The sequence below is a fragment of the Telopea speciosissima genome, chromosome 9, assembly GCF_018873765.1.
Source record: "Telopea speciosissima isolate NSW1024214 ecotype Mountain lineage chromosome 9, Tspe_v1, whole genome shotgun sequence".
In the NCBI taxonomy this organism is placed as follows: Eukaryota; Viridiplantae; Streptophyta; class Magnoliopsida; order Proteales; family Proteaceae; genus Telopea; species Telopea speciosissima.
In genome coordinates this window covers 59,981,829-60,037,951 of record NC_057924.1, presented here as the reverse complement: position 1 = coordinate 60,037,951, position 56,123 = coordinate 59,981,829, and the positions used below count along the sequence as shown (strand labels likewise).

General features: G+C 38.1%; 1 protein-coding gene and 1 long non-coding RNA gene across 2 annotated transcripts; one reads left to right on the top strand and one right to left on the bottom strand.

Annotated features, from left to right (window-relative positions):
• Positions 1–9,000: 9,000 nt before the first annotated feature.
• Positions 9,001–18,434, bottom strand: LOC122639211 (umecyanin-like). The gene is made up of 2 exons (XM_043832031.1): positions 18,251–18,434; positions 9,001–9,308 (listed from the first exon to the last, which is right to left on the bottom strand). Exons 1-2 carry the CDS (start codon positions 18,432–18,434, stop codon positions 9,001–9,003), a joined length of 492 nt encoding a protein of 163 aa, XP_043687966.1.
• A 13,619-nt stretch (positions 18,435–32,053) lies between these two features.
• LOC122639631 lies at positions 32,054–43,844 on the top strand. The gene is made up of 2 exons (XR_006329546.1): positions 32,054–32,287; positions 43,726–43,844. It is a non-coding gene; the product is annotated as an uncharacterized LOC122639631 (long non-coding RNA).
• Positions 43,845–56,123: the final 12,279 nt, after the last annotated feature.

Sequence of the window (56,123 nt, the reverse complement as noted above, 5' to 3'; positions counted from 1 at the left end):
ACATTCTGCTTTGCGTGTGTGTGAGGTACACATGGCAGTAGGGCCACACTACAAATAAAACGCTCATTTGCCGCACTTGGGCGGAGATCTTTAACTGCGGTTGTCGAGAACCGTGGTAAAAATACGTTTATGGCCACGGTTTTTTTAAAATGCGGCCAAATGAGTAAAAATTTACCACGGTTTTAATTAACCATGGCTATTGATGTACATATAGCCACGATTTAGGAAAACCGACGCTGAATATCCTATGTTATCCGTAGTTTTATGAAATCGCGTTGAATATACTCTATTTTACCGCGATTTTCAGAAACAGTGGCTGAATATCCTATATTTAACAGCGATTTTAAAAACCGTGGCTAAATATCTTATAGTTAGCTACAGTTTTCAAAAACTGTGGTCATATATATGCATGGTCATTTAGCCATATAATATATATATATATATGCAATAGTTTTCATCCATGGCCTACATGGATATATATATAAATAGGTATATAATATATATAGATATTATACATATACCTGTACTATATAAATACAAATATAAATATAAATAAATAAATATATAGGTGTATCTATATACACACATATTACTAACAACTATCAATTTTTCATGCTCCTCCCACAATTTTTTGGCTCGCATCATTGTCTCCCAATGACGGCCCTCAAAACAGTATCTTTTTCCCTCGAACTCTGATTGATCTGATTTCAAGGTCATCAGATCTTCACTATCAAAATTTGGTAGTTTAGACCTAATATTTTAAATTTTGATCTCCCTTTACAATTTTTGGCTTGCATCATCATTGTGTGAAAATAATTTTATATAATATTTTGACAACACATTATCTAATTTTATGATTTTTTACAATGCAAATAATTATTTATATATTTTTTATATAAAACTTCATGACTGTTCTTGGATTATATATATATTGTTTTTGGATTATATATATATATATATATATTGTTTTTAGAAATTTTTCCCTCGAACTTCGGTTGATCTAATTTCAATGTCATCGGATTCCCCTATCAAAATTTTATAGTTTACCCCTAAGATTTTCAATTAATCTGACTTCAATGTCAACGAATCCCCCTTTCAAAACTAGGTAGTTTTAGACTTAATATTTTCAATTTTCCATGGTCCCATTTTCTAGTCCCATCCTTGTCGACTAATGAGGGCCTTTGAAACAGAATCTTTTACCTTGAACTCTAATTGTCCTGATTTCAATGCCACCTGATTCCCCTTTCAAAATTAGCTAGTTTGAATGTAAAAAATTTTCAATTTTTTTTTTATGGTCCTGAGCCATTAGTTGGGAGATACTAGTTTCTGCAAGTATTTAGGGGTTCAGGGTTCTAGTCGATTTTGATTATTTACTATTTTTTAAAATACATTGTGTGAAAAATAAACTTATATTGCCAATATATATATATATTATTGGGGTGATTCTGGTCTATTTCAATTATTCATATTTTTTAATTTTGTATTAAAATAAATTTATATTGTGTTTCCAATTTTAATTTTAATAGTGTATTTGATTTTTTGAATTTTATATTTTCCACATATTTATTTTAATAAAATAATATATTTTGTGCACCATTTGATGAAAAATATATAATTTTTATGCGTACTCTATTGAATACTTATTTTTATTTTTTAATATACTTTTTTGATTGTTCTGGGATTTCTTTAAAAAAAATTTTCATTTATATATATATATATATATATATATATATATTATTTGAAGTCTTTCTGCAAATATTTGTTTGTATAAATGAATATAATTTTTTATGAATGCTTCTGGATTTATGATAATAATAATAATAATAATAATAATACATATATATATAGCCGCGGTTATGAGTAACTGCAGCCATATATCACTTTATTGCCGCGGTTATCTATTACCGTAGCTATATATCACTATATGACTACGGTTATCTATAACCGTAACTATATGTGAACTCAATGAACCAATTGCAAATCAACACGTATAAATATATACTGCCACGGTTTCATAAACCGTGGCCATATAGCAAAATTTTGAAGAAAAACAAAAGCCGCCTGAATTCTCATATTCCCGCTCTTATTCCCCGCTCCCTCTTCGAAATTCGTCTGAATAAGAAGAAATTCTTCTGAATAAGAAAAAATTCTTCTATTGCAGGTGATTGACTTTTACCAGGTAAGTTCTTCCCATTTTTTTTTCTCTCTTTCCCTTTCTCTCTCTCTCTCTCTCTCTCTCTCTCTCTTTCTAACTTTATGTCGTTCATTTGTAGGGCAAGGAAAGAAGAAGAAGAAGAAGAAGAAGAAGAAGAAGTTGCGGCAGAGTGGTCGCCAACATTGACCAGGTAGGGGATTTCCTTTTTCTTTTTCTCACTCTCTCTAACTATTTTTCTTCTATTTATATGGGTAGGAGAATGGTGTACAGGGGCAGGGTACCAGTGGTTTTAGGATGCAGCAGGGAGGTGGAGTGAAGGGGCAAGGTGCGGTAACGGTGGTTTGAGGATGAAGAGGGCAGTGATGTGAAGGGGCAGGGGTGGGGTAACGGTGGTTTGAGGATGCAGCAGGGCAGTAGTGTTGTACAGGGGTGGGGTTAGTAGCAGAGGCGTCTGCGTCCCTTTGATCGATTTGAATGACCATTAAAAAAGCACTTTGGCTATGAATTTGGATAACCAAGGAGTTCATAACAGTGTGAAGGGGCGGGGGTATAGTTGGATCGTGGTGGGGTTGGAGGCAAGGGAGCAGTGTGATGACTATGTCGAGAATAACCTCCCCCACCGGAGCCGGTAGGGGTGGGTTATTCCAGTTTTTATTTATTTATTAAAACACTGACATTTGACTAAGGGCACGTAGTGGACGAAAGTCAAATGAATGACTCCGCAGTTTGTCACAAGGGAGCGAAAATATGACTTGCACCTTGCTCAAGGATGCAAGCATTAAAATGAAAATCTGGAAAAAGAAAGCCCCCTCGGCAAACAAATTCCAATAATTTCAAAAAGAGAAAAATAAGCAAAGTAGACTGGAAAAGAAGTCGTTAAAGATCAACAATATGAGATACCCAATAACCCAAACAGGCGGTTACCTGATTGAAAACCCGATAAATCCCTTAACTATTCTAAACGTCCGGCAAATCTTGCTTAATTTAAAGGGAGGAGGTCAGATACTTACTTGAATCTTCGAGAGAAAGCAATTTTTTTTTTTGGTAACCTCATGGCCTTAAACCAAAGGATCTGTGGTTAGTCATATGACTTTGAACCAAATGATCTGGGGGTAGCCATGTGATGTTGAACCAAGGGATCTAGGGGTGCTGATAACCCATGTTGGCAGCGGTGTACAGCTTTGGACCTGAAGAAGGTGGCATCTTACAGTTCCTACGCCAATTGTTAATTAACAAACGGGGATATCCGGAAAAAGAAAGCCCCCTCGGCAAGCAGATTCCAAGAATTTCAAAAAGAAGAAAATAAGCAAAGTAAATCGGAAAAGAAGTCGTTAAAGATCAGCAATATGAGATACCCAATAACCCAAACAGGCGGTTACCCGATTGAAAACTCGATAAATCCCTTAACTATTCTAAACGTCTGGCAAATCTTGCTTAATTTAAAAGGAGGAGGTCATATACTTACCTAAATCTCCGAGAGAAAGCAATTTTGTTTTTGGTAACCTCATGGCCTTAAACCAAAGGATCTGTGGGTACTCATATGACTTTGAACCAAATGATCCGGGGGTAGCCGTGTGATGTTGAACTAAAGGATCTGGGGGTGCTGATAACCCATGTTGGCAGCGGTGTACAGCTTTGGACCTGAAGAAGGTGGCATCTTACAGTTCCTACGCTAATTGTTAATTAACAACCGGGGATGAAACCTCTGAAAATCCAGAAAAAGAAAGCCCCCTCGGCAAGCAGATTCCAAGAATCTCAAAAAAAAAAGAAAATAAGCAAAGTAAAATCGAAAAAGAAGTTGTTAAAGATCAGCAATATGAGATACCCAATAACCCAAACAGGCGGTTACCCGATTGAAAACCCGATAAATCCCTTAACTATTCTAAACGTCCGGTAAATCTTGCTTAATTTAAAGGAAGGAGGTCAGATATTTACCTGAATCTCCGAGAGAACATTTTTGTTGGTAACTTCATGGCCTTAAATCAAAGGACCTGTGGGTAGTCATATGACTTTGAACCAAATGATCCGGGGGTAGCCGTGCGATGATGACACTCTACTAGGTCAGGAAAGCAAATTGACACTCTACCGTAGGGCTGCAATAGGGTCGGGTTGGGCCGGGCTTTATAGAACCCTAGCCTAACCCTAAGTCCCCTTAGTTGGGCCCAGGCCCGACCCGACCCTGACTCAGGGCCAAAAAAATCCAACACTGACCCGCCCTCAGGGTCGGGCCGGGCCGACCCTGATTGGCCCTGATCATGGGGAGGGGAAAAAAATGCATGGGCTGGAATGGGCTGGGAAGAACATTATTAATTTTACATAAAATAATAATATAATAAATTGTATTTGTCTTCATAGATAATATATTATATAAACAAATGTGGGTGAAATTTAAAGTTTATAATATATAAATTATATCAATATATATTTTATAGTATAACTTAAATCAGGGTCGGGCCAGACCGGGCCAAGCTTAGCTCGAGGCCTCAACCCTAACCCGACCCGACCCTAACTCAGGGCCACAAATTTCCAGCCCTGACCCGCCCTCAGGGCCAAATATCTCAGCCCAGACCCTGTTCGGGCTCAGGGCGGGCCAGGGCGGGTTCGGGCCGACAGGGCCAAACTTGCACCCCTACTCTACTGGGTCAATTTGATAGGGGTGACACTCTACTAGGTCAAGATACAGGTGTAAGTATAATTCACATGCAAATTGGGGTTTTTAAACATGAAATATATTCAGATTTTATCAACATACAAAATTAAACTAAATTTGGAATAAGTATAGATGCAATCAACATGCAAAATTGTTATATTAAACATGGAATAAATATAGATGCAATCAACATGTATGCATGAAATAGATGCAGATTAGGGTAAATGACCACAATTAATAGAAACACGGTCTAACAACACGTTCATGCAGGAGAGTGTAATCAGTCACCAGGGGATGAGGATTGGAGAAACAAGAAGGAAATTCATCAATGAGTATTACCCCGGATCAAACTACCTCCGACCCACTCAACATGAATTTAGGAAAATTCCAACTCCCCAATTTTGCTATGAAATATGTCAATTCTCTCATCAATTCTTCTAGGGGTGTGGAAGCATGGTTTCATATGGAATTTCCTGATTTAGCCTGAACCGGAAATAGAAGCAGGGAAACATGTGTGAATCATCCGCATTACTTTGCCGCAGCCATTATCCAAAGCATGCATTCTCGATTCTATAACGGTCACCAATGATGATCTCATCTGATTGCCCCAGTCAATTCCCCACCTCACAGTGGTCCACTACATAGGGGTGAAACCAACCACAACATGTTGTGATCTTTTTGTTGGAATACTCTCCTTTTGTTCCTGTTGACATTCAAGGGTGATTTGTTCATGTTGTTATCATCAAGAGACAATATGCTATGTCTGGACCCACTCAAGCCTAAAATAACTACATGATACACTTTTGTAAGACACTATAGAAACATCTGATGGGTCCACCATGGATGGAGAGACTAAAAGGAATGGTGAACTCGTGAGAGAAATCACACCATTAGAAAGAAGTCAGTGGTTTGAAGGAAAAAGGATGGCGCGATTGCAAGAGCAAACCCGTCTACTCTGGAGGTGGATTAAACTCTTTAGGAATTCCGCTGATGAAGTGGGCAGTGGAAAGAGCTCAACTGAGATGGTGAGAGGATTAGATGATGAAAATAGAGACGAATCCATCATTCCCTTAAAACAGGAGAGTTGATGAGGAAATTCTTATGAAGCCCTAAAATGATGGGTAATGAAGTTTGGTATGACCGAGCTTGAAAGCTGCCTACGTATCCCAAGTCGGGAATCAGGTCGGACGTAGTTCATGCCTGATGATGGTTAAAAAAATAGGTTTAATGGAAAGATGTAATGAATGGTGTGACCGAGCTTGAAAGCTGCCTACGTATCCTAAGTCGGGAATCAGGTCGGACGTAGTTCATGACTGATGATATGTTGGTGCCAAAGCCTTGATAATTAAGTTCCATCATAACCGGGTGAGTTTGAAGCTGTCAAAGAAAACTTCACCATATCTAGCCTAGGAGGACTTATCAGGTTGTAATGGGGCTTTGGACTCAGCTGTAAAGGATGGTAAAGGCTCAAATATGCCCTTAGGGTCTAACCAGAATTTGATAATTTTGGCTCCAACAAGTTAACTGAAAACTTGGTATTTCTGGCCCCAAAGGTTTAATCAAGAAGTTTCTAACCCTGTGATTTGTTGAATAGATTGGCAATTTTGCCACAAAGGCTTAATTGAGAAGATTGGAAAATTTTGCCCCCATGGTTACTTGCAAGATCTTTCCCAACTTCACTTGAATCAATGCATCTCATTGATCTTTGATTCTATCTTCTTTTTTTTCTTTTCTTTTTATGTTTTTTTTTTTTTTTTGAGATTGCACCGGCTTGGGTTTTGAAAATCTTTTCTTTTCTCATTCCCAGGGGTCTCATTGCCTTTGTGACATTAGGTTTCAACACAAAGATATCTCCCGATCAGACCCTAGAAGATATGGAGACATGTTACAAGTAGGAGGGTATTTGGATAATGGGTTGTAGGTAAGCTGAGATGAGCTTTCCAAAGAAAGGCCAAGGCACAACAGGGGAACTAGCGGATTCAAATGTTTCTGGATTCACTTGGGAAAACAAGCGGCCGAAGATGGCCTCCCTTAATAGATTCAATGCAGTGAAATCCCTTCTAAGCTGTACACTCGTTGTGAGGGGATCGGAAGTATGGAAAGCTCAAGATCCTTTATTATTAATACTTTGACACCCAAAATGGACAATGAATGGTTGATGAGTTTTTTTGTTTTTTTGTTTCCAGGAAAGCTAGGCAACGGGCCATCGCAACACTGGTTAGCGTTCCTTCTCCCTTAATTAAATTAAAGCCATGACAGTGGATAGCAGAAGAAGTGAGAAGCTGCCAATAGTGAGAAGAGTCAGAGCTGGGCGGAGGAGGAGACGAGATGGGAGAACTAGAAGCGTTGATAGCCAGCTTCTGATTGTTTTCCCAGTGATCGTCAACGTTGCAGATGTAGTGTTCTCCTGGGGTTTCAATGAGGAAGTCTACGGATGATCCGATGATGAGAGAGATGGAGTTTGTTGCGTTACAAGATTCATAATCAGCCTTTGATAACTCAATCACGGTGTGTCCATTCTATTTTTTTTTTTCCGAAGGTGAAGCCTGCAAATGAGTATATACACCAAATTAGGGGCAAAATCATCCGATCAAGACCAATATGGGCTGATTCGGATCACTATCATATCGGTATCGGCTGAGACCAATATATACTGTAGTAGTGTTGTGTGTGTGGGGGATGGTGGGAAGGTTTTCATGATATTCATAATGATCTCTTCAGAATATGAGTGGGTACATGTGAGAAGACTCCACATGTAAATTCTGCAATAGTAAATGAGTATTTTTGTAATTTTATAGAACTTTCAATACATATTTAACCATTTCAATTTTCAAAGGCTAGTTTCAGGCTAGAAGTTGACTTAGAGAGATTGGTGAGAATCCTCAAAAAGTACATGTAATTAAGAGCAAGAAAGTATGACCCTATGGCCTGTGGCAGTAATCAAAGGTCCTAACACACAATATTTGTAACATTCTTTGTTAGGTTTTCTTTCTCGTCACTATGCCTAGTGAAGTATAACGCTTTACTATTTGCCACATGGCAGCATATGGGTTAGTCCATGTGATAGAGGACCATGCAAACATCTCCATAATTTCAGCTTAAAATGAGTAGAAGAAGTAGCTAAAATTACAAAATATATGTCATTTTGTATTTTAAATTCATCTTCATTTGATGACAATTTGGTAATTTTACTATAATATTGAAATAGAGTTTGAACAACTTTCCCGACTTACTTTGGATTAAAATTTATCAATTGAGATGAATGTGGGGTTCTCTATCCATAGACTAACCCATGTAGTGCCAATTGACAAATGGTGAAGCGTTATACTTCACTAGGCATAGTGACGCCTAAACGGTGACACTAAAACATTTTGAAAAGACCCTTTTATTGATTGCAAGTAGGTATGCATTTTACAGAAATTCCTGTCTCTTGCACAATTTTTTTTTTTTTCTTCTTCTTTGTGAAATTCTTGCATGGTTTGTACATGGCCTACAATACAATAAAAATAGTCATCAGATTTTTTTTTGCTAAAAGGTCAATTGTATTAAAGACCAAAAATAAAAGGAGGATACAAACCGGGCAAGAACCAAACACAACAACAAAAAAACTAACAAACCTCCCCCACCTTTGGTATGACCATCAGTGGGGTGAGATAGGAAAGCAGCACAAGAAAAAACATCAGTCCCACATTACATAAGGCGGAATCTGGGACGTCGCTGATCATCTTGCATTACTTTAGCTTGCATAGAGAGGGGAAGAGGAACCAGTGAGGAGAGTCATCCACTCTAGCAACTGACTTTAGTAGGAAATCTGTGAGAGGGTTCGCCTCTCTATAACAGTGGGAGACTTTCCACTCAATAGAGGAGAGGAAAGAGTGAAGAGAGACCCAGGCTTGGCGAACGAACTTGAATATTTTTTTTTTCTTGGTAAGAGAACAAACTTGAATCACATTGATAATTTATTAACTATATCATACAAATACAAATACATGAAAAACCAATAAAAGTCACACTAAAGGTATAACAAAATGAAAGGAGAAGGTTGGGCATGTCGTCAGCTTTTGATAAGTTACCGTCATGCACCAATAATTGGGCTGGACACAAAAGATCGAAGGGGTCTTACCAAAGTAAGAGGAGAGACGATGACACATGTTGAGTAACTGGAAGCATGCTCAACCTTTTCTCTGAAAGGAGATTATATTACAACATGATATATGGCTAGTAAAAGAAGAGAGAAGCCGCCAACTGTGAGAGAAGAGGCAGAGCTGGGTGGAGGAGGAGGAGACCAAATGGGAGTACCAGAAGCTTTGATTGCCAGCTTCATATTCTTTTCACAGTAATCTTTAAAGGTGCAGAAGTAGTAGTGTTCTCCTGCAGTTTCAATGAGGAAGTTTACTGATGATGCAACGACATAAGTGATGGGGTTCGTATTGTTGCAAGATTCATAATCTGCCTTTGAGAACTCGGTCACATCGTGCACTAATCCTGATGAGAAGTTAAACTCTGCAGAACAGTATAAACACCAAATTAGCTATAAGTTTCAGTTATTTCTTGTTATGTATCTAATGGGGGCCACTCTAGTGTATGAGCACTAGATTGAGCCAGCCTTGCCCGAGCAGGGGTAAGACGGTCAATGCATGCGCCTGCCAGGATTGACAAGATCTTTTTCAAACCTAATATGGGATACATTAAAGAGCTTGATGTAACATATATATATATATATATATATATATATATATATATATATATATATAGAGAGAGAGAGAGAGAGAGAGAGAGAGAGAGAGAGAGAGAGAGAGAGAGAGAGAGAGAGAATTCTCATGTAGCCAATCGCCGACCATGAATGTCTGATTGGCAGCCCGAGAACCATATGAGAAGTTAGAAGGAGGAACAGTCCATCCTAAACTGCCTCCGACAACATGGGTTGTCTGAGCGGCTGTCCCCTGAAACAGAAGAGCTGATACGATAAACATGCATCCAAGCAAAAAACCCATGCAAGAAGCCATCTTTTCTTCTGTAATTACTTGTTAAGGCACTGAATTGAGACTACAAAAATGGTGAACCAAGATTAAGTTTTTATAGATGGGGATTGAGTGATCCAGCTTTGCATGGAGAGGAAGAATCGGCAAAGCTTTGCTTGCATGAGTTGTCTGCTGTCGTCCGGTGACTTCAACCGATGCCTTGCCGTTTGGATGAATTCCATCACGTGTGAAATCAGTTTGACTAATCAGCCATGCATGCAGCTTGTTTCTTTTGACTAAATCAAGATATGAGGCTTATGTTGCAAAACATGATTTTTCACTTGCATTTTCAGGTTATTTTGAGTATATTAATATAGCATTAAGGAGGGCATTTCCATCTTTTTTTTTTTTTTTTTTTTTCTTCTTTATTTCAAATCCAAATTTTAAAACATGTTTATTTCAGGTGATTTTTATTTATTTATTAATAGGATTCGTATGAGTTTAGCATTTCTTGTTTTTGAGTATTTTCTGTGTTTATTATGCATTTATTTTATATTTTAGAATAGGACAAATCAATAGGGTCATTTTTGCCATTTTGATCATAATATTTTCTTTCATAATTTTCAAAAAGGTTTTCAAATTATTTACAGTCATTAGAGATTTTTTTTATGATTTTTATTTTATTTTTATATGTATATTATAGTATTTTTTTACATATTTTTAATATTTATGCATTTGAGGAGAAATTTAACCAGTTTAGGTATAATAATTTCTCATATTTATTTTTTGAGATGGTTTTCTCATAATTTTAGCATCTTTAGGTTTCATTTATATTTTTCTCTTTTCTTTTTATTATTTTTAGAGTATATTTATTACATTGTCAAGAATTCTACACTAAAAAGGTAGTTTGGTCATTTTGTATATTTTTCTGTGAAATACATTTCTTAATTGTGTTTATGCGGTAGTTTATTCTCTGTGATTTAATTTCTTATATCATTGTTTATATAACATAGCTTTTAATTTATTATAAAATCAATAGTCCTTATTTAAATGGCATGACTGTAATTGTAGTGTGATTATAGTCTAGGTTTTCTCATTTCAATTTCTGTTTATTTTTACTAACATAAATTTCTTATTTAATCTTAGGGAAAAAGAAAGCTACCCGGTTGCGCCAGACACGCCGCCCTTGAGACCTGACACATGGGCTCGCAAAATGACAACCATACCCCCTGAAACCCCATAAATAACTAGGGGTGCAGTGATCATTTCGTGAACCCTACGCGCAAGGGCGACATGTTTTGCCGACCGGGTGGCTTTTTTCTCCCTTAATCTTATTGTATAATATTTAGATATTTTGATATCATTAATTTCATGCAAGTAACTCTGATTTATAGCCAAATGCATAACGTAAGTGTAATTTTCACTTAGCATGGCCATGCATGGTGCACGGTCATACACCAACGACAGTTGGATGGGCATGACCATGTACAATACACGATCCTTCACCCCATCCAATAGTTTGGTGCACAATCGTGCACCATGCATGACCGTGTACAAAACCTCTCCTTTTCCCTGTGTATAATTCTTAGTATTCTTAGAGGTTCCGCATCCCAGGTACTAACTCCTGGAGTATGTATGTCGTATAAACTTTATCTTTAGCAACAGATTTATATTCCCGTCAATAAAACTCAGAGCCTACGGTTAGGAGTTTACCGTCGTAACCAGTTACTACGACTCTCTACGGGATGAAATGCTGATAGAATTTTACTGTCGTAACTAATATGTTTGTACGGTAAATGTTGTTTGCTAAAGAAAGTTCTCGTAGAAAAAGACCAAATTTGTTGTAGTATTGGGGGTTCAAATTGGTCACTATTCAACCCAAAATGAATCCCCTTGGTCTGTGCTGGAGGATTTGAACTTACTCTTCTCTCAACCATACTTTGTTGAGGGAGTTCCAGTTATCCGCAGTCCCTCTAATATTGTGAATGTAGAATTCCAATGTTGGAGTAATATGTGTGTTGGGGTTTCTGTTGGCCGCAGTCCTTCACTGAACCTCATAAAAGCCTCCCTTCCCAAGTTATGGAGACTCATCGGGTGTATCTAGATAAAACTCTTAGACAATGGGTTTTTGGTTTTGCACTTCAATGAAGAGGGATAAGTTGAGAGTTTTAGAGGGAGGGAGGGGGGGTTGTTTGGAGCCTTCTTCGGAATCCTCTCATTTTCAGGCCTTAGGACATTGAGCTTGCAATGAAGAAGATTCATGCCCCCTCCAAGCTGCTTAGATCAGTCACTGTCTGTGCCGAAGATGGCATCAACTTTGATAAAAAGCTTATATTTGAATGGGAGAGAAGAGTCAAAGCTGGGTGGAGGAGGAGATCGACGAGATGGGAGAACCAGAAGCGTTGATAGCCAGCTTCTGGTTGTTTTCACAGTGATCGTCAACGTTGCAAATGTAGGAGTGTTATCCTAGGGTTTCAATGAGGAAGTCTATTGATGATCCGATGACGGGAGAGATGGAGTTTGTCGCGTTGCAAGATTCATAATCACCCTTGATAACTCAATCACGGTGTGTCCATCCTATTTTTTTTCGAAGGTGAAACCTCCAGAAGAGTATATATATACACCAAATTAGGGGTAAAATCATCTGATCAAGACCAATACGGGCCGATTCAGATCACTATCATATCGGTATCGGCTGAGACCAATACTGTATTCGATACTGATTATTAAATCCCTGTACTAGAGAAAGAGAGAGAATTCTCACAAAGAATATGGCCGGTCTTGAACGTATGGTTGGCAGCCCACGTATCCTATGAGAAGCTAGAAGGAACAGTCCATCCATTTTCGTCTCCAACAACGTGGATTGTCTGAGTGGTCGCTCCATAAAACAGAGCTGCTACGATAAACGCGCATCCAAGCAAGCAAACAACCCATGCAATTACCTGTGTTGATCACCAGCTCGATCGTCCTTCTAGTCTATATTAACAACAATTGTAATTAACACCGACTTAGAACTACAAAAATGTTGAACCAAGATTGAGTTTTTATAGATGCGATAGAGTGAAGCTTTCCCTTGGAGATGTTTTAATGCCTTCACGGTCCTTAGATGTGAAGCGTGAAAATGTACAAGGAAGAAAGATTGACTTTGAGTGAGCAGCGAATATTCACGTACGTGAGCATATGTGAATGACTCACAGTTATTCAGATGGAATCTAATCTGTAAGAATATTTCATTTGAACGGCTGTGAGTCATTCACGTACGCTTACATAGGTGAACATTCACTAGACTCCCCGACTTCGAAAGTGTTTTGACTAGTCATCCATGCAGCTTGGTTCATTAGACTAGTCTCCTCTCTTCTAACAATTCTACTCATTCAGCCGCCTTTGGTCCAATCTCGATCGCCTTTATTCCAACCTATCACTACCCAACCGCTAATATCCCAATCTTTGGATCATGGTAATCTACACACCCCAATGTCGGTTTCTACTTCTGATGGTGATTTCTATTTGCACAGTAGCAAACGTCCATGCATGTCCTCTCCTGATCCACCTGTTGTGCCGGATAATGAATCTGTCTGAGAGAACTTTGTTTCTAATCCTGTGTTGCCTGATGTTTAACAACGTTACGGGCACCAATGAGATTTTTAAGTTGGAATTGTCAAGAGATTGAGAGATCCTTAACAATTGGGCTTTTAAATCAAATCTCACGGATGGATCGACCAGACATCATTTTCTTTATGGAAACAAAATGTAAGCAGCAACGAATGAAACTCTAACATTCTCTACATATGGATGGTCTATATATGGAACCAATTGATAAATATGGAGGCTTAACATTAGTTTGAAGACACCATATCACCATTGATTTCTTATTCATTTCGGACAGAATTTTAGACATCAAATCTTTGACTAGACCAACAAATTTTGGAGTCAATCTCTCTCCTAAGGAGGAGAAAATTTTTTTTTTTTTTTTTTTTGTCTTAAACCTTGATCTAGGTGGTAACTCATTTCCCCTTCTCTTTTGAGAAGATCCAACGGTATTCCCTTCACTCCGCCATGAGAGAGGACAACAATGCAAGGGTAGACTCCATAAAAATCCCCTTGCATCTATACAACCTGACTTGAACCTGATGTTTTGGTCGGATCGGTTCAAATCGAATCACATATTTATTAATGAGGGTCTTAAACCTTAATTTAGGTGTCAACTCTTTTGAGAAGTCTCTCAATTGATACAGTCTTATGGACACGAAAATGTGTACTCACATTTGTAATTGGAATCACTATTTCTAAAAAACAAAGAATGCAATAATCATGTGAAAAAGGGTGTCTAGTTCTGCCCCTAATTATGAACGATTTCAAGCATAACCTCATGACAATCAAATGCCCAATTGCAAATAATTACTATCTAAACTGTTTAAATTAGATTTGATGGGCACATGTACCCAACACTTGGTGCCACATAACTTGTGGGTCTCGTCTTTGAGGTATTAGTACTGTCAATGGAAGGCTCAAAATTGAAAGGATGACTCATGGTGCCCAGCCTTTTCCTCAATTACATCGTGATATGCATGCCTCATGAAAGGGTTTAGAGGCAATGCAGCGAAAAGACAAGATAAAAAAGCTATTATAGATATGGTGATTTATAATACTTTCTGTTTACCATTATTTTCAGCAATCGGTGTGATCAGTCGTATGAGTTGAAGATGTGCCAGCATGCCAGAGTCGCAAGCACTCAAAAGATGACCAAATGGATTATTCGACTTCTAATCAAGAAAGAATGGATTCTTTTCATTGCCTCGATTGCTCCAAGGACTTTTAATGACGAGAATCAGAATGCCAAAAAGAAGAAAGATAGAAAATTGATGATATTGATAACAATTCTGAATACAAATAATGCCTTCTAAAACCCAGGCCAAAAGACATAGTGTTGTGGAGTTATTCTCCAAGCAAAACCTAAATGAATTCCTCTTGAAACAGGGGCCAATGATACATTGGGGACCACAATCTGACTCAGCAAAAAACTACATCTAAGAAGATAAAAGACAAAAATGAGAGATAAGATCTTCTATATCTTGAAAGATAAAAGACAAAGATGAGATAAAGATCTACATCTTGAAAGATAAAATAAAGATAAGGAGTACTTAGTGTCAAGAGTAGGGGTGTCAATTCTAGGCCCGGCCTGAAAGGCCCGACCGAGCCCGACAATTAAAAAACCGAACCGGACAGACCCGACAACTAAATGTGTAGGCGGTCGTTCTCGGTGTACAGGCTTCCACCGTCGGGTGCCCGACAAACCCGACCACTTATTACCCCGACCGAAGCCCGACCCCCTTGCCCCGTTTAAGCCCAACCCCTTTGCCCCGATGTGTATTTCCTAATCTACCCCCCCACAAATCTACAAATGTGTTGGCCCAAACCCCATAGTCCCAAACCTAAAGAGGGCTAACCAGTCTAACCCTAACTCCCTAGTCCCTAAGTGGCTAAGTGCCTCTACCTTCACTCAATCACGATTCATGCCCACGGCTTCCACTTTCAAGTTTCAAGTTTCAACTTTCTAACTTTCAAAGTTTAAACTTTAGTTTCTCCTCCACCGCTGCAAGAACCCTAAATCAGTAAATCCCTAAGTCCCTTCACCCCTTCACCCCTTCACGGTTTCAACCTCCACCGCTGCAAGAGTGTAACCTGCAACTCATGGCTCTGAGTAGCACCGCTGCCACCGCACCATGGTAAACGAAGGCTGAAGCACCTAATCGGCCGCCGCTGCAACCCAAAGTCCCAAACGGCCAAACCAGTGAGAATGGACTCTTAGGAATCAATGACAAAAACTTGGTATATATTAGAACTGAATTAATATCAAGTTACTTGGTAACATATCTAAAAATGTATTCTGAAACTAGATTCAGAAAACCAAATCTGAATATTGAGATCTGCAAGAAGTATGGTACCAATAGGAATTCTAAATCAATTGGAAAAGATCATTTTTTTTAAACAAATAGTCAAACTAGAACCTTAAACTTAATCAGAGCTGGAATTGATAAGAATAGCGTAGACTGATTAGTATTAATTCTGAAAACAGAAACTTAAGAAAAGAAAGAGAGAACACCGACCGTTTAGAGTTAAATAGGTCATTAGCCCATTTCAAACCCGTTTAGCCCGAATAAGACTGCCCCGATTAAAGACCGAACACCGACCGATCGAAATGAAACCGTACCATGCCTGCTCAAGGCAAGCCCGAATGCCTAAACGGTCGGATACGGTGCAGCCTATAAAATTGATGAGACCCATCCAGGCCCGACCGAGACCGACCGATTGACACTCCTAGTCAAGAGTGTTGTTGATCAGGGGATGTATTCTTCATTGCCAGTATTCCTTTTATAGTTATTGTTGTTGGCAATCTTTTGCAGTTACTAGGTGGTTAAGTAACTTCCCATGATTTTCCATATTTTTAATCGGTTGTAACCACTTTACGAATGAATAATATTTCGGTCAAATTACCAAAATCGGGTGTAAGCACTTTCTAATAAAAGAAAGTGATGGGAGTGGATAGAAGAAGAAGAGAGAAGCCTCCAACAGTGAGACAAGAAGCAGAGGTAGGAGGAGGTGGGTTCATTCATGGTTCTAGTGCACAGTACGTATCATCCGATACAATACCGATACTTAGAATCATGGGTTCATTAGACTAGCCTCCTCTCTCCCCACAATTCTACTCAGTCAGCCCAATAACCCCTCTTGTTTTGCTGGGTTGGACCCTTAAGCTCCCGCCACGGCTGGAGTTGGACTGCTGGAGGAGAACCAAATTGCATTGGATTGACGCTAAACCATGTTCTTTCTTTTTCTAAGGGTAACGGTTGTGTGTGTTGGGGGTGGATGGCAAGGTCTTCAATGAATATGAGTGGGTACATGTGAAAGGACTCTACACCCATCTGACAGATCAAGATTTTGTGTTTATTGGGGTTCAAACTGGACACGATTCAACCAAAAATAGGTAGGGAAGTGAAATTGAAGTTACAAAAATAAAAAATATGTCATTAAGTTCTACAATAGTGAACAAGTATGTTTGTAATTTTATAAAACTTTTAACCATTTCAATTTTCAAATGCTAGTTCCAGGCTAGAATTTGACTTAGAGAGATAGATAAGCATCCTCAAAAGTACATGTAATTAAGGGCAACAAAATATGACCCTATTGCAATAATCAAAGGTCCTAATTGTAACATTCTTTTTTGGGTTTTCTTCCTCGTCATTATGTCTATCATTATGTCTAGTAAAGTATAACGTTTCATTATTTGCCACATGGCAGCATATAGGTTAGTCCATGTGATAGAGGACCATGCAAACAGCTCCTTGGTACAATTTCAGCTTAAAAAGAGTAGAGGAAGTATCTAGAACTACAAAAATGTCATTTTGTATTTTAAATTCATCTTCATTTGATGACAATTTGGTAATTTTACTATAACATTGAATTAGAGTTTGAACAACTTTCCTGCTTTACTTTGGATTAAAAGTCATCTATTGAAATGTATGTGGATTGTGGGGTCTTCTATCACATAGACTAACCCATGTAGTGCCAAATGGCAAATGGTGAAGCGTTTTACTTGCAAGTTGGAGACTTTCCCCTCAATAAAGGAGAGGAAAGATTAAAGAGAGACTCAGGCTTAGCAAACAAACTTGAATCACATTGATACTTTATTAACTATATAATACAAATACAAATACATGAAAAACCAATAAAAGTCACACTAAAGGTTTAATAAAATGAAAGGAAAAGGTTGGGCATGCCGTCAACTTTTGATAAGTTAACGGCATGCACCAAAAACTGGGCTGGACCCAAAAAGGTAAAGGGGTCTTTCCAAAGTAAGAGGAGAGACGATGACGTACACATGTTGAGTAACTAGCAGCGTGCTCAACCATTTCCCTAAAAGGAGATTATATTACAACCTGATATATGGATAGTAAAAGAAGAGAGAAGCCGCCAACTGTGAGAGAAGAGGCAGAGCTGGATGGAGGAGGAGACGAGATGGGAGTAGCAGAGGCTTTGATTGCCAACTTCATATTCTTTTCACAGTAATCTTTAAAGGTGCAAAAGTAGTAGTGTTCTCCTGCAGTTTTAATGAGGAAGTTTACTGATGATGCGACGACATAAGACATGGGGTTCGTATTGTTGCAAGATTCATAATCTGCCTTTGAGAACTCGGCCACATCATACACTAATGTAGAGAAGTTAAACTTTGCAGAACAGTATAAACACCAAATTAGTTACAAGTTTCAGTTATTACTTGTTATGTATCTAATGGGGGCCACTCGAGTGTATGAGCACTAGATTGAGCAAGTCTTGTCTGAGTAGGGGTAAGATGGTCAATGCGCCTGCCTCATCTCAGGCGCTGCACACAGCTGCATGCTGCTCGGATTGACATGATCTTTTTCAAATAGAGAGAGAGAGAGAGAGAGAGAGAGAGAGAGAGAGAGAGAGAGAGAGAATTCTCACGTAGCCAATTGCCGACCATGAATGTCTGATTGGCAGCCCAAGAATCATATGAGAAGTTAGGAGGAGGAACAGTCCATCCTAAACTGCCTCCGACAATATGGATTGTCTGAGCGGCCGTTCCCTGAAGCAGAAGAGCTGATACGATAAACATACATCCAAGCAAACAACCCATGCAAGAAGCCATCTTTTCCTCTGTAATTACTTGTTAAGGAACTGAATTGAGACTACAAAAATGGTGAACCAAGATTGAGTTTTTATAGATGGGATTGAGTGATGAAGCATTTCTTGGAGAAGATGAAACGCAAAAGCTTTGCTTGCATGGGTTGTTTTCTTCTATCAGTGGCGTTCATCTCTACTGGTGCCGGATCATCCTCTGCTGGCGCCCGGTGACCTTCAACCGATGCCTTGCCATTTGAATGAATTCCATCACGTGTGAAAGTGAAAGTAGTTTGACTAATCATCTTTGCAGCTAAATTTTTATTCTTTTGACTGGTCTCCTCTCTCGTGGCATCTGATCAAGCCAAGATATATAAGGAGGAACATGCTCCAAAACATGATTTTTTAGGTTATTTTGAGTGTATTATAGCATTAAGGCATTTCCCTTTATTTTAAATACGAATTTTAAAACATGTTTATCTTAGATGATATTTATTTATTTATTAATATATTAAATATTATTAACGATTAACCAGTCTCATGTGATTAGGTATTGGTTTGTTTCTTATTCAATTGACTATTAGATTTTTCTTTGGATTAAAAAACTTAGCCCAATCTAAAAATTTTAAATACTTTGTTCAATTTAAAATTTTATTTTATTTTAATCCTATCAATAATGGTCAAGGTCAAAACAGGGTCAATCAGGGCCAACCCGACCTTGCCCGACCCTATCAGGGTTAATCAGGGCCGGGTCGGGTTAGGGAAAACCCTGGTAGGGTCTGACTGGGTTGAGGGTTTCTTAGGCCCTGCCAGGGTTGGGTTGGGTTAGGGTTTAGGTTAAGGCCCCTAGGGTTGGGTTAGGGTTTAGGGCAGACTAGGCCCAACCCGACCCATTGACACCCCTAAATTCGATCCTAATTTCCCCTTCTCTGTGTTGATGGCCATGCCGAAGGTGGAGTTGGGGATTTACAGTGTATTGTATCACGTCCGAGTATGCTTGGATATTAATCTTGGACTTTTTCTTTCTTCTTAATATATTCAATGCTGACCATATAGCAAAAAAGACACTAAACAAAAATTGCAAAATGTGATCTATAAATTGTAAACCATAACTTAACGCTGGGTCGGACCGGGCTGGGCTTAATCTGAGGCCTCAACCCCTGGCCCAGCCCAACCCTGACCCCAGGCTTGAAAATTTCAACCCTAACCCGCCCTCAGGGTTGAAAATCCAGCCTATGGGCTCAGGGTGGGCTAGGGCGAGCTCAGGCCGACAGGGTCAAACTTACACCCTTAGTCTTAGATAACTTTTTTCATATATTATTTGGTTGAATTTCTTATGATGGGCATACATATAAACATGGTTTGAGATATCAGTATTGGATTGCCTGATATGACTGATACTGCACTGTTTTTAAGGTGACCGATATCGATATCTGGTCTATACAATATTGCCGGAACAATACAGACAAGGGATAAAAGAGGAAATATCCATATTTAAGGAAACCCAAGGAAACTTGTCTGATATGGCCAATCCATACCGATACCATATTGGTATTGTATCAATTTTGAAGATGACCAATACTTGATCTGATACCGTGCACTAAAACCATGCGTATAAATGATAATCAAGTGCATGGAAGTCCACAGACATCTTTTTTTTTTTTTTAGAGGCATGTTGTTCGTCATATGATACTCAAATTTTGTGGATAGGTAGGTAGATCATATCCCATGGTCTCCTGTTCACAAGTCATAGTTTTAGCTTTTCAAGTTAATCACAAGGCAGATTATTATTTTGAAAAATTATGGACCACCAAAAAGGTGTATAGTGATTCCATGGATATACATGGGAGGGTAAATAATTGCAAGGAAAAAGGTCTTTGTTCGAGAGTGCAGCTTATGAGCCCAGACACATGATGATACAAAATGACCGCCTTGCCCTCCCCAATAAAACAGAAATCTCACCCCTGTTGATGCTTTCTCGTACACTTCCAATGGCTCCCATGCTGGTGCAAGAGCCACACTCTTGGACAATAAATTCTTCCCTTATAAGTGAATGTGGGATAGTTTATATGTGACTGATCTAAACCATTTCCTACATATCTAACAATTATGACTGAATCACTGTTACATATGATCGAAAATAAGTGTTTTGTCTACCGATATTAAGTAGGTATGGCCTTGCACGGTAATTTTTGCCTATATTTTTATTGCTTTTTTTCAAACCCACCTAATAAATTATTCAATTATCACCAGAAGTTGTATCAAGTATACATGTGTCCATGCATTTCAAGAAACCAAAACAAAAATTATCAAATTATACGATACTTCCATGTTCAATTCAGTCATCAACCGAAACAGAGAATTGAATTTAGAAAGAAGGTGAGAAAGAATAAGAAAATTAGAAGCCACCAACAGCGATGGAATCTCCAACCGCGAAGACAATGAATGCCTCCTTCTGCACCAATAATCCCAGCTAAATGAACTTGGCTACATGAATCCTTACTCTTAGATCAGTTCTATTCGAATTAAGAGAAAGAAAGAGATTTTCAAATTTTATTTCTAAATATTTAATAACCTCCAAGTACAAATTTTGTCACAAATTGCTGCATTCTCTAGTCAGCCACTCATCCTTATACCAAAGCGAGTGTTGGGAAAGATGAAAATCAAACCACTACAAACAATACTCACAATTAGAGGCAAAGTCTTCATCACTTCGGCTGTTACATCTTCATGTGCAGGTAACAAACAATCCCTTACACGCTTATCAGATAATGCAAACACTGCAAATACTAAAACAGACATGATTGCATGGATAACATCTGTGACCTTCAGTGTAGACTCAGCTCCCACCTTATACTTAATGTCGGCCGGAGGAACTGAATAATCTCAACCCTTTTTTAGTCACAACTCCATAGTATAATTTCTTGTCACCATGAGAATTTTTATCCTCTCAATTACACTGTCCGTACTTGACCGTCGAGTACATCTAATGGAGGGAGGTGGATCCCACCTCAGGCAATGTGTTTGGGCGGGGGTAGGATAGTCATTTCTACCTCCTCTGTTAGATGTACTTGAGTCAAGTATGGGTAGTGTAATTGAGAGGATCTTTAAAGCTCACTATATTGCACTTTCCATATTCAGATATTGGTGCGATAAGCATGTTAAGGATCATGAGAGTTCCAGTAGGGAGGAAATTAACAAGCATAGATGTCTTTGATGGTGTTTGCTTCATTGATGCATCAAATGGAGTCAAACCTATAGGTGGAGGATTGTACTCTACTTTTGTTGTTCTGTTCTTTTCTTTCATTTCGATATTCACCACTTGATCAGAATCTGTAGTAACTGGGCTATCAAGCATGGAATGTGATTTGAACATCTTATGTAAAGCATCCCATAATTCTTGTGATGTTTGAAGATCCAATACCAATTTCAACATTGGTTCAGAAATAGTGGAGAAAAGCCAGCTGAGAAGGAGTTGGTCCAGTTCCACATTCTGGTGGTTTGGTTGATCTGGAGAACTGGTACCATTAACGAACTTCAACAAGTCCTGTGATTTTAATAGTGGGAGTATTTGACAGCGCCAGATCAGATAGTTATTTCTAACTAATTTATGTGTCACTAGACTTGTCATCAAATCAAAGTCTGGCATTTTCTTTGGTGATGGTGATGAATACATGGTAGAATCTGCAAAAAGAAAAAAGGCACACATAAGTTACCAAAAAAAAAAAGAAAAGGGTTTTGATCATACTTATCATAAAGGATCGAGTGTTCTTCCACCCAAGCCCATTCCTCACGAGGTGGGAGAGGGCAGAGGAGGATATTTTGGAACATACTAAAATCCTCGGACGGGTTTGTAGACCCTAGGATGGTGGGTGGAGCCCAGATCCTCTCCAATGATATCTAACCACCAAAGACAGTCTCACACCATCCATAGGGTGCGGGGACCACACCCCATGGATGGTATCCCCACACCCTATAGATGGTGTCTGATCAACTCTGGTGGTTAAATGTCATTGAAAAAGATCTGGATTTTGGTGGGTGAACAGTCCTTTATGGGTGGAGGGATACTTTGTCCTATAATAATGTCATACTTGTTCACATATCAACCCAATTGAGTAAATTACATGGGCTGAAAATTCGTAGAATTTCTTGAAAAATTACAAAAAAAATAAAAAAATAATGTCATTATATATTGGAGGATATATAAGGTATTTTTTGTAGTTTTCATAGATATGGACCATGTTTTGACTGTTATTAAACATTTATTTTGGGAGTACACAATTTCTTGAATTAATACATTCCGACCTTTGTGATTTTAAAAGTTTCACCACTAGAGGTGGTCGGAAATATTTAATTACTTTTATAGATGATTTTTTTAGGTATTGTCATATTTATCTGTTAAAATCGAAAGATGAAGCTTTTGAAAAATTTAAAATTTTCAATAACCAAGTAGAAAATCAGTTGAACTTAAAGATTAAAAGACTTAGAAGTGATAGAGGAAGAGAATATAAGTTGTCAGAGTTCAAGGAATTTTATGCCTCTTAGGGCATAGTACTTGAAACTACTGCTCCTTACTCGCCTTAATCAAATGGCATAACTGAACGTAAGAACAGGATATTGACAAAAATGTTAAACTCCATGTTATTGCCAGCTGACATACCTGCTTATTATTGGGGAGAAGCAGTGTTGACTGCCAATCACATTCTAAATAGGTTACCACACTCTAAGTTTTTACCACACTCTTAGTTGACTTCTACTCTTTATGAAATTTGGCATAACCATCCCTGTAGATTTGACACTCTTAAAATTTAGGGTTGTATAGCTTATGGGGGCCACACCCCATGGATGGTGGGAGATTGTTTCTGGTGTTTAAATGTCATTGGTGAGGATCTAAATTCAGCTCGAAGAAGGTGGCCCATTAAGCTCCATCTAAGGCTCTGGTAAAACTTAGTATTATGTTTTTTTTTTTTTTTTGTAGAAAATTTGGCATTGTGTTGCCTTAATATTTTGTCATCTACATTAACTATTAATATTTTTTTTAATGAATGCATATAAACTGTGTAATTCCTGGGTTTCGTTGAATATATTAATTAATCAAACAAAAAAAAGTCATAAATTTTAGAATAGTGAACAAACATTTTTGTAATTTTGTAAAACTTTCAATACATATTTAACCATTTCATTTTTCAAATGCTTGTTTCAGACTGAAATTTGATTAGAGAGAAAGGTAAGAATCCTCAAAAGTGCATGTAATTAAGGGCAAGAAAAGATGACCATATGGCAATAACAAAAGTCCTAGCATACAATATTTGTAACATTCATTTTTGGATTTTCTTCCTCGTCACTATACCTAGTGAAGTATAATGCTAGCTTCATTATTTGCCACATGACAGTTAATCCATGTGATAGAGTACTGACATGCATTTCATTGACACAATTTCAACTTAAAATGAGTACAGCGAATAACTAAAATTACAAAAGATGCCAATTTTGTGTTTTATATTTAGCTCTATTTGATGACATTTTGGTAATTTTACATCACTTTAATTGAATCAGAGTTTGAACAGCTTTCCTTGCTAACTTTGGATTAAAATTTTGCCATTAAGATGTATGTGGGATCACCTATCACATGAGCTAACCCATATAGTTCCAAGTGGCAATCAATAGTGAAGTGTTACACTTCAGTAGGTACATAGTGATGCCTAGAAGGTGACATTAAAAACTTTGTGGTGACATTAAAAAAAAAAACCTCTTATAAGTTGCAAGGTATGCATTTTACAGTAATTCCAATCCAGCCCCTCAACAACAACAAAAAAAGTGTGAATTTCATGGGTAGTCCAATTCAATAAATAGTCATTAGGATAGTTAATTGACTGTATATATAATACAAATTACATGTACATAACAAAAGAAAAAAAACAATCAAAGTCACACTAGAGGTTTAATAAAATATAAGAAGAAGGTTGGGCATGACATCAACTTTGGATAAGCTAACAACATGCACCAATCACGGGGCTGGACACAGGAGGATAAATGGGTCTTTTCCAAAGGAGAAGAGAGAGGATGACACATGCTGATGGCGGGCCCAACCTTTTCTCCGAAATGAATTACAACGTGATGACAGTGAATCTGCTATAGATATGGTGATTAATGAAGCGTTTGATCTAATAAAAGAAAGCGATGACAGTGGATAGAAGAAGAAGAAGAAGAAGAAGAAGAAGAAGAGAGAAGCTGCCAACAGTGAGAGAAGAAGAAGAGCTGGGAGGTGACGAGATGGGAGTACCAGAAACGTTGATTGCTAGCTTCATGTTCTTTTCACAGTAATCGTTAAAGCTGCAGAAGTAGTAGTGTTCTCCTGCGATTTCAATGGTGAGCTCTAGTGATGGTCTTGAAAATGATATAGTGTTCGTCTTGTTACTGCAGGTTTCATATTCTGCTTTCGAGTACTTACCCACGTCGTGCCAATTATAATCTGATGGGAAGTTAAACCCTGTTGCAGATAAACAACAAATTATGTAGGAAGTTTCAGTTAAATTAATTGTATGTAATTCCGGGTTGGAGGAATTTTCCTCCTGCTACCCAGGTTCACATCCAAAGAAATGGAATCTCAAAAGGTATTTTTTGAAATTACTAAAACCTAAGTAAAAAGGTATTTGTGAATTCAAAGGGGAAGTGAATTATTCCATTTATCTAGATCCTCTACTGCCGAGCTGCCCGGCAGGACCGTGCTGCCCAGACACGGTGTTGTGTGCAAATGTAGTGCCCCCAAATCCGGGTGAGATATGGGTGCTGGCCCTCACGGGCCGCCGTGTGATAACGGCCGGTCTTCCATCTCACTTACATTTAATTCATTGGCAGCGGATAATCAATCACTCAAATATCATTGAATTGCAGTGGAAACTAAGTCTATATCACCTCAATGCACAACGGAAGTTATTCATTCTAAGTAATTCTGTCAATGACCGAAATCTAAAAAGAATTTCATTCACATAACCATAGTCTAAAAACCTCTTACTTGAGTCATCACACAACTTGTATCATCATAAAGCATTACATCCCATTCTATTATTCAAATTACATTAATGCTACTGACCACCTACTATCACACTGAAACCCACCAACTGTCTTGAATCATAAAAAGAAAAGAAATAACTCTAAGCGTTATTAAATCAAGGATCCACTACTCAGGAATTATCAAGTATTTTCCCCTATCTTTCTTAACGCACTCCGTACAGTGACACTCCATGTGAGCCTGCTCTGCAACTGTAAAATATTGAGGGGTGAGCTCAACTAGCCCGTCAGAAGAATACAGTCATATTATGATGCAAGAAACATGGATGATAGAATCTGAACATATTATACATTTGATCATAGATATATAATCATGCATGGCATTTGAAAATAACACTAAAAACATGCTCAATGAAAATAAAATACATCTTTTAATTCTTAAGGTAAATCATTTAATCAATTTGGTCTGGTCATTGTGTACTACCTCTCATACGTAGAAAGTGAGGTCGTCATAACTGCCATAAACTTAAGGTCTACTCCTGATTCCAGGCATCGTAACCCTGGGGAGGACCGCCATATCACTGAACAATGGATAGTCTACCCCTAGTTCCAGGCATCGTAACCCTGGGAGGGACTAATCTCATCGGTATATAAGGGATAGTCTACTTCTGATTCCGGGCATCGTAACCCTGGGAAGGGCTATCTCAGAATATACTATGTCTACTCCTGATTCCGGGCATTGTAACCCCGGGGAGGACATCTGTCACACTAGGTATGATCTACTCCTAATTTTGGGCATCGTAACCCCGGGAAGGATCACACTCTAGTATCTGTACACCTCATCCAGTACCTAACCCCCTACTGGAAAGGGGTGGTAGTCACATGGGTTCTTTACCATTCCATTCCTTTCGTTTCATTTCCATGAGTCTAACATTTATTTCAATCTTTCGTTCATGAAATTCATATTAGCCTTAAAATCTCATCATAAATAAGATCATGTATTTATATATCATTTAAAACATTCTAAGGCATATATCATAATATATTTCACTTAAACATAAATCATGATGCAATGAAACATATTTGATCATAAAATGCGATAAAACTCAATAATATGACGGTTTTCCACTCACATTGCACTGTGTCCGTCGGTTCTATGAAAACCCTTTCTGTCTCGTTTCTTGTGAATTCGTCCACGTCACCTACATGGGTATCCTTCCTTAATTTAAAATCTAAACATTTTATTACTTCAATTTTAATGATTTAAAAACATAGACAGTCCTAATTTTAGGTTTTTGGTTCATTGTATATACTATCGACTTCCCCGATTTGACTCTGGTTCACCCAATCAAAGAACCATTATTTTGTTTGTTTACTTGTAGTGCAAGATCGATAGAGAAGAAGGTTGAAGGGGGTAGCAACTCTCCTAGGTCCGTAGTAAGCAGTAGAGAAGCCCTTCAAGGCTTGCCCAAGGACTCATCAAGGTTCATTAATGGAGTCTTCTCCAAAATAGAATTCAATATCATATTCTCTTTGTCTTCTCAATCCAATAGAATAGCCATTAACTAGCTATTGAGCTCACGAGATTACAAGAAGAATAGGAAATATACATAAAATAATTACTAGACATGCAATCAACAATAACATAATAGGGAGTTAGATAGGAGCAGCAATAATATAATAGGAAGCTTAGTGCTGAGGTAGATGGGGCGTAAGCTTCTCATGGACCCTTCTGGAATGCCAAAGCTATTTAGGATGGTTATGCGACTCAAGTGTTCCTCTTATAACCATGGGGTATATGGAATAATCAGGGGTCTCTGGTTCAAACATGGATTCAAGTCGGAGATCGGTTTAGCCTGTGCATAGCATGGAAGTTGGTCTGGATTATTGAGTATTATACATACAGGGTGCTAGGCTATATTCATTTAAAAATAGGGTATACTATTTAGGAATGGGGTCACCACCACCCATCAATGACACCAACATATTAAATAATGGGGTGATGTAATCATCATCCAACAAACATTAAATGAAACCAATGTAAATATAACATAGTGAGGTCATGTAATACTATTCATCATAAATATATATATATATATATATAACAGATTGAAAAGTATCCACTACTAGGTTTATAATATATAAAATTAATAAATATGTTGAAACCAATAATATTCAAGACAAAAAGCATTCGGTTGTTTAGGCTTGGTGACTTAGTCACCGCGGCTTGAGAAGATGACCGGAGTCATGACCAAGGTGAAAAGAATGGGAATAAAACTAGTGGGTTTATATATATCTAGCCATTATGATCATATGGGCAGGGGTATTTCATGCTATAGGTTGAGGACTACAGAGGCTAAGGGTACCTGAAACGTTAACAGGTGATTTCGGCGAAGCTGGTTCTGGACGGTGGAGTCTTGCACCGCAGCTGCTACGTGGGCGACAACACCTCCTCTTTTTATTCCAAAAGCAACTCAGCTCCCTCAAATTCTTTTACACTTTGACCCTATTCCACCTCTCACCTTCGTCTCTCTATTTTGTCTCACTTTCTCACAAACTACCTCTTCTTACCATCTCATTCTCACGACCCACTCTCTCTGCTAATGGCATGAAGATCATTCCCTTCCCTGCCTTAGCTTTATAGACTCTCTCTTACTCCTGTACGTTGGAGGGGGATGATGAAATTCGGAATGGGAAGTCATGAAAGGATGCTCCGGCCATAATTTAAACGGCTAAGGAATTAATGCGAGTGCCAGTTGATTGAAGAAAATCAAAACAGAGGGATCCTACCCGCCGCCTACCTATCACATAATGCCAACGCAAACGGGAAAAAATGAGGTGTAGAACTCGCGTGAATCCCGGATGACTTTGGTTCTGCAGAGAATTGGTTCCAAAATAGGGGTTTACTGTATAAAGTGTATATTTACGAAGAATAGACAAACATGGCAGAGGTAATCATGCGCAGCGGTTGGAGAAGTTCTCTCAACGGAGAGGATCGTGGTTGCGAGATTTTCTCGACAGAAATATTGTTGAAGTTTTAAAGAAGAAGAAAACAATGAAGGGACACACCCATGTGACAACTACAGGTGTGGTGTAGATAAAGAGAAGTGTATTTAGATTTGGATGTTGAAGTTGATATTCTGGACTTTTGAACCATATTAATTCATATATCTTCCTATTCAACTATTCAACTACATGACCCATTCTCCCCTTTTGTTGAAAACCCTATTTTAATGCATTAAATATATATATCTAAGAAAATTTAATATAATGCATTTATATATATTAGAATATCTCAAAAATTAAAATTCAGGGTATTAGAGCAAAGATCGCCTTACCCCCACTCGGGCAAGGCGTTTGAGTAAGGGTAAGTTGGACATTGCACCTAGCACCGTGTCTGGGCAGCACGGTCTTACTGGGCAGCTCGGCAGTAGAGGATCCAAATTGTCCATTTCTTTGACTGCGAGCCTGGATAGCATGAAAGTTCTTTTTCTGGGAGAGAGAGAGAGAATTCTCACGAAGCGTATCGCCAGTCTTGAACGTCTGGTTGGCAGCTCAAGTATCATATGAGAAGTTAGAAGGAGGAACGGTCCATCCTAAACTGCCTCCGACAATATGGATTGTCTGAGCGGCCGTTCCCTGAAGTACAAGAGCTGATACGATAAACATACATCCAAGCAAACAACCCATGCAAGAAACCATCTTTTCCTCTGTAATTACTTGTTAAGGCACTGAATTGAGACTACAAAAATGGTGAACCAAGATTGAGTTTTTATAGATGGGATTGAGTGATGAAGCTTTTCTTGGAGAGGATGAAACGCAAAAGCTTTGCTTGCATGGGTTGTTTTCTTCGATCAGTAGTGTTCACCTCTACTGGTGCCGGTTCATCCTCTGTTGGTGCCCGGTGACCTTCAACCGATGCCTTACCATTAATTTGGATGAATTCCATCACGTCTGAAAGTGAAAGTAGTTTGACTAATCATCCTTGCAGCTTAATTGGTTCTTTTGACTGGTCTCCTCTCTCGTGGCATCTGATCAAGCCAAGATATATAAGAGGGACATGTTCCAAAACATGATTTTTTAAGGTTATTTTGAGTATATTATAGCATTAAGGCATTTCCCTTTATTTTAAATACGAATTTAAAACATGTTTATCTTAGATGATATTTCTTTATTTATTAATATATTAAATATTATTAATGATCGATCAGTCTCATGTGATTAGGTATTCATTTCTTTCATACTCAATTGACTTATAGACTTTTCTTTGGGTTAAAAAACTTAGCCCAATCTAAAAATTTAGGGGAAATTTTCAAAACAAGCGGGTAGATGTGTCTTTTAATATGGGAAGGAGAGAGACAGACTCATGGGAGTGCTGGGGTAGGCCACACTCCCGCACAAAAAACTTTATCCCAAATTTTAAATATCTTTGTTCAATTTTAAATTTTATTATTATTATTTTTTATCATGGGTCGAACAAAATACTGGTTCTCTAGTTAGTTTCTTATTTTCTTTCTGGATACATCCACTTTTAAGATGAGTTCCCCTGTTGATGGCAATGCCACGGTAGGGGTTTCTCCTTTTGTTTGGAGATCTTTTGTACAGGATATACTAGATATCTCGTATCTCACTTTATGTATATACATGGGAGGGTAAATAATTGCAGGAAAAAGGACTTTGTCCGAGAGTGCAGCTTATGAGCCCAGACACATGATGATACAAAATGTCCGCCTTGCCTCCCCCATAAAACAGAAATCTCACTCCTATTGATGCTTTCTCGTGCACTCCCATTGGCCCCCATGCCGGTGCAAGAGCCACACTCTTGGACAATAAATTCTTCCAATATAAGTGAATGTGGGATAGTTTATACGTGACTGATCTAAACCATTTTCTACATATCTAACAATTAATGACCGAATCACTGTTACATATGGCCGAAAATAGGTGTTTGTCTACCAATATTTTGTAGGTATGGCCTTGCAAGGTAATTTTTGCTTATATTTTTATTGGTTTTTTTCAAACCCACCTAATAAATTATTCAATTCTCACCAGAAGTTGTATCAAGTATACATGTGTCCAGGCATTTCAAGAAACCGAAACAGAAATGATAAAATTATGTGATACTTCCATGTTCAATTCAGTCATCAACCCAAACAGAGATTTGAAGTTCAATGGTGAGAAAGAATAAGAAAATTAGAGGCCACCAACAGCGAATAATATAGCCTTATCCCAGCTAAATCAATTTGGCTACATGAATCCTTGCTCTTCGATCAGTTCTATTCAAATTCATAGAAGATACGAGACCTAAGCTATGCAAGTCTTTCCTCACCACTTCTCCTAGCTAGAGTTAATGTAGGCCTATCCCTAACTCATTTAGCCCCTTCCATTTGAATCGAATCACTCCTTCGTATTGAAGCATCCCAAGCTTTCTGTTGAACATGGCCATGTCATCGTGAAGACAATGTCATATGATAACAAATTAGATTTGGAGTGGGATTGGGTGGGCTGGGAGGTAGCATAAGGCCTAGTACCCAACCCAAGGTCTACGAGGGTGAGCCCAAGCCCAAAACAAACCGATCCTTGGATTTGGGCTTCACGCAGAATGAGCCCAACGAGGCATAATTTGTCAAGCCTCCATATCATATCTCATGTTGACTTGAGCCTGCTTAATTGGCTGCGTTTCAGAGATCTACTATGATATTTTGAATGGCTAGAAACAAAAGCTTTAATTTGGGACTACAACACTTCAACTAGGTACATTGTATAGGAGATGGAAATTAATGTAGCAAAGATGTTCTCCTCGAATTAGGGTTTCACAATCCCTAACTCTCAAAACTTGAAGAGAGAAGAGAGAGAAGAACTGGAGGTAGAGGAGGAGGAGAGAGAGAGAATCAACAATGATTTTGGGCCAATCTAAAACAACCAGTTGTGATGATAAAGTCCATGTGTGATTATCTATTGCTACAAACTATGATTATGAAATCTGCTAGATGGATGTACAAACAACCAATGATTAGAAGAAAATTCTGAGCTTATTAGCATTTTGTAAGTTGTTTGTAAATGCATTTGAATACTATAATAATAATAATAATAATTATTATTATTAAATCTCCTCCACTTCTTCCCTCTCCTCTCTCTTTAGATTTTGATAACTAGGGTTTGTGAAAACCTTAATTTTAGAAGAACGTATTAGCTAGGTTCATTGATCTCCGTTGCCGATGGAAAGTAGCCAGTTCAAGAGTTACAATCCATCAGAGAATCTGTACTTGTGGGTTTTGAGTAACCATAAACCCCTCTTGTATGTATTTGTTCAAACCTTTATTGCATGTTTCAAAGTGCAGGATACAAAACTTTTGTCAAACATTCTCCACCGCCAATATGATGTCCATGGTTAGAGTAAGAGTGTACATTACTAATTAAGTTGTTAGTTACTTAAATTTTCTAGATCTAGACATAATCATTACATAAAATTATGAAACATCAAGCATTGCAAAATTTTATAGGACTATATTTGGTGGGGCTTCATGACAAAAAGAGAATGGAGGACGACCAAATGAATTAAGAGAAAGAAAGAGATTTCCAAATTTTATTTCTAAATACTTAATAACCTCCAAGTACAAATTTTAATCACAAATTGCTGCTGCATTCTCTAGTCAGCCACACATCCCTACACCGAAGCGAGTGTTGGGAAAGATGAGAACCAAGCCACTACAAACAATACTCGCAATTAAAGGCAAAGTCTTCATCACTTCGGCTATTACATCTTCATGTGCAGGTAACAAACAATCCCTAACACGCTTATCAGATAATGCAAACACTGCAAATACAAAAACAGACATGATTGCATGTATCGCATCTGTGACCTTCAGTGTATACTCAGCTCCCACCTTATACTTAATATCGGAGGAACTGAATAATCTCAGACCTTTTTTAGTCAAAAATCCATAGTATAATTTCTTTCCATCACGATAACAATCTATAAGTTGAAAAAAGAAGCAAGAAGTAATACAGAGAGCTAAGAGATTGATCATCATTATAAAGCTCACTGTATCATACTTTCCATTTTCAGATATTGGTGCGATAAGCATGTTAAAGATCATGAGAGTTCCAGTAGGGAGGAAATTAACAAGCATAGATGTCTTTGATGGTGTTTGCTTCATTGATGCATCAAATGGAGTTAAACCTCTAGGTGGATTGTACTCTACTTTTGTTGTTTTGATCTTTTCTTTCATTTCGATATCCACCACTTGATCAGAATCTGTTGTAACTGGGCTATCAAGATTGGATTGTGATTTGAACATCTTATGTAAAGCATCCCATAATTCTTGTGATGTTTGTAGATCCAATACCAATTTCATCATTGGTTCAGAAATAGTGGAGAAAAGCCAGCTGAGAAGGAGTTGATCCAGTTCCACATTCTGGTGGTTTGGTGGTTGATCTGGAGAACTGGTACCATTAATGAACTTCAACAAGTCCTGTGATTTTAATAATGGGAGTATTTGACAGCGCCAGTTGAGATAATTATTTCTATCTAATTTATGTCTCACTAAACTTGTCATCAAATCAAAGTTTGGCATTTTCTTTGGTGATGGTGATGAAGACATGGCAGAATCTGCAACAAGGAAAAAGGCACACATAAGTTACCAAAAAAAAGGTTAATAAAAAAAAAGGGTTTTGATCATACTTATCATAAAGGATCGAGTTTTCTTCCACCCAAGCCCATTCCCCACGGGGTGGGAGAGGGCGGAGGAGGATATTTGGGAACATACTAAAATCCTAGGGCGGGTTTGTAGACCCTAGGATGGTGGGTGGAGCCCAGATCCTCTCCAATGACATTTAACCACCAGAGACAATCTCACACCATCCATAGGGTGCGGGGACCACATGGTTGGTGTCTCCACACTCTATGGATGGTGTGAGATCAACTCTGGTGGTTAAATGTCATTGGAAAAGATCTGGATTTTGGTGGGTGAACCGTTCTTTATGGGTGGAGGGAAACTTTGTCCTATCAATAATGTCATTCTTGTTCGCATATCAACCCAATTGATTAAATTACATGGGCTGAAAATTTGTAGAACTCCTTGAAAAATTAAAAAAAAAGAAAACATAATGTCATTATATATTGGAGGATATATAAGGCATTTTTTTGTAGTTTTCAAAGATATGGACCATGTTTTGACTGTTATTACATATTCATTTTGAGGTTACACCAACAAGCAACATGAGAGAAAGAGGCCTACACTGTAAATTTGAGTCATTGTTCACAATCCCTGGTGCATTGAATTCCCCTTCACACTAAAATGAAGGGCCAGTACAAACTATTAAAATCCTCTGCAGTACAGGCGGGGTGGCAGTGCACATCTGATGGCATAGCAGAGGCCATGTGTGCCACCTGGCTTTTGCTGTGCCGTCAGATGTGCACTGCCGCCCCGCCAGTACTGCAAAGGATCTTGGTCCCCAGTACAATAGTGTTTATGCAGGTTTTCTTTGACTGGCCTATGTGCACATAACAAAGGGTGATAATTGTTTTGGTTCCGGTTCAAGGTATGAAGGATTGAAATCAAAATCAAACCATTTATCAAACGGTTCTAATATCCCAAATCGAAACCAATTAATAAACTGTTTCAATTAAAAAGTTATTAAATAATTACATCTAAACAGTTTTTACCCGTGGTTTTGGTCTCGATTTTGCTACTAGTTCGAGATAATAGTTTTGTGTGCAAAATGACCACCGTGCTCCTTGAAAAGGTGAAAATTCTTGGGGTACAGCAGGTATTTTGCGTGCCTTTGTGTCTGAGCATAGAGGCAGCACACCGCACACACCCAGATAGGGTTCTCTTTCCCAAATAGAAATTACTTGATCTCATGTTAGTCTAATAAGGACAAGAAATTGATAGTATAAGACCTCCATTTTATTTGTAAACAGGTAAGACGGGAACTGAAAAATCATAGAAACATGAGAAACCCAAGTATATATGGTAATATGGTTATCAACAAATACATGGTTTGGCAAGTATTCCAAAGTGCATCCTTCTGCACTTCTTTGATCAAAATAGCTAAGAAGTAAAGGAAGGGCAAGCCACTTAAAATATGGGAAGCAACATATAAAACAAAGATCGATAACCTAAACAAAAGCTAAAATATTAAAGAGGAGAGAGAGAGAAAGAGAACCAACCTGAACTCTAAGGGAGGGGACGAAAATAGATGACCACTGGTCTGAATTAATTCTGAACTGTTCAGTCTTCCCTGCTTCAAAACTGAATCATGATCAAGATTATTTTCTCTATTTGTCTGGAAGAAGAAGGAAGGTGGGATTGTTGTAATTAAGGACTAAAATCCTTTATCCACAAAGGGATTGGCTCTAATGGATGGATTTAAACTCTTGGGTAACTGATAAGAAAAGATAAATTCTCGAATATGATTGAAACGCACATGAATGGCAGAAAATAAAATTTCTTGTGAAGTTTTTGGTTTTTATTTTTAGGTAGAAGACATTAGAGCTTTATTTGTTCCTTACCTTCTTCGTGGCTTCCTCTAACGGATTCCTAAATGGTCAGGGTTGGCTGCTAGTAATAGATAATTAAGCTTTGGATGATATTTTAGTACAAGTCAGAATAGACTTTGTCGTCTTTCTTGTATGGCTCTTAAGAATTTTCAAAAGAAGAAAACAAAAAGTACTACATTATAAATGGTTGGGCAGCCACAAAGACTAAAATTCATTGCACTTAGCTGAGGAAAGTATTGTTGCTTGTCAGTCTCACTCTCTTACCCTAATTGGGATAATAGGGGTAGAGATGTCATTTCATAAGAAATCTAAAAGACATATGGGAGTGCTGCTCTTGAACAGAAAAAAAAAACATGGTCAAATGTTTTCTGTGCCGGGGCACAAATTGCGCCTAGACACATGGGGGTGGGCGAAATGAGCACCCTGCCCCTGAATGGCAGGCCCAAGTGTTTGGACGCAGGCTACGCTGCGGCATAGAGAACATCAACCCAAAAAACATTTCCCGTTGTATAGAAGAAAATGTTGGTCACACCGCAAGAGTGCCTGGCATATGTCATCATTTCTCTTCCAAAAGACCCCTTTGCCGTTCTATGTTCAACCTTGAGATTGGTGCCTGCCCCTAACTTACTAACCGCTAGCAGATGTCTGGTTGCATTCCAATCCTCTACGTAAATACAAATATGGAGCAATTACTATCACTCCCCACTCCTGAAACATCGTAAAAATCAATGACCCAAGATGGAAAACAAGAAAGAAGATCTTCCCTTATCCTTCAACAATTAGGATTAATGATTTACATTTCATCATAGCATAACCGAAACCAGAGCTGTGAGAACCTCCAAACCCGCCAGAAACCTAGGATTCTTTAAACCAAATCAATCGCCTACCCAAAATGGAAATGCTTGGCGCCTAATCTGAACTCAATCTTGCTTTTGACTTAATAGGAGAAAAGATTGCAAGTGTTTCAGAACCCCCACAGTGATGAGTTCAGCCTTTGGATACAACTCCCCAATTCTTTTCTTAGGCCCTTGGAAGCACATAGTTGCATCTTGAAATATCTACATCCCCCCATAAAATATAGAAATCTCACCTTTGTTGATACTATATCTTGCACTCCCATTGGCCTCCATGCTGGTGCAAGAGCCATTCTCTTGGACAATAATAAATTCTTCCCTCATAACTGAATGTGGGATAGTTTATAGGTGATTGATCTAAACCATTTCCTACGTATCCAATAGTTAATGACTGAATCACTGTTACATAGGGCTGCAAGTTTGGCCCTGTCGGCCCGAACCCACCTTGGCCCGCCCTGAACCTGAACAGAGCCTGGACTAAGATTTATGGCCCTGAGGGTTTGTTAGGGCCAGAAATTCCTGACCTTGAATTAGGGTCTGGTCGGGTCAGGGTTGAGACTTCAGGTCAGCCCGACCCTGATTTTGGCCCTGAAGAAATTTTTTTATTTATTAAAAAATAAAATGCATTATATGTATATCAAGTACTTAGTGTACTTGGTAGTTTGTATTGTGTAAAATTCAATAGTTACCAAAATGTCTTAGGTTCAAGCCTTCTATCTTACATCTTTTGTCTTGTAATTTTAATTTAATTAATGCAGGGTCAGGGCCAATCAGGGTGGGCTTGGGCTGGGCTTGGCCCGTTAGGGTCAGGGTTAGGGTCAAGGTATTTAGGCCCTAAATCAGGGTCAGGGTGGGCCTGGGCCCAGCTTAGGGAACTCAAGGTTGGGCTAGGGTTTTAAAAAGCCCGGCCCAACCCGACCTTGTTGTAGCCCTAAGTATTACATATGGCCGAAATAGGTATTTGTTTACCAATATTTGGTAGGTATGGCCTTGCAAGGTAATTTTTGCCTATAATTGTTATTGGTTTTTTCAAAGCCACCTAATAAATTATTCAATTCTCACCAGAAGTTGCATCAAGTATACATGTGTCCAGGCATTTCAAGAAACCGAAACAGGAATTATCAAATTATGCGATACTTCCATGTTCAATTCAGTCATCAACCGACACAGAGAATTAAAGTTAGAAAGAAGGTGAGAAAGAATAAGAAAATTAGAGGCCACCAACAGCGATGGAAGCTCCAACCGCGAAGACAGTGAATGCCTCCTTCTTCACCAACAATAATCCCAGCTAAATGAATTTGGCTACATGAATCCTTGCTCTTAGATCAGTTCTATTCGAATTCATAGAAGATACGAGGCCTAAGCTATGCAAGTCTTTCCTCACCACTTCTCCTAGCTAGAGTTAATTTAAGCCTACCCCACTCTAACTCTTTTAGTCCCTTCCATTTGAATCAAATCACTCCTTCAAATATGATAACAATAAATTAGATTTTGAGTGAGGGATTAGCCTCAGTTTTTGAAAAATAGAGCAAAATTGGTGACATAATTAGACCAAATGAATTAAGAGAAACAGATTTCTAAATTTTATTTCTAAATTTTATTTCTAAATTTTTAATAACCTCCCAAGTACAAATTTTGATCACAAATTGCTGCTGCATTCTCTAGTCAGCCACTCATCCCTATACCAAAGCGAGAGTTGAGAAAGATGAGAACCAAGCCACTACAAACAATACTAACAATTAGAGGCAAAGTCTTCATCACTTCGGCTATTACATCTTCATGTGCAGGTAACAAACAATCCCTTACACGCTTATCAGATAATGCAAACACTGCAAATACAAAAACAGACATAATTGTTTGAATTACATCTGTGACCTTGAGAGTATAATCAGCTCCCACCTTATATTTAATATCGGAGGAACAGAATAATCTCAACCCTTTTTTAGTCACAACTCCATAATATAATTTCTTGCCATCACGATAACAATCTATAAGTTGAAAAAAAGAAGCAAGAAGTAACACAGAGAGCTAAGAGAATGATCATCATTATAAAGTTCACTGGATCACACTTTCCATTTTCAGATATTGGTGCGATAAGCATGGTAAAGATCATGAGAGTTCCAGTGGGGAGGAAATTAACAAGCATAGATGTCTTTGATGGTGTTTGTTTCATTGATTCATCAAATTGAGATAAACCTATAGGTGGAGGATTGTACTCTACTTTTGTTGTTCTGTTCTTTTCTTTCATTGGCATATTGGCATATTCTTTGGTGATGGTGATGAAGACATGGCAGAATCTGCAATAAGGGAAAGGGCTTAATTACAAAAGTTGATAAATTAAGGGTTTTGATCATATTTTTCATAAAGGACCAAGTTTCCCTCCACGATCCCATTCGCCGCCTCGAGGTGGGAGAGGGCAGGAATGGGTATTGAGAGGATATTTTGGAACATACTAAACCCTTAGGACGGGTTTGTGGACCCTCCTAGGATGGTGGGTGGAGGGAAACTTTGTCCTATCAATAATGTCATACTTGTTTAATTTGCATATAAACCCAATTGAGTAAACCCAAGGAGGTAGCCGAGTTGGCATGAGTGTTGGTCTAAATCGACAGGCGATCTATGTTTGACTCCTCTTACCTGCTTGGGGCCACTCATCTTGGATTTAATTGCTTTCCACTTAAATCCTTGAATGACCCGGTCTTGTGATTGTGGGGTTTGCATGGGCCCGGGGGAATAGTCTAGATACCCTCGTTAACCAAAAAAAAAAACCCAATTGAGTAAATTAAAATTCGTAGAATTTCTAGAAAAATTGCAAAAAAAAAATGTCATTATATATTAGAAGAGAAGGGATTTTTTGTAGTTTTCATAAATTTGAACCACGTTTTGACTGTTATTACATATTCACTTTGGGGTGAAACTTACACCAATAAGCAACACGAGAGGAGGCCTACACTGTAAATTTAAGTCATTGTTCACAATCCCCATCGCATTGAACGCCCCTTCACAATAAAATGATATAGGTGTGCAACCAACCAACCACTGTATCTTATTTCATTTTAACAAAAGCTAAAAATATTAAAGAGGAGAGAGAGAGAGAACCAACCTGAACTCTAAGGGAGGGGAACAAAATATAGGACCACTGGTCTGAATTAATTCTGAACTCTTCAGTCCTCCCTGCTTCAAAACTGAATTATCATCAAGAATATTCTCTATTTGTCTGGAAGAAGAAGGGAGAGGTCTACATGCCGAGCTGCCCGGCAGGACCGTGCTGCCCAGACACGGTGTTACGTGCAAAGATCGCCTTACCCCCACTCGGGCAAGGCGTTAGGGCAGGGATAAGGCGGATATTGCGTGCAGCATGGTCCTGCCGGGCAGACCGGACAGCTCGGCAGTAGAGGATCCAAATTGGTTTTTGTTTTTTACTTTTATTTTTATTCTAGGATTTTTAAACAATGCTCCCTGAAAATGCCCATTTGTCCAAATACCCCCTTACAATTTTTTTAATTACAAAAATTCTCTTATTTTCAAAACAGTGTACCACTCTGGTCCAGTCCGTTAATTTGGGACGTTACATGTTAGTTTCAGGAAATCTAATAACCAAAATGCCCCTGTGATAAAAACCCATCAAAATTAAAGAATAAAATTATCAAATTGCCCTCATCTTCTCCAAATCATTTAAGGTTTGAAACTGAAATTTTTTTTCTCCAAATCTGTTAGGATTTGAACCCATCTGAAAAGGAAGAGATCCCAAAATAGTAGATCTGAACATTAAGTACACAATTCCTTTACCATTACACATTCTAAGTTGGAGACTAGAAGACATCCTTCAGTGGTCAGACATCCCCCCCCCCCCCGCCCCCCTTGCTTCTCTCTGTCTTTGTAAGCATCAGCAATATGAAGAGAAGATAAAAGATGCCATTATAATTTTCTTATTTAATCCTTTTCTTAATACATATTTTTTTGTTTTATCACCAAAAAAAAAAAAAAAAAACTTCTTTATTTAATTTAACAAATCTAAAAAATATTAAAGAAAAGAGAGACGCAACCAACCTGAAGTCTTTAGTGATGCAGGAGAAAATAGACTACCACAGAACTGAGTTCTGACCTCTTCAGTCTTTCATGCCTAAAAATGGAACCTTTTACTTAGACGACAATGCATGGGTGACCACACTTCTCTCTTCATCTTATAAAATGTCATGGGACACTTCTAGAAGTCAATCTGGATAAGTCGTTGGATATGGCCGGGCTTCAAGATTATTTTCTCTATATATAGGAAAATTAGTAATTAGCTGTGAAGTTTTTGTGTTTAATGTATGAGACAACTATAGCTTGTTTCCTTATCTTCTACGTGGCTCTCTAACAAATTCCTAAAAGGTTAAGGTGGTAATTTACCACCATATTGTGTCTTGGTAGTAGGGTCTGCCATAGAGGATCAGGGTCCATAATAAAGTCCTGCAACGTTTTTCACAACACAAGACCTAGTGGTTGTGTAGTGTAAAAGTTATTAATTTGTAGGACAAATGAAATTACACTACAACTGTTCGATGTTATGACTATGAAAAGATATAGGGGTTTTGTCCGTATTTCTTAACTGGTTTTCCTTTGTGTTGTAATTATCTTTCTAGTACAATAAATTGACATTATTTATGAAAAAAAAAAATTTGCACCACACCTTTTTGTCTTTTTTTGGTGCAATTCAAGGATTGATCGGCCATCAACTCCATCAGGGCCCTACAAAGAGGCAAGGAGAGGATCCACAAGAGGTCAAATATGATACCCATAGGCTCCACTTCTTGGAAAGCAAATAAATGTGGATCAGATGTCACTAAAGAGACTTCAACCACCTATCGATCAAACTCTTGACGTAGATCTCTCAAGGAAACAGCGAACCACTAGGGCAAGTCATGGATTGACAATTGCACCACACCTAACACAACAGCTAGTGATGGTGTATGAAGACTTCTCCAAAAAAGTTTTTGGAGAATGTGTTTATTCCCCACACCGAGGACAATCGAATTCAAGAGTCATAACTCTCTCTCTCTCTTCCTGTCTAACTCTGCTCTTTTAATAAGCTTAATTAATTTCTTTGGACATATGAACTGTCTTGTACCAGCAACTGTTGGATGTTATGACTATGAAGGATTGAAAAAATATCACCTCAATTTGTCTGTCTGACAATTTTCTCAATTCCCTCTAATAGAAGGAGGTAGATCCCACCTCGGGCAATGTGTTTGGGCAGGAGATAAGGTGATCATTTCTATCCCCCTATGAGATAGAATTAAAAAAATTGAGGGGCAGACAAATTGAGGGGATAAAGATCTCGACTCCTTATCCATCCTTCTTTTGGAATGGTTATCTAGATGTGTGGAGCTCTTTGTGCGAGCCAAAGAAATACTGGGCATCCGTCGTCTCAGAGATGTGAATCTAACATTAATATTCAAGTTGTGCTGGTCAATTCTGAATGAACTCCCCATCGCATTGAACTCCCCTTCACAATAAAATGAAGGACCAACAGTGTTTTTGCAGGTCCTCTTTCACGGTAGGTGCAGTTATTTTACATTTCAAGTTTCGATTTCGGGGTTTTTTTTTTTTTTTTGTTTTTTTCCAATTAGTTTGGGGGTTTACTTTCACAATGTCAAGGTTTCATAGGATTAGGGTTTTCATGGTTTCGTAAGCATTAACCAACGAATTTGCAGAATAAGAGAAGTTGAAGACAGAGAGAGTAGGGAAGGGAAAGAAAAAGACAGAGAGAGAAGCAGGGGGTAGGTCAATGTCCGACCACTGAAGGATGTCTTCCAGTCTCCAACTTGCATGTGTAAATGGTAAAGGAATTGTGTGCTTAATGTTCATGCTTAAAACTGATGTTTTCCTTTTGGGATCTCTTGCTTTCCAGATGAGTTCAAATCCTAATCGATTTGGAGAAAAAGTTTTCAGTTTGAAACCCTAAACGATTTGGGAAAAATGAGGGTAATTTGGTTATTTTATTTTTTAATTGTGATGGGTTTTTATCAGAGGAGTATTTTGATCATTACATTCCCTAAAACTAACGTCTAACATCACAAAATATTGGACTGGACCAAAGTGCTACACTATTTTGAAAGTAAAGAGAGTTTACAATTAAAAAAGTTGTAGGAGAACACTTTGACATAGGACATTTTGAAGGGATTTTTATCGCCCCTAGTACTAGGGCGGTCAAGTTCCATTTTGCGGCTGGGCACCACCCATGTATGCATGATGAGGCCCACTGTGCACACATGAGTGGTGCCCCAACCGCACGATGGGAACTTGACCGCCCCCAGTACTAGGAGCGGTAATTTTCCCCTGGGAGGGCATTTGTTAAAAACCCTTTATTTTATGAGACATTAGAGCTTTATTTGTTCCTTACCATCTACGTGGCCTCCTCTGACGGATTCCAAAATGGTCAAGGTTGGCTGCTAGTAATAGATAATTAAGCTTTGGAGGGTCTTCCACCACACAAGAGCCGATGGTGTGTATGATATTTCAGTTCTAGTCAGAAATAGACTTTGTTGTCTTTCTTGCATGTCTCGTAAGAATTTTCAAAGAAGAATACAAAAAGTACTACATTATAAATGGTTGGGCAGCCACAAAGAGTAAAATGGGGCAACTACTATCACTACCCTACACTTAGCCTCTATTTATTAAAACTATTCTATCTTAAACTTCTTTTCAGATACTACCCTGCTTTTAAATTTTTGCATTTTCTTCTACCCTCATGTTTTTAAATATCCAGATTACCTTTCTTTTTCATCTAGTAGCCTGCTAATCAATTTAACCCACCATTCATCTTCTACTTTTTATTATTTTTATCAATTAAAATAATAAAAAATGAAAGCACACACCTACCGCTTCTCTCTCTCATTTTTTACTCCATCCGATTTTTTTTTTTCTTCAAGGGTGGTGAGCAAGGTGAGTGGATTCAGGTGGTGGGTCGAAAAAACCATGATGGGCATAGGAATGCTAGTTGAGGTGGTCGTGTGAGTTCCCATATGACACCTCCAGCTATTGCCAGAACTCTGAGTCAAAGGAAGGCAAAACTTGGTGGTAAGGCGGTGGACGTGCCAGTAGATAAGAGTTGGCGGTGGAATTGCAAAATATTCCATCTCCCTTTTCGTCAAAGGAGGAGGTTCTTTTGGCCCGTGTGTCTCTTGATTGGCCTGATGTCTATACTGGGACCTTACGACGATCGGATAGGATAAGGATCCTCTCGGTGCGCCTCACAGATCCCCCGTAGTCCTATCTTATTTTTTCTCTAAGGTGAGTGAGTGGTTGTTGCTCACCACTATGTTTTAGGGCTGAGTCCCCTTTTTTGCTTTAGTTTTCTTGGCCTTTAGTCTTTCTTTAGGCTTGTTAGCCACCTTTTTAATCTTCAATAAAAATTTTCTTAAAAGAAAAATAAAATTGATAGCATGTGCAATATTCTCTAATGGTGATTGAGTTTCTTACATGTGAATTCCTCTCACCTATATATACTCAATCTTGAAAATCTTAAAGGTCAAGACAATAACAATATTACACTATCCAACAAAAAGTAAACATTAAGCATTGTGCCATACTTTACACAATTATATGTGGGGGCTTTACAGTCAATATCTCTCACACTTACAGTCAATCTCTCTCACACAAACAAAACCATGCACGCACACACAAACACAAACAAGAGACAAACCGGGATCTTCAAGGGGTACGAAAAGGGAAGTGCTGCATTCTCTAGTCAGCCACGCATGCCTACACCGAATCGAGTGTTGGGGAAGATGAGAACCAAACCACCACAGACGATACTCACAATTAAAGGCAAAGTCTTCATCACTTCGGCTATTGCATCTTCATGTGTAGGTAACAAACAATCCCTTACACGCTTATCAGATAATGCAAACACTGCAAATACAAAAACAGACATGGTTGCATGTATCACATCTGTGTGCTTCAAGGTATACTTATCTCCCTTCTTATATTTTTCCTTAAGATCAGAAGTGAATAATAACAACCCTTTTTTAGTCACAATTCCATAATTTAGTTTTTCTCCATCATAATAACAATCTACCAATTGGAGAAAGAAACAAGAAGAAACACAGAGAGCTAAGAGAATGTTCATCATTATAAAGCTCACTATATTGCACTTTCCATTTTCAGATATTGGTGTAATAAGCATGTCGAAGATCATTAGAGTTCCAGTGGGAAGGAAATTAACAAGCACAGAAGCCTTTGATGGTACTGTTTGATTCTTTGATGTTTCAGATTCATGAGATCCTCCTTCTGGGTTCATTTCTTTTGTTCCCTTCTCTTGGATTTCAATATCCACCACTTGACCTAAATTAGACCATTGTGATATAAACATATGATATAAAGCATCCCATAATTCTTGTGATGGTTGCCGCTCCAACACCAATTTGATCATTGGTTCAGAAATGGTGGAGAAAAGCCAGCTGAGAAGGAGTTGGTCCACTTCCATATTCTGGTGGTTTGGTTGATCTGGAGAACTGTTACTACCATCAACGAACTTCAACAAGTCTTGTGATTTCAAGAGTGGTAGTATTTGACAGTGCCAGATGAGATAATTATTTCTATCTAATTTATGTGTCACCAGACTTGTCATCAAATGAAAGTCTGGCTTGTTCTTTGGTGATGGTGATGAAGACATGGCAGAATCTGCAACAAATGTACAAAATAGTTGATAAATAAAGGGTTTTGATCATATTTGTCAGTAAGGTTAGTTCATGAGCATATGAACTATCATGTACCTCTCACCCATCCTTGTTCACATATCAATTAACTTAATAAAGTAAAGAGGGTGGGTCTTGGTGCAACAGTAAAGGTTGTTGTTTCATTGTGACAAAGTGATCACAGGTTCGAATCTAGAAATAGCCTTTCTATGAAAACAGGGGTAAGACTGCATACATAATAACCTTTTCGAGACCCCGTAGTGGCGGGAGCCTCGTGCATTGGTTAGGACATCTTCTAAAGTTTTCATACATTAATGGACCTTGTTTTTTACTATTAATATTACATATTCAATTTGGTATGATCCTTCATAAAATGGAAGTCAAAATCATAATTTATCAACTAGTTGGTTACCCTAGTGGTTAAGACCTTATATTCAAATACTCCAAGGGGTAGCCCTGTTGGCAAAGACCAACACCTTAAAATAATGAAGTCATGAGTTCAAATCTCATTGAGCCCTATCTATCAAATAAAAATAAAAAAAGAAAAGAAAAATAAGTAGCTTTATCCATCTTATTTATTATTGTTGTTGTAGTTTTGGGTAGAAAAGAAATATATCACAACTAACAAAAATAAATGGTACTATAGTGGCATAATGGTACTATAGTGGCATACGAGTCCTATAGCCAACTACCCCCCCCCCCCCCCACATATACACACACACAAAAAAAAAAACGAAAAAGATATAAAAAACAAAACTTAAAGGTTTTTTTCGTTAAAAGGTATGTATATTAATAAAGGAAGGAAAAATACAAAACAGTAATTGGCAAAGCCAGAGACAACAAACAAAATCTATCAAATCAAGCCCCAACCTACGGCAAAGCCATCAGCAAGGGGTCAAACTACAGACAAGCAGAACAAACTAATTAAAAAAAACAGGGAAGAAACTAGCGCCAGCGAAATTAATCCAGGTCTTCCCTGAGCATCAACCCTAAGATCCTCTTCAATGAAAGCAGTCAACTGTACAAGGTGAGTCAGCTTTCTATAAAAATAGAGAGAGGAAAAAAAACTTGAATTTCCCATCTTGCCCTTTTACAAATAAAATGGAGGCCTGATACTATCAATTTCTCATGTAAGTCTAGTAAGGACCAGAAATTGATAGTGTAAGGCCTTCATTTTATTTGTAAATGGGCAAGGTGGGAAATAAAAATTCATATAAATTTGAGCACCCCAAGTTTAGTTTCATATTACATAGTTTGGTAATTTGACTCTCAAAAGTAAATGGTTTGGTAAGTATTCCAAAATTTATCTTTATGCATTATCATTGAAGGGAAAAGTCTCTTTGAACATGAGGTGTTTCCTATGCCACACATATGCGATTTTATTATTTATTCTCTTCGTCAAAAAATTAAATTAAAAATACCCATGTGTGTAGACGTAAGAACCGCCTAATGTTCGGAGAACCCTTTTCCATCTTTTATTAACTAACATTATCAAATAGCCAAGAAACAAAGAGAAACAACATATAAATGATAGAAAACTTAGAAATAAGGATGAAAAAAACTATTTTTGTTTCCATCGCATGACTATGTGCATTGGAGGGGTTTGGTCATTTTGAACCATGTTTATTCCATTGCACGGCTATGTATGTGGCAATTTAGATCCTCTACCGCCGCATGTCCATGCAAAATGACTGCCCTACCCACTGCATGAACACCTTACCCGGTTGGGATCCACATGAGATCCACACCCTGCTTGTGTGAGGCTGCACACAGCCAACTGCACGGGCAGGCGGCAGCAGAGAATCCCGATCCGGTGGACGGTGATGCATATATAACCTTTGGCTTTAATTTAACAAAGCTAAAAATATTAAAGAGAGAAAAAGAGACAGCCAACCTGAACTCCTAGCGAGGGCGAAATTAGACTACCGCTGATCTGAACTCTTCTTCAGTCTTCCCTGCCTCAAAACTGATTCTCAGAATGGGTGGTTATACTTCCTCTCTTCTTATTAAATGTCTAGGAACACTTCTCGGAGTCAACCTGAAGAGGTCGTCGGATGTGGGTTTCAAAGATCTTTTTCTCTATTGTCTGAAAAAAGAAGGGAGGTGGGACAGTTTCCTTTATCCACAGTGCCACCACAAGGCTAACAGCCAGATTAAAATATTGGATATTTGTTAAAAGAGTTATATTCTCGAATAAGATTGCAACACAAATGAATGAATGGCCGGAAATAAATTGGATGTGAAGTTTTTGTGGTCCACAACTATTTGGAGAAAGAGTCTTTTCACGGACTCGACTCTTATCCAGCACCGTGTTCGGACTGTATTTACAGCGTCGGACACAGTGAGGCGTGAAAAGATCATCTTAGTATCTTATCCTTGTTTGAGCACCTGGTCTGAGTAGGGGTGAGGCAATCTTTTCAGACCTCACCAAGTCTGGCACGACACATGCAGCCCGGACAGGGTGCTAGATAGAATCTGTTTCGATCTTTTCACTCACTGTGAAGACAATCGAATTCGAAGATGATAATATCCTCCCCTCCCTCTCCAATTCTGTTCTTTAAATACGATTAATTAATTTCTTGGACATATGAACTGTCATGTATCAACAATTGTTTCTGTTGTGACTACGAAGGACCCCTCACCCATTCTATTTCAAATATCAACCAATTCAGCAAATTATATGGTTGAAAATCCCAATTTTTTAAAATAAAAAAAATATTATACTTATATATTCAGAGGTTAAGATATTTTTTTAAGTTTGCATATATGTGAAGATCGACTTTCATTTTGTTCATGATTAGATTGCTAAGGACTAGGGCTGTAAACGGATCAGATTCGGCTCGGATAGTGCTATATCCGCATCCGCATCTGATTAGCTATCGGACGGATTCGAATAGTGCTAAACGGATACAGACACGGATACGGATCGGATATTTTATCCGTTTATATGTAAATATAGCTTTTTGGATAGCTATAGCCTATCCGTATCCGCATCCGTTTAGCTTTCGGAAGGATTCGGATAGTGCTAAACGGATATGGACATGGATATGAAAACGGATTTCGGTTATTCATTTACACCCCTACTAAGGACGATCTTGATGTCCGCTTCATCTTTATAGATTGTCGATATCTTCACTAAGACCTTTTCTCAACTGTGGTTCATCTTCCTTATCAACAAGCTCAAGGTGCTTCCCCCCTTTCTCTTGGGAGAGGGGGTATAAGAGATAAAGGCTCCACACATGCAATGTGCACTAAAGCCACCTCACCAATTGAGTCCTTCTTAATCTCCACGCACAAGGAAGGAGAAAAAGGATTTTTATCCTAACAACCTACCAGGAATGTGGCCTACGCTAGCACTTCCATAAGTGTATCTCTCTCCTCCCCAAAGGAAAAGACACCTCTAACCCCTTTTGAGGAGGAGAAAAATAGACTCATGGACATAAAACTACTTCCCATTATGTAATGGACCAAGTTTTCCTCCACCTATGATGAATGGGATCCTTTTTACTGAAGATCAAGAGAGAAGGGAGGGGGGGAAAGAGGGTATTGGGAGAGTATTTTAAAACATACAAAAACTCTAGAAGGGATTTGTGAATCCTAGGATTGTGGGTGAACCGTCCTTTTATGGGTGAAGGAAAACTTTGTCCTATTATAATTAAATAATCGTTTCTTTTGGGTATATTTTTTTAATCTCCTATGACCTATAATAGGAGTCCTATCAATAATGGGCAGATGAGTAGGTCTATGTGGAAAAAGGAAAAACTGATTACTTGGTTAATCAACATGTTCTATCAAAGAGTGGAAAGCAACATTATATAGTTGATTTCACTTTAAAAAAAGTGAAGTCTTTGGATTTAACACATGCAATATGGGATTCATCTAATTATTGATTTGTCATAGTAAAACCACTTTTTTTTAATTATTGATAATCCGGTCTAGTCCGTGAACTTATCCAGACTGTTGGGTCTTTTCATGAAGCATCATCCATCCAAGTTGATATAAATTTAATAAAAATAAGAGGAAAAAAACGATAATGGTAGTGCGGTTCTTGTGCTCAGATATAGGATCTTGTGAAATTATCATTCAACCCTCGATGAAATAAAATATCTCATTCAGTCAAATGCTCCTGTATACACTATTATTGGTCAGTGCAGGTGCAGAACTACACAACTAGGACATAGTTACTTTTTTCTTTTAGGGTTAGTTTTTTTTATTTTTGTGTGTTTGAAATTTTTTTTGTTTGTAACTTTGAAAATGGATCGACTAAGGAGACATTCCATTCAGGATTTTACTGCATGGTATCGAAGTCCGTATTGATCTCGATGGATAGAGATAACGATATCACCGTATCGAGATGGATAGACATTTTCACCATACAAAATTCTGATATGGGTTTTTTATAACTATTTTTCCTTCCCTTGTTCTGATACCATCGATTTGGTATCAAGCAGGTACCTATATCGGTTATAGCTGATACCAATATAGATTGGCCAATACGTCTAATCCTATCCTAAAACCTAAAACTATGGTTCCGTTGGAATTGAGCTCATCTCCAGGGAGGCATGCTCCCAGGGTGCTGCTAGGAGGCATCTAGTGGTTGAGTTGTGCCGCACACATCTCAGTGCATACCTATGCACTGAGATGTGTGTAGCACAGCCCAACAGCTGGCAACACCCTGGGCGTTCCCTACTCCCTGGAGAAGATCCTGATCCAATTCCGTTGTACGACCATTATCGATTGTGAATTCATTGGTTTAAGGCCATCCACATTCTTAATCAGCTTTACATCCGTTTCTAATTCCAAATCAAATCTGCACTAGCATGGTGAGTTATGGTTCACTATTGCAGATAACAGATGATCCCCTGGAGCTCCTGAACATGGTTTCAAATATTAGTATTGTATCAGCCGATAATCATTCGTATTAAAGATAAAATTCATTAAAAAACAAATTTCTCAAGAAAAATAAAAACAAAATTATAGTATATGAAATCGATACAACTGATCGGTACAATCGATCCATATTAGTATTAGTATTGACCCAGACCGATACCATATTTAATACCGATAAGATAATGACTTGATTAAAGAAGGCAATGTCTGCCACAATAAATTTAATTTTTTTTTCATTTTCCATATAAACAATGACTTTTAGTCCTTTTCTGTGCATCGGTCACAGCTGCCTTACTTTCCAATAAGTGTGGCCCCTTTGGGCCGCCCCTTTCTCCTCAATAAGTGCGCCCCCTATGGGTCTCATGCTGGTCCTTGCGGGATCTTTATGACCTCCGGTTCTCTCGGACCTGTTCCCAGTTCCTCTAATAAAGTTTGATAGAGAAGACATGGTTTAAATTAACCACATCTCAAATTTTAGTCTAATTCAATCAAATACCCCTTTGTATTGGCATATCCCATGTGTGTTCATGTATATATACCAATCCTCTAGACATTTCTATGTACTCTTCCAACTCTAAGTGGAAAGAGATGGCTTAGATTGAATGGTTCATTTTTTCCTGGTGACTTATGGAAACGTCACATGTTTTTATGGGATATGATGGGGAGATGGAAAAAATTTATTTTCTTCAATGGATAAGACTTTATTTATTGAACTGATAACTATTTTGTATAAGATTTATTAGACAAAAAGCATGGTAAAATAAAATGCTAAAAAGGAAAAAATCTGGTAACTCACTCTTGTCAAACCCAATCAAGGCGAGTCACATTTTTTAATATAATAAATATATATATATATATTATTATAAAAAACAAAAAATACAAAAAAATAGGGGAAAATCAGAAAAAAATTCACGAAATCATATATCAATGCATTTTGAGTTTATACCATTGAACAAGAGAAGGGAGTTGAGGAGTTAAGGGTTCCTTACTGTTTTAAAATACAGTTTTAATATTTTAATCAACTCAGTTTCTAAGTGAACCGGTTTTATTCTTTTTTAAAAAAGAAAACTAAACTCGTCAAGTTTGTCATCACTCGGGTAAAAATATTGAGTCTTATTTGACTCGAACGATTTATAACCCAGTCTAGTCATTTTTTACCTTGACCTAGTCTACACGATTCTTGACCAGATTTTTCAAAATTTTGACTTAACTCAGGTGGCTCGCCCTAGTTAAAATCCAGTTTTCCAACTATCAGACAGACAACAATTTTTTTATATATCCCATGAATTGACTTCTTTGTGTCCATAAACCACCAACTAGAGAGAATTATAGAAAAGATGTACATACCTAATCTTTCCCAGTTACAAAAGTCTCTTGTTCATTCACAGCTCATCCTTGTGTTAAAAGAAGACAATTACAAACCCTAAGGTTTTGGAAATTAGAGCAAAAGCAGAAAAGAAGGCATAAGTGATCATAATTAGATATATAACCTATCTATTAGGTGTTTATACCAAAATGTTGATCCCTCACCCTTTGTCATCATTCAGACCATATATAAATGGGTAATTGACCTTGCTTGCATTCCTAGTTTTCCCAGTTGCAATTTATAGTCTTCTAATTGTTGCATGTCCCTCATTGTCGGTAACAAATTGAATAGGGAGGGCTGCACTCTGAATACGAATAATGTCTATAATGGAATCCATCCCAAGACATTTATCCCTCCAAAATCGGATCTTGATACCGTCACCCTCAATCCATCTTTTATTCTTTTTAGACTTTTTTTAAGTCATCATCTGACTTAAAAAATTGGGTAATTTACACATATCACCCCTGGGGTTTGACGAAAGGATAATTTTACCCCCCAGTTGTGAAAAATTCTTCCTACCCCCCTGAGGTTTGCAAATAGTAACAAATAAACCCATTCCATTGGTTCATGACTAACAATGTTAAAAATAAGAAGTGAATTGATAAAATTATCCTTCCAAAAAAAAAAAAAAAAAAAAAACTGCAACTCATCTTCCCCAAATCAATTGGGAAAGATGAGTTGCAGGTTTCAAAACCCTTTCAACCCTTAAGGAATTTAGGGTTACAAATTGGGAAAAAAATCCCAAATCAAAACCCTTATGCGCACCTGCAAAAATCTTTGCAATGATGTACGAATCCACCAATAAATAAATTGCAATGCTACAATTACGGATCATTATCACCTACACTTCTGACACCCTCCAATTCCCTACAATCCCTCACATGGGAGTGAAATGACCACTTACCCACTGCCTTGGGAAGTGTGTCCAGGTAGTGGGTAAGTGGGTAAGTGGTCATTTTAGCTCCCATTTGAGGGATTGTAGGGGAATTGGAGGGTGTCAGAATTGTAGGAGATAAAAATTCTACAATTACAGCAACCATCGCACAAGTTTCTCGAAGCATGAGCAGCACCCAGACGAAATCAATGGAGAAAGGGGGGTGGAGAGTGTAAGCATGTTCTGCTACCATTTATTAGAATCATCTTCAACTTTTGGAATTGGTCACGGTTAGGCACAAGAGGGGAAATCGAATTGCAACCTTTGGAACCGTCTCAAACAGCTTGAAATCTCCAGATTTGGTGTCGCCTAGGTCCGCTAGAACAATCCAAAACACCATAGCTCTAGAAATCAAGTGGTCTTTGGACTACAGATTTCTGAAATTGAAATCAGCGATAACTACAGGCTTAGCTTCGGTTCTGGTAGATTGCAGATGTGGCTAGAAATTGGGTTTTTAATATCAATTTAATGAAGGGATTTAGAGAGAGACAGTATAGGAGAAAGAGTAATCAAATTTGTGCCTTACCGTGACCAATTCCAAAAGTTGAAGTTGATTCTTGACCGCTTTCCATTCTCTGTCGTCGGCTGATCTTTGATTAAAATGTAATATTTCTCTCGCCTGGACCGGAAGTTTCACAGTTCTTCCTCTTCCATGGCGAGCTTTACCCATTTGAGTTGACCCTTTTGCATGTATTGGTGGTGTTTGTACAGGCACAGCAAGACCGAACTGATAATGTGATGCTTAGCTCAGAGAATGAGAACCTGAAGAACGAGAACTTTCATCTGCAAGCGGCGTTGAGGAACATCATCTGCCCTAACTATGGTGGTCCGGCGATTCTCGGCGAGATTTCTTTCCTTTTTTCAAACCCTAAAAGATTTGGGGAAGATGGATGTGACATCGCTTTATTATCTAATTGTGAGTATTTGGATACTTGCTACTCAAATGGGGAAGATGAGTTGCAAGGGTTGTTTTTTTTTTTTTTTTTTTTGGTTTCTTGCAAAGGCAATTTCAATAATTCACATCATTTTTTTAATAGTGTTAGTCATAAACTGACGGAATGGGCTTATTTGTTACCGTTTGCAAACCTTAGGGGGGTACGCAGAATTTTCCAAAGCTGGGGGGGTAAAAATATCCTTTTGTCAAACCTCATGAGTGGTATGCGTAAATTACCCTAAAAAATTTACCCTTAAAGGAGGAGTCTTCATCTCTAAGACGACGGATATCCAGACCACCTTATTTCTTTGGCTTGCACATAGAACTCCAATTTACAGAGATAGCTTTAGACACATCTAGATCACCACTCCAAAAGAGGTTTTTCGACCAACTCGACTAATTCCACTATGCCTGCCATTGAGAACAATTTTCCCTTCCATCCAATAAGCTTAGCTTAGAACTTGTCAACTAAAGGGTGTATGAGCTCTTTCTTCATCATCCTTTGAAATATCCACATGGATATATTTTAAAACCCAAACAAGTCCTTCAATTTTTGTTATTTTCTAGAATTTGAACAAAATTTCAATTCCATGCAATTTACTCGGGTCGATATTTGAAGAAGGATGGATGAGGAGTCAATTAATAGTCATAATCATAGTCATAACACCGAATAGTTGCTGGTACAAGACAGTTCATATGGAATTTAGCTCGTCTCCAGGAAAGTGTGCATCTAAGATGCTGCCAGAGGGCATCCAGCGGTTGAGCTGTGCCCCACACATCTCGGTGCACGCTTAAGGATATGTGCAACACAGCCCAATGGCTGGCAACGCCCTGAACGTTCCCTACTCCCTGGAAACAATCCTGATCCATTCATATGTCCAAAAAAATTAGTTAACCATAATAAAAGAGAAGAGTCAGAAATGGAGAGGGAGTTATGACCCTTGAATTCAATTGTCTTTTAAGTGGGGGGAAGAGACACATTCTCCAAAAACTTTTGTGGAGAAAGTCTTCGATCTTCATACACAATCACAAGCTTTTGTGTGGTGTAATTTCATTTGTCCGAGAAATTAATTATTAACCTAAAAAATCTTGTGCATCCAGATAATCAGACTGAATGTGCAACGCCAGGTTCAAGGCGGTGTGCTTTGATTGCCTTACCCCTGCTCGGGCAAGGCGCTTTGTTGTTTTCCTTCTTTGAAAAACCTTTATTCACAACCACTAGGTCTTGTGTGGTGAAAAACGTTGCAAGGCTTTATTAATGAATACTACTTTCAGCCAACCTTAACCTTATAGGAATCAGTTAGAGAAGGCCACGTAGAGGATAAAGGAACAAGCTAATTTTTGGGCCATTCAAATGCTTTTCACGAGAATGATTTCAATGCGGCTGTTAACCAATCCCTTTCCTGTCCATATACAACACTGCAGATAAAAAGGAAATAACTATCCCATTCCCACCTCCCTTTTTTTTTGTTCTCTATACATTGAGAGAAAATAATCTTGAACCCATATACAACGACTTATCCAGATTGACTTCTATAAGTGTCCCAAGACATTTGATAAGATGAGGAGAGAATTGTGGTCACCCATTGTCGTCTAAGGATTCCATTTTGAGACAAGAAAGACAGAAGAGTTTTCAGAACTCAGTTCTATGGTAGTGTGTTTTCTCCTCCATCACTAAAAACTTCAGGTTGGTTGTATCTCTCCTCTTTAGTATTTTTTAGTTTTGCTTTAAATTAAATAAAGAAGTTATGATGGCATCTTTTATCTTTCCTTCATATTGTTGCTGATTACATTATGTTGTCACTTTTATTTAATCAATTTCCATAAAAATGGTATTGGGTATATTCTATACCCTAATATATGTTCTAATATAAATCTATTAAAATAAGGAATCAGACTGTGATGGGCCTCACTGAATAACCTAAAACCCTAGTCTTTCCTATAAATACTAGTTGGAGCTAGCAACCTGTATTATTCCAAACTTAATATGCAGGGTGTATTGTTTTAAGCAATCTTGTGCTTAAACCTAAAACCCTAACAAATGAGATTAGGATATAGGGGTTTTGTTGAGGTAAAATAGTTTGCAATGGAAAATTTTTTATTTTTGATAATTAGAAATATATTCATGAAAGCGAGCGGAGTTCGTAGTTGTCGAATTACAAGGTTCAGTCAACCATAGAGTGGAGTTAACCCAAACCATCCTGCTCGTGACAGACAGGGCCTTCCTAGCTAAGGAATCTGCTACAGAGTTGCACTCTCTAGTTTTTTTTTTTTTTTGCTAGGGATCTGTAAAGAATTTTATTAAAAAACGAATGAATGAAATACACCAAACGGCTAAGAAAGTCAAGAACCAGAACAAAGAGAATCAAAAGAAAACTAGACTACTATCCACCTTCGGCATGTCCATCAGCAGATAAGCAGCCTGATCAGCTAAAGCTAAATCTAGGTCTCATTTAAGCATCCTAACTGATGTCAACTGGAACAAATCTACTAGGAATAAACTGGAAATTACATTCCAAAAACATAAGAAACAATTTGGGTAATATCCTCAATCACCAGCTGAATAAGAAGTGGGGCAGATGTACTTCCCATGATGTAAGCATAGAATTCTTTACAATCAGATTCCACCACAAGGCATTCACAACATTCGGAGATTGCTTCTAGCATTCCACCTAGCATTGTGCAATGGAAAATAAACACTGGAGAAATATCACTTGATTGAGTAAAATGCCTTTGAAATTTACTGAAAAGAGGCAGCCTACAAAAGATAGAAATAAAGATAACCTAAATTCATATTATACACTCGAACTTGATGATTTAAGCAACTTAAATTATAACTTTGTATGACAATGTTCTAGGAAATCGATTCTAGTGTTTTTCCCTTTTTTTTTTTTAACAGAAATGGAGTGAAAACTATATGGTACGCCTGGTTTTATATTTTTTTAAAATGAACCGGACAATTCACTTGTGAGCCCAATTTGAGAATCACTTCTATGAATTTGTGGTGAAACAAAACAGCATGTTAAGTGAATGAGGGGCATTGATGGAAATTTTCATTTAAACATAACATGAGATAAAACAAAACCTAAAATCCCACAAGGTCGACATTCTTACAAGAACGGTACTCGACCTCTCATTACTTTGCGCTTGACCTCTGGAACTCGACTTCTCCTTTCTATTTATAGGAGCATGTATATATTAACCTAAATATTCTCTAGAACCCGGGCTGACCCCTAGAATTTTATTAGAAATCATATGGAATCAATGAAAGAAGTAACCGGGGGGGGGGGGGGACATACCGGCCTTACCCCAACCTAAGTATATAAAGACTCACAAACACTCATTGATTAGGCTCACTCCCATACAAAACCCCAGCAAAGGATTACTTTCTCGGAATCGGGATCCCAATCGAATCCCTCACGTATGATGGGAATGAGCCCAGGAGGAAGAACATTTTCTGAAATAAATAGGGTGCTAGTTGCCGATGTGCAAGCATAATTCGCCAGCCAATCCGGTGCCCTATTGCCCTCCCTGAAATTGAA

Excerpts from the sequence above, each read along its gene's own strand:
- LOC122639211 (XM_043832031.1), bottom strand. The coding sequence starts at position 18,434 with ATGGCTTCTTGCATGGGTTGTTTGCTTGGATGTATGTTTATCGTATCA. Across the intron at positions 9,309-18,250 it reads CATGGTCGGCAATTGGCTAC|AGTTTAACTTCTCATCAGGA; the intron begins GTGAGAATTCTC and ends ACTGTTCTGCAG.